Here is a 72,089-nt window from a genome sequence, read left to right as displayed (position 1 = left end):
ACTCTAACCACTAGAGCTACCTACCTGAACGGTGACTAACCACAGAGACCTACCCTACACGGTGAACCACTAGGCTACCCTGACACTCTAACCACAGGAAATACCCTGAACACTCTAACCACAGAGAAACCTGCCACCCCTAACGCTAACCACAGAGCTACCTGCCACCCCTACACTCTAACCACTAGCCTACCTGCCGACTCTACAGAGACCACTAGGCTACCTGCCAACCTACACTCTAACCACAGAGAAATACCCTAACCACTAGGCTACCGACCACAGAGAAATAAACTACGCTACCGACCACAGACCTCTACCACTGAACGCTGACGACCACAGAGAAATACCTGAACTACCTGCCTACACTCTAACCACAGAGAAATAAACTGAACGCTGAACCACAGAGAAATAAACTGAACGCTGACGACTACAGAGAAATAAACTGAACGCTGACTAACCACAGAGGCTACCTGAACTCTGACTAACCACAGAGGCTACCTGAACGGTGACCCTACACAGAGAAAACCACTAGGCGGTGACGCCACAGAGAAAACCCTGGCGGTGCCACAGAGAAATAAACTGAACGCTACGCTCTAACCACAGAGGCTACCCTGAACGGTGACTAACCACAGAGCTACCTGCCCCTGAACGGTAACCACTAGGCTACAGAGAAATACCTGAACCACTAGGCTACCACAGAGAAATAAACTGAACGCTGACTCTAACCACAGAGAAATACCCTGAACACTGACTAACCACAGAGCTACCTGAACGCTGACACTCAGAGAACCACTAGGCTACGCTGACTCTAACCACAGAGAAATACCTGCCTGAACGCTAACCGAGGCTACACCAGAAGGCTACCTGCCACTACCTGAACGCTGACTAACCACAGAGAAATACCCTGAACGGTCTAACCACAGAGAAATACCTGAACCGCTGAGGCTACCACAGAAAATACCCCTGAACGCTGACCGACCACAGAGAAAACCCTGAGGCTACCTGACGACCACAGAGAAATAACCCTAGGCTACCTGACGCCCACAGAGAAAACCACTAGGAACCTGACGACCACAGAGAACCATAGGCTACCTGCCCCGCTACACTAACCACAGAGAAATACCCTGAACTCTAACCACAGGCTACCTGAACGCTGACTCTAACCACAGAGAAATACCTGAACGCTGACACTAACCACAGAGAAATACCTGAACGCTGACTCTAACCACAGAGAAATACCCTGAACACTGACTAACCACAGAGCTACCCTGAACGCTAACCACAGGCTACCTGCCCTGAACGGTAACCACAGGAAATACCTGAACGCTGACGACCACAGAGAAATACCTGAACGCTGACGACCACAGAGAAATACCCTGAACGGTGACGACCACAGAGAAATACCCTGAACCTGCCGACCACAGAGAAATACCCTGAACGCTGACGACCACAGAGCCGCCCTGAACGCTAACCACAGAGAAATGCCCCTGAACGGTAACCACAGAGAAATACCCCTGAACGGTGACGACCACAGAGAAATACCCCTGAACGCTGACACTCTAACCACAGAGAAATAAACTGAACGCTGACGACCTAACCAGAGGCTACCTGAACGCTGACGACCACAGAGAAATACCCCTGAACGCTGACTAACCACAGAGAAATGCCCCCTGAACGCTGAACCACAGAGCTACCCTGAACTCTAACCACAGGAAATACCCTGAACGCTGACGACCACAGAGAAATACCCTGAACGCTAACCACAGAGAAATGCCCCTGAACTCTAACCACAGAGAAATACCCTGAACGGTGAACCACAGAGAAATACCTGAACGCTGACGACCACAGAGAAATACCCTGAACGCTGACGACCACAGAGAAATAGGCTACCTGCCGCCTCTGACACTCTAACCAGAGAAATACCCTGAACGCTCGACCACAGAGAAATACCTGAACGCTGACGACCACAGAGAAATAGGCCCTGAACGCTGACGACCACCAGAGAAATACCTGAACGGTGACGACTCTAACAGAGAAATACCCTGAACTCTAACCACAGAGAAATACCCTGAACTCTAACCACAGAGAAATAAACTGAACGCTGAACCACAGAGAAATACCCTGACCACGGTCGACCACCAGAGAAATACCCTGAACGCTAACCACAGAGAAATACCTGAACGGTGACTAACCACAGAGAAATACCTGAACGCTGACGACCACAGAGAAATACCCTGAACGCTACACTCGACCACAGAGAAATACCTGAACGCTACACTCTAACCACAGAGAAATACCTGAACGCTGACGACCACAGAGCTACCCTGAACGCACCACAGAGAAATACCTGAACGGTGACGACACTCTAACCACAGAGAAATACCCTGAACGCTAACCACAGAGCTACCTGCCTGAACGCTACACTCTAACCACAGAGGCTACCTGCCCTCTACACGCTAACCACAGAGACCTGCCGCCCTGAACGCTAACCACAGAGCTACCTGAACGCTACACTCTAACCACAGGAAATAAACTGAACGCTGACTAACCACAGAGAAATACCTGAACGCTGACGACCACAGAGAAATACCTGACCGCTGACGACCACAGAGAAATAAACTGAACGGTGGCTACCTCTTCCTTTTAGTTAACCACATTACCTACAGTACACTCTGAAAACAGGCTACCTTCACACTCTAACCATCGGCATCTCCGCCTCTTAAACCAGTTCAGTGATGCCAATCAAAACAACATCAACGGGCAGTTTAGTAGACCGGGATGAATATGAAAAATGTTATTAACTTCCTGTCTTGACTATTCATGTTCTACCCGAAGAGCTTTAGAGATCCCTGTGTGGAATGTAGAAACCATGTGTCCCTGAATAAAGCTCTGAGTCAGTCTGAATGTAGTAGAAACTACTAGGCTACCTGCCGCCTCTACACTAACCACTAGGCTACCTCTCCCTGAATAAAGCTCTGAGTCAGAGTACCATGTAGAAACCACGTAGGCTACCTGAATAAAGCTCTAACCAGTCAGAGTTTCATGTAGAAATCACACTCCCTGAATAAAGCTCTGAGTCAGTGTTGAATGTAGAAACTACGTAACCTGAATAAAGGCTGAGACAGTCAGAGATCCCTGTGTGGTAATGTAGAAACCACGGCTCCCTGAATAAAGCTCTGAGACCAGTCAGAGATCCCTGCCCCCTAATGTAGAACCCACGTCTCCCCGAATAAAGCTCTGAGACAGTCAGAGACCCTGTGGCTAGAACCCACGTCCCCCGAATAAAGCTCTGAGACAGTCAGAGATCCCTGTGCTAATCTAGAACCCAGGCTCTCCCCGAATAAAGCTCTGAGACAGTCAGAGATCCCTGCCCGGAACACGGATATCTCCAAAGGTAAACTATTCCTTATTTTTTATTTGATTTGACCTTTTATTTAACTAGGCAAGTCAGTTAAGAACTAATTCTTATTTTCAATGACAGCCTAGGAACTGTGGGTTAACTGCCTTGTTCAGGGGCAGAACGACAGATTTGTACCTTGTCAGCTCAGGGATTTGAACTTGCAACCTTTCGGTTACTAGTCCAACGCTCTAACCACTAGGCTACCTGCCTCCTCTACACTCTAACCACTAGGCTACCTGCCGCCTCTACACTCTAACCACTAGGCTACCTGCCTCCTCTACACTCTAACCACTAGGCTACCTGCCTCCTCTACACTCTAACCACTAGGCTACCTGCCTCCTCTAAACTCTAACCACTAGGCTACCTGCCCCTCTACACTCTAACCACTAGGCTACCTGCCACCCGCTACACTCTAACCACTAGGCTACCTGCCACCCCTACACTCTAACCACTAGGCTACCTGCCACCCCTACACTCTAACCACTAGGCTACCTGCCACCCCTACACTCTAACCACTAGGCTACCTGCCACCCCTACACTCTAACCACTAGGCTACCTGCCACCCCTACACTCTAACCACTAGGCTACCTGCCCCCCTACACTCTAACCACTAGGCTACCTGCCTCCTCTACACTCTAACCACTAGGCTACCTGCCCCCTCTACACTCTAACAACTAGGCTACCTGCCACCCCTACACTCTAACCACTAGGCTACCTGCCGCCTCTACACTCTAACCACTAGGCTACCTGCCTCCTCTACACTACCTAACCACTAGGCTACCTGCCACCCCTACACTCTAACCACTAGGCTACCTGCCACCCCTACACTCTAACCACTAGGCTACCTGCCACCCCTACACTCTAACCACTAGGCTACCTGCTCTAACCACTAGGCTACCTGCCACCCCTACACTCTAACCACTAGGCTACCTGCTCTAACCACTAGGCTACCTGCCACCCCTACACTCTAACCACTAGGCTACCTGCCGCCTCCACACTAACCACTAGGCTACCTGCCCCCTCTACACTCTAACCACTAGGCTACCTGCCTCCTCTACACTCTAACCACTAGGCTACCTGCCGCCTCTACACTCTAACCACTAGGCTACCTGCCGCCTCCACTCTAACCACTAGGCTACCTGCCCCTCTACACTCTAACCACTAGGCTACCTGCCGCCTCTACACTCTAACCACTAGGCTACCTGCCCCCTCTACACTCTAACCACTAGGCTACCTGCCTCCTCTACACTCTAACCACTAGGCTACCTGCCGCCTCTACACTCTAACCACTAGGCTACCTGCCCCCTCTACACTCTAACCACTAGGCTACCTGCACCGTCTACAGTCTAACCACTAGGCTACCTGCCACCCCTACACTCTAACCACTAGGCTACCTGCCGCCTCCACACTCTAACCACTAGGCTACCTGCCGCCTCTACACTCTAACCACTAGGCTACCTGCCCCCTCTACACTCTAACCACTAGGCTACCTGCCGCCGCCTCTACACTCCAACCACTAGGCTACCTGCCCCCTCTACACTCTAACCACTAGGCTACCTGCTCTAACCACTAGGCTACCCTGCCACCCCTACACTCTAACCACTAGGCTACCTGCCGCCTCTACACTAACCACTAGGCTACCTGCCCCCTCTACACTCTAACCACTAGGCTACCTGCACCGTCTACAGTCTAACCACTAGGCTACCTGCCACCCCTACACTCTAACCACTAGGCTACCTGCCGCCTCTACACTCTAACCACTAGGCTACCTGCCGCCTCCACACTCTAACCACTAGGCTACCTGCCCCCTCTACACTCTAACCACTAGGCTACCTGCCCCCTCTACACTCTAACCACTAGGCTACCTGCCCCCTCTACACTCTAACCACTATGCTACCTGCCTCCTCTACACTCTAACCACTAGGCTACCTGCTCTAACCACTATGCTACCTGCCTCCTCTACACTCTAACCATTAGACTACCTGCCACCTCTACACTCTAACCACTAGGCTACCTGCCCCCTCTACACTCTAACCACTAGGCTACCTGCCCCCCTACACTCTAACCACTATGCTACCTGCCTCCTCTACACTCTAACCACTAGGCTACCTGCTCTAACCACTAGGCTACCTGCCTCCTCTACACTCTAACCACTAGGCTACCTGCCCCCTCTACACTCTAACCACTAGGCTACCTGGCCCCCTCTACACTCTAACCACTAGGCTACCTGCCCCCTCTACACTCTAACCACTAGGCTACCTGCCTCCTCTACACTCTAACCACTAGGCTACCTGCCTCCTCTACACTCTAACCACTAGGCTACCTGCCTCCTCTACACTCTAACCACTAGGCTACCTGCCTCCTCTACACTCTAACCACTAGGCTACCTGCCTCCTCTACACTCTAACCACTAGGCTACCTGCCTCCTCTACACTCTAACCACTAGACTACCTGCCTCCTCTACACTCTAACCACTAGGCTACCTGCCTCCTCTACACTCTAACCACTAGGCTACCTGCCTCCTCTACACTCTAACCACTAGGCTACCTGCCACCTCCACACTCTAACCACTAGGCTACCTGCCTCCTCTACACTCTAACCACTAGGCTACCTGCCTCCTCTACACTCTAACCACTAGACTACCTGCCTCCTCTACACTCTAACCACTAGTCTACAGTAATATGGAATTACTGTTGACCCGGGGCCTACACTTAGGGGAATAGGTTACAGTAATATGGAGTATTACTGTTGACCGGGGCCTCTTAGGGGAATAGGTTGCCAAATCAAGATGCACTTTGTAGCTTTAAGCACATGCAGGTCTGTGATGAAGCATCAAGGGGATCTCATGATATTTTAGGTTGTCGATACGCCTATGGGCATTATTTTAACAGGATAACGTACAGTAAGGTTCAACATGCGTGTCACGATCTCAGAGACCTTGAATACTCAAGACGAACCACAAGACTGTGATTTAATGGTTAGACTGTGAGTATAGAAAGTGGTTTTGACATTTTCAAGAAGCATTGGACATAACTTTACATAACACACTGTAGGCTGGTTTAATGGACAAATAGTTATTTAGCTGACATAACTTTATATAACACACTGTAGGCTGTTTTAATGGACAAATAGTTATTTAGCTGACATAACTTTATATAACACACTGTAGGCTGGTTTAATGGACAAATAACACACTGTAGGCTGGTTTAATGGACAAATAACACACTGTAGGCTGGTTTAATGGACAAATAACACAATGTAGGCTGGTTTAATGGACAAATAGTTATTTAGCTGACATAACTTTACATAACACACTGTAGGCTGGTTTAATGGACAAATAGTTATTTAGCTGACATATCTTTACATAACACACTGTAGGCTGGTTTAATGGACAAATATAGTTATTTAGCTGACATAACTTTACATAACAAACTGTAGGCTGGTTTAATGGACAAATATAGTTATTTAAACTGCCAGAACTTTATTTTAGAAAGATAAGGCCACGTAGAAATATGTTTAACCATTTATTCAGCAACGAACAAAGCGCTGTGTTGGCGATAGAGGCTGTGTTCCTTCAGGGTAACTCACTTCCAGAACAAAGCGTTGTGTTGGCGATAGAGGCTGTGTTCCTTCAGGGTAACTCACTGCCAGAACAAAGCGTTGTGTTGGCGATAGAGGCCGTGTTCCTTCAGGGTAACTCACTGCCAGAACACAGCGTTGTGTTGGCGATAGAGGCCGTGTTCCTTCAGGGTAACTCACTGCCAGAACAAAGCGTTGTGTTGGCGATAGAGGCCGTGTTCCTTCAGGGTAACTCACTGCCAGAACACAGCGTTGTGTTGGCGATAGAGGCCGTGTTCCTTCAGGGTAACTCACTGCCAGAACAAAGCGTTGTGTTGGCGATAGAGGCCGTGTTCCTTCAGGGTAACTCACTGCCAGAACAAAGCGTTGTGTTGGCGATAGAGGCCGTGTTCCTTCAGGGTAACTCACTGCCAGAACACAGCGTTGTGTTGGCGATAGAGGCCGTGTTCCTTCAGGGTAACTCACTGCCAGAACACAGCGTTGTGTTGGCGATAGAGGCCGTGTTCCTTCAGGGTAACTCACTGCCAGAACACAGCGTTGTGTTGGCGATAGAGGCCGTGTTCCTTCAGGGTAACTCACTGCCAGAACACAGCGTTGTGTTGACGATAGAGGCCGTGTTCCTTCAGGGTAACTCACTGCCAGAACACAGCGTTGTGTTGGCGATAGAGGCTGTGTTCCTTCAGGGTAACTCACTGCCAGAACAAAGCGCTGTGTTGGCGATAGAGGCTGTGTTCCTTCAGGGTAACTCACTGCCAGAACAAAGCGCTGTGTTCCTTCAGGGTAACTCACTGCCAGAACAAAGCGTTGTGTTGGCGATAGAGGCCGTGTACCTTCAGGGTAACTCACTGCCAGAACACAGCGTTGTGTTGGCGATAGAGGCCGTGTTCCTTCAGGGTAACTCACTGCCAGAACACAGCGTTGTGTTGGCGATAGAAGCTGTGTTCCTTCAGGGTAACTCACTGCCAGAACAAAGCGCTGTGTTGGCGATAGAGGCCGTTTTCCTTCAGGGTAACTCACTGCCAGAACACAGCGTTGTGTTGGCGATAGAGGCTGTGTTCCTTCAGGGTAACTCACTTCCAGAACAAAGCGTTGTGTTGGCGATAGAGGCTGTGTTCCTTCAGGGTAACTCACTTCCAGAACAAAGCGTTGTGTTGGCGATAGAGGCTGTATTCCTTCAGGGTAACTCACTGCCAGAACAAAGCGTTGTGTTGGCGATAGAGGCTGTGTTCCTTCAGGGTAACTCACTGCCAGAACAAAGCGTTGTGTTGGCGATAGAGGCTGTGTTCCTTCAGGGTAACTCACTTCCAGAACAAAGCGCTGTGTTGGCGAGAGAGGCCGTGTTCCTTCAGGGTAACTCACTGCCAGAACAAAGTGCTGTGTTGGCGATAGAGGCTGTGTTCCTTCAAGGTAACTCACTGCCAGAACAAAGCGTTGTGTTGGCGATAGAGGCTGTGTTCCTTCAGGGTAACTCACTGCCAGAACAAAGCGCTGTGTTGGCGATAGAGGCCGTGTTCCTTCAGGGTAACTCACTGCCAGAACAAAGCGCTGTGTTGGCGATAGAGGCTGTGTTCCTTCAGGGTAACTCACTGCCAGAACAAAGCGCTGTGTTGGCGATAGAGGCTGTGTTCCTTCAGGGTAACTCACTGCCAGAACAAAGCGCTGTGTTGGCGATAGAGGCCGTGTTCCTTCAGGGTAACTCACTGCCAGAACACAGCGTTGTGTTGGCGATAGAGGCCGTGTTCCTTCAGGGTAACTCACTGCCAGAACACAGCGTTGTGTTGGCGATAGAGGCCGTGTTCCTTCAGGGTAACTCACTGCCAGAACACAGCGTTGTGTTGGCGATAGAGGCCGTGTTCCTTCAGGGTAACTCACTGCCAGAACACAGCGTTGTGTTGACGATAGAGGCCGTGTTCCTTCAGGGTAACTCACTGCCAGAACACAGCGTTGTGTTGGCGATAGAGGCCGTGTTCCTTCAGGGTAACTCACTGCCAGAACACAGCGTTGTGTTGGCGATAGAGGCTGTGTTCCTTCAGGGTAACTCACTGCCAGAACAAAGCGTTGTGTTGGCGATAGAGGCCGTGTTCCTTCAGGGTAACTCACTGCCAGAACACAGCGTTGTGTTGGCGATAGAGGCCGTGTTCCTTCAGGGTAACTCACTGCCAGAACAAAGCGTTGTGTTGGCGATAGAGGCCGTGTTCCTTCAGGGTAACTCACTGCCAGAACAAAGCGTTGTGTTGGCGATAGAGGCCGTGTTCCTTCAGGGTAACTCACTGCCAGAACACAGCGTTGTGTTGGCGATAGAGACCGTGTTCCTTCAGGGTAACTCACTGCCAGAACACAGCGTTGTGTTGGCGATAGAGGCCGTGTTCCTTCAGGGTAACTCACTGCCAGAACACAGCGTTGTGTTGACGATAGAGGCCGTGTTCCTTCAGGGTAACTCACTGCCAGAACACAGCGTTGTGTTGGCGATAGAGGCTGTGTTCCTTCAGGGTAACTCACTGCCAGAACAAAGCTCTGTGTTGGCGATAGAGGCTGTGTTCCTTCAGGGTAACTCACTGCCAGAACAAAGCGCTGTGTTCCTTCAGGGTAACTCACTGCCAGAACAAAGCGTTGTGTTGGCGATAGAGGCCGTGTACCTTCAGGGTAACTCACTGCCAGAACACAGCGTTGTGTTGGCGATAGAGGCCGTGTTCCTTCAGGGTAACTCACTGCCAGAACACAGCGTTGTGTTGGCGATAGAAGCTGTGTTCCTTCAGGGTAACTCACTGCCAGAACAAAGCGCTGTGTTGGCGATAGAGGCCGTTTTCCTTCAGGGTAACTCACTGCCAGAACACAGCGTTGTGTTGGCGATAGAGGCCGTGTTCCTTCAGGGTAACTCACTGCCAGAACACAGCGTTGTGTTGGCGATAGAGGCCGTGTTCCTTCAGGGTAACTCACTGCCAGAACACAGCGTTGTGTTGGCGATAGAGGCTGTGTTCCTTCAGGGTAACTAACTGCCAGAACAAAGCGCTGTGTTGGCGATAGAGGCTGTGTTCCTTCAGGGTAACTCACTGCCAGAACAAAGCGTTGTGTTGGCGATAGAGGCCGTGTTCCTTCAGGGTAACTCACTGCCAGAACAAAGCGTTGTGTTGCGATAGAGGCCGTGTTCCTTCAGGGTAACTCACTGCCAGAACAAAGCGTTGTGTTGGCGATAGAGGCCGTGTTCCTTCAGGGTAACTCACTGCCAGAACACAGCGTTGTGTTGACGATAGAGGCCGTGTTCCTTCAGGGTAACTCACTGCCAGAACACAGCGTTGTGTTGGCGATAGAGGCTGTGTACATTCAGGGTAACTCACTGCCAGAACACAGCGTTGTGTTGACGATAGAGGCCGTGTTCCTTCAGGGTAACTCACTGCCAGAACACAGCGTTGTGTTGGCGATAGAGGCCGTGTTCCTTCAGGGTAACTCACTGCCAGAACACAGCGTTGTGTTGGCGATAGAGGCCGTGTTCCTTCAGGGTAACTCACTGCCAGAACACAGCGTTGTGTTGGCGATAGAGGCTGTGTTCCTTCAGGGTAACTCACTGCCAGAACAAAGCGCTGTGTTGGCGATAGAGGCTGTGTTCCTTCAGGGTAACTCACTGCCAGAACAAAGCGTTGTGTTGGCGATAGAGGCAGTGTTCCTTCAGGGTAACTCACTGCCAGAACAAAGCGTTGTGTTGGCGATAGAGGCCGTGTTACTTCAGGGTAACTCACTGCCAGAACAAAGCGTTGTGTTGGCGATAGAGGCCGTGTTCCTTCAGGGTAACTCACTGCCAGAACACAGCGTTGTGTTGGCGATAGAGGCTGTGTTCCTTCAGGGTAACTCACTGCCAGAACAAAGCGCTGTGTTGGCGATAGAGGCTGTGTTCCTTCAGGGTAACTCACTGCCAGAACAAAGCGCTGTGTTCCTTCAGGGTAACTCACTGCCAGAACAAAGCGTTGTGTTGGCGATAGAGGCCGTGTACCTTCAGGGTAACTCACTGCCAGAACACAGCGTTGTGTTGGCGATAGAGGCCGTGTTCCTTCAGGGTAACTCACTGCCAGAACACAGCGTTGTGTTGGCGATAGAAGCTGTGTTCCTTCAGGGTAACTCACTGCCAGAACAAAGCGCTGTGTTGGCGATAGAGGCCGTTTTCCTTCAGGGTAACTCACTGCCAGAACACAGCGTTGTGTTGGCGATAGAGGCCGTGTTCCTTCAGGGTAACTCACTGCCAGAACACAGCGTTGTGTTGGCGATAGAGGCCGTGTTCCTTCAGGGTAACTCACTGCCAGAACACAGCGTTGTGTTGGCGATAGAGGCTGTGTTCCTTCAGGGTAACTAACTGCCAGAACAAAGCGCTGTGTTGGCGATAGAGGCCGTGTTCCTTCAGGGTAACTCACTGCCAGAACACTGCCAGAACAAAGCGTTGTGTTGGCGATAGAGGCCGTGTTCCTTCAGGGTAACTCACTGCCAGAACAAAGCGTTGTGTTGACGATAGAGGCCGTGTTCCTTCAGGGTAACTCACTGCCAGAACAAAGCGTTGTGTTGGCGATAGAGGCCGTGTTCCTTCAGGGTAACTCACTGCCAGAACACAGCGTTGTGTTGACGATAGAGGCCGTGTTCCTTCAGGGTAACTCACTGCCAGAACACAGCGTTGTGTTGGCGATAGAGGCTGTGTACATTCAGGGTAACTCACTGCCAGAACACAGCGTTGTGTTGACGATAGAGGCCGTGTTCCTTCAGGGTAACTCACTGCCAGAACACAGCGTTGTGTTGGCGATAGAGGCCGTGTTCCTTCAGGGTAACTCACTGCCAGAACACAGCGTTGTGTTGGCGATAGAGGCCGTGTTCCTTCAGGGTAACTCACTGCCAGAACAAAGCGTTGTGTTGGCGATAGAGGCCGTGTTCCTTCAGGGTAACTCACTGCCAGAACAAAGCGCTGTGTTGGCGATAGAGGCCGTGTTCCTTCAGGGTAACTCACTGCCAGAACAAAGCGTTGTGTTGGCGATAGAGGCCGTGTTCCTTCAGGGTAACTCAATGCAAGAACACAGCGCTGTGTTGGCGATAGAGGCCGTGTTCCTTCAGGGTAACTCACTGCCAGAACAAAGCGCTGTGTTGGCGATAGAGGCCGTGTTCCTTCAGGGTAACTCACTGCCAGAACACAGCGTTGTGTTGGCGATAGAGGCTGTGTTCCTTCAGGGTAACTCACTGCCAGAACACAGCGTTGTGTTGGCGACAGAGGCTGTGTTCCTTCAGGGTAACTCACTGCCAGAACACAGCGTTGTGTTGGCGATAGAGGCCGTGTTCCTTCAGGGTAACTCACTGTCAGAACAAAGCGTCCATAGAAAAATACAGCCTACGGGCAGTGAGTGTGGTAAGGACAGCGATCACTCACCTCGGATTAGACGAAGAGCTTCTGGATATAAGGACAGCGATCACACACCTCGGATTAGACAAAGAGCTTCTGGACATCAGGACAGCGATCACTCACCTCGGATTAGACGAAGAGCTTCCGGATATCAGGACAGCGATCACACACCTCGGATTAGACAAAGACCTTCTGGATATCAGGACAGCTATCACTCACCTCGGATTAGACAAAGATTTCTTCAACAACAACAACAAGCAGGACTCCCACAATATTCTCCAAACAACCCACATCTGACGCAGAGGACGAACAGCGGGAGGCCTCATCCGGACCCGCAGAAGACAACTAGGAAAGCTGCCATTACCGTCAATATTACTCGCCAACGTGCAATCATTGGACAATAAACTAGACGAGGTGCAATCATTGGACAATAAACTAGACGAGGTGCAATCATTGGACAATAAACTAGACGAGGTGCAATCATTGGACAATAAACTAGACGAGGTGCAATCATTGGACAATAAACTAGACGAGGTGCAATCATTGGACAATAAACTAGACGAGGTACGATCACGAATACCCTATCAATGGGATATCAAAAACTGTAATATCCTCTGTTTCACGGAATCATGGCTGAATAACGACATGGATATTCAGCTAGCGGGATGCAACTGCACCGGCAGGATAGAACAGCACACTCCAGTAAGACTAGCGGGGGGTCTGTGCATATTTGTAAACAACAGCTGGTGCACAAAATCTAAGGAAGTCTCTAGATTTTGCTCGCCTGAAGTACAATATATTGTGATAAACTGCAGGCCACACTACTTGCCTAGAGAGTTTTCAGCTATACTCTTCGTGGCTGTTTATTCACCACCAAAGACAGATGCTGGCACTAAGACCGCACTCAGTCAGGATATAAGGAAATAAGCAAACAGGAAACCACTCACCCAGAGGCGGCGCTCCTAGTGGCCGGGGACTTTAATGCAGGGAAACTTAAATCAGTTTTACCAAATCTCTTTGACCATGTTAAATGTGCAACCAGAGGGAAAACAATTCTAGATCACCTGTATTCCACACACAGAGACGCATACAAAGCTCTCCCTCGCCCTCCATTTGGTAAATCCCACCACAACTCCATCCTTCTGATTCCTGCTTACAAACCAAAATTATATATAACCTAATAATTTGTAGTCTACATTATAGTTCTACTATTACAACATACATTAAATATACCGCTAGAACTCAGGTCGATTTCACAGTCTCAGAATAAATAAATTGTAACAGTGGTAGCAGAGGACCAGAGTGAAACCAGGATCAATGGAGACGCAGTAGCTCAGCGATAGGCCTCAGTGCTGACGAAGGAATCCAGAACCACGACGAGTTCCAGTATCTTGGTTGCAGACAGAGGTTCACCAGGTGCTCAGCGTGCAGGCGGAATAACATGAGAGGACAAAAGCAGTGGGAGTTTTGTGTGACAATGTTCCATGTGAAAGAGTCCACTATGCAAACAGAACGTAAGAGATTATCACAATGAAAGGGAAGGAACATTTAGTGTATTTGGCCTAAAGACATCATACGGACAGACAGACAGACAGACAGACAGACAGACATCATACAGACAGACAGACAGACAGACAGACAGACAGACAGACAGACAGACAGACAGACAGACAGACAGACAGACAGACAGACAGACAGACAGACAGACAGACAGACAGACAGACAGACAGACATCATACGGACAGACAGACAGACATCATACGGACAGACAGACAGACATCATACGGACAGACATACAGACAGACAGACATCATACGGACAGACAGACAGACAGAGACAGACAGACATCATACGGACAGACATACAGACAGACAGACATCATACGGACAGACAGACAGACAGAGACAGACAGACATCATACGGACAGACATACAGACAGACAGACATCATACAGACAGACAGACAGACATCATACGGACAGACAGACAGACATCATACGGACAGACAGGCAGACAGACAGACATCATACGGACAGACAGACAGACATCATCATACGGACAGACAGACAGACAGACAGACACAGACAGACAGAGACACAGACATCATACAGACAGACAGACAGACAGACAGACAGACAGAGACAGAGACGACAGACAGACAGACCAGACAGACAGACCAGACAGACCAGACAGACCAGACCAGACAGACAGACCAAACAGAGACAGACAGACAGACCAAACAGAGACAGACAGACAGACCAGACAGACCAGACAGACCAGACAGACCAGACAGACCAAGACAGACAGAGACAGACAGAGACGGAGAGATAGAGAAGAGAGATACTCTGATATGCATGTTCGTTGCTCCTCCGTAGGCCATGAAGAGTAGGCAGACGGATGGATTCTTGAGCAGACTGCACGCTGAAGGGTCCTGATGCCCAACAGAACTGAATCCCTGCTATGGGAGCACGACAAGGCGCATTCGCCTGACTGAAACGGGAATAGAAAAGACACATGAAACAAAAGGCATTGTACATAGCAGGGCAGCACGGCTCAGCCATGACATACCATCACATAGAGTATTACCCACAAACGCCCCCAAACCAGGCCTGACGTTAGCTAAGTACCCACCTTATCTAAATAGCCTAACGTCCTGCTGAAATTGCTCGGTAGTAGCTGATGCATCTGCAGGGTGAACGGTGTACACAGAGACCTGAAAATCAAACCCTGAACCGACAGTCTACTTGAGCAGAAGGCTAATGTCGAACGGTATACGCTGGTAAACCATCAGAACGGTATACGCTGGTAAACCATCAGAACGGTATACGCTGGTAAACCATGAGAACGGTATACGCTGGTAAACCATCAGAACGGTATACGCTGGTAAACCATCAGAACGGTATACGCTGGTAAACCATCAGAACGGTATACGCTGGTAAACCATCAGAACGGTATACGCTGGTAAACCATCAGAACGGTATACGCTGGTAAACCATCAGAACGGTATACGCTGGTAAACCATGAGAGGAGAATAAATGATGACCTAATAGTGAGAAATAGACCCCATAGATTACCAGATAAACCTGATAGAGCCCATTGATTACTAGATAAACCTGATAGAGAAATAGACCCCATAGATTACCAGATAAACCTGGTAGAGCCCATTGATTACTAGATAAACCTGATAGAGCCCATTGATTACTAGATAAACCTGATAGAGAAATAGACCCCATAGATTACTAGATAAACCTGATAGAGCCCATTGATTACTAGATAAACCTGATAGAGAAATAGGCCCCATAGATTACTAGACAAACCTGGTAGAGCCCATAGATTACTAGATAAACTTGGTAGAGCCCATAGATTACTAGATAAACTTGGTAGAGCCCATAGATTACTAGATAAACCTGATAGAAAAATAGAGCCCATAGATTACTAGATAAACCTGGTAGAGCCCATAGATTACTAGATAATCCTGGTAGAGCCCATAGATTACTAGATAAACCTATTAGCCCATAGATTACTAGATAAACCTGGTAGAGCCCATAGATTACTAGATAAACCTATTAGCCCATAGATTACTAGATAAACCTGGTAGAGCCCATAGATTACTAGATAATCCTGGTAGAGCCCATAGATTACTAGATAATCCTGGTAGAGCCCATAGATTACTAGATAATCCTGGTAGAGCCCATAGATTACTAGATAATCCTGGTAGAGCCCATAGATTACTAGATAATCCTGGTAGAGCCCATAGATTACTAGATAATCCTGGTAGAGCCCATAGATTACTAGATAATCCCATATATCAGTTTATGAAGAAGCTCTAACAGACATTCCCATAAGAGGCAATGAACATTTGATCGACAACACTGACTGTCATGTGCCTATTTAACAAACCACCCACATGGTAGGTAATGCTGGTATCAACAGCCCATCCAACACAACGAAACTATAGCAAACCACCCACATGGTAGGTAATGCTGGTATCAACAGCCCATCCAACGCAAACCCACCACATGGTAGGTAACGCTGGTATCAACAGCCCATCCAAACCTTGATTAGTCATCTTGCAGCCATATGTCGTCAGCTACCCCACTAATTTACAATCTGAGGAAGAAAGGTTGGGCAGAAGAATCAATTAAAAATGGGGCTGTTCTCCTGTGAATATATGCCAGTGATGAAAGCCCCAGTAATGTTACCGCTGACAACAGACTAAGGCCATTGGAGGAGACAAGATATCACTACTGTCTGTTGAACAGAGGCATCACACGTTAGGACCGGCACAGACACCACTTCCTGTCTGTTGAACAGAGGCATCACACATTAGGACCAGCACAGATACCACTTCCTGTCTGTTGAACAGAGGCATCACACGTTAGGACCAGCACAGAGACATCACACATTAGGACCAGCACAGATACCACTTCCTGTCTGTTGAACAGAGGCATCACACGTTAGGACCAGCACAGAGACATCACACATTAGGACCAGCACAGATACCACTTCCTGTCTGTTGAACAGAGGCATCACACGTTAGGACCAGCACAGAGGCATCACACGTTAGGACCAGCACAGATACCACTTCCTGTCTGTTGAACAGAGGCATCACACGTTAGGACCAGCACAGAGACATCACACGTTAGGACCAGCACAGATACCACTTCCTGTCTGTTGAACAGAGGCATCACACGTTAGGACCAGCACAGATACCACTTCCTGTCTGTTGAACAGAGGCATCACACGTTAGGACCAGCACAGAGACATCACACATTAGGACCAGCACAGATACCACTTCCTGTCTGTTGAACAGAGGCATCCCACGTTAGGACCAGCACAGAGGCATCACACGTTAGGACCAGCACAGATACCACTTCCTGTCTGTTGAACAGAGGCATCACACGTTAGGACCAGCACAGAGACATCACACATTAGGACCAGCACAGACACCACTTCCTGTCTGTTGAACAGAGGCATCCCACGTTAGGACCAGCACAGAGGCATCACACGTTAGGACCAGCACAGATACCACTTCCTGTCTGTTGAACAGAGGCATCACACGTTAGGACCAGCACAGAGACATCACACATTAGGACCAGCAAAAACACGCTTGAGAACACACATCAACTTGCTTCCTACTGTCCTAAAATGATGTCCAACCTTACTGTAAGGCTCCAGCAGATGCTGTGGGAGGGGATACCAAGTGTTGGCCTCTTAAGTCAACACGACCTCACTGTCTGCCCTTGTAATAATAGCAACCATGTCATAATACTACGTTTAGATGATACAGGACATACAGCCATGTCATAATACTACGTTTAGATGGTACAGTACATACAGCCATGTCATAATACTACAGGACATACAGCCATGTCATAATAGCTTCAATGCCATACAACTCTCCTTCCGTGGCCTCCAACTGCTCTTAAATACAAGTAAAACTAAATGCATGCTCTTCAACCGATCGCTACCTGCACCTACCCGCCTGTCCAACATCACTACTCTGGACGGTTCTGACTTAGAATATGTGGACAACTACAAATACCTGGGTGTCTGGTTAGACTGTAAACTCTCCTTCCGGACTCACATTAAACATCTCCAATCCAAAATTAAATCTAGAGTCCGCTTCCTATTTCTCAACAAAACCTCTTTCACTCATGCTGCCAAACATACCCTCGTAAAACTGACTATCCTACCGATCCTTGACTTCGGCGATGTCATTTACAAAATAGCCTCCAATACCCTACTCAACAAATTAGATGCAGTCTATCACAGTGCCATCCGTTTTGTCACCAAAGCCCCATTTACTACCCACCACTGCGACCTGTATGCTCTCGTTGGCTGGCCCTCGCTTCATGTCCGTCGCCAAACCCACTGGCTCCAGGTCATCTATAAGTCTTTGCTAGGTAAAGCCGCACCTTATCTCAGCTCACTGCTCACCATAGCAGCACCCACCTGTAGCACGCACTCCAGCAGGTATATCTCTCTGGTCACCCCAAAACCAATTCTTTCTTTGGCCGCCTCTCCTTCCAGTTCTCTGCTGCCAATGGCTGGAACGAACTGCAAAAATCTCTGAAACTGGAAACACTTATCTCCCTCACTAGCTTTAAGCACCAACTGTCAGAGCAGCTCACAGATTACTGCACCTGTACATAGCCCACCTATAATTTAGCCCAAACAACTACCTCTTTCCCTACTGTATTTAATTTATTTTCCTCCTTTGCACCCCATTATTTTTATTTCTACTTTCAACATTCTTCCATTGCAAATCTACCATTCCAGTGTTTTACTTGCTATATTGTATTTACTTTGCCACCATGGCCTTTTTGCCTTTACCTCCCTTATCTCACCTCATTTGCTTACATCGTATATAGACTTGTTTATACTGTATTATTGACTGTATGTTTGTTTTACTCCATGTGTAACTCTGTGTTGTTGTGAATGTGTCGAACTGCTTTGCTTTATCTTGGCCAGGTCGCAATTGTAAATGAGAACTTGTTCTCAACTTGCCTACCTGGTTAAATAAAGGTGAAATAAAAAAAATACAAATAAAATTAGGATGTAAGAGGTACAGTCCATCACCACAGCATTAAGAGGTACAGTCCATCACCACAGCATTAAGAGGTACAGTCCATCACCACAGCATTAAGAGGTACAGTCCATCACCACAGCATTAAGAGGTACAGTCCATCACCACAGCATGAAGAGGTACAGTCCATCACCACAGCATTAAGAGGTACAGTCCATCACCACAGCATTAAGAGGTACAGTCCATCACCACAGCATTAAGAGGTACAGTCCATCACCACAGCATTAAGAGGTACAGTCCATCACCACAGCATTAAGAGGTACAGTCCATCACCACAGCATTAAGAGGTACAGTCCATCACCACAGCATTAAGAGGTACAGTCCATCACCACAGCATTAAGAGGTACAGTCCATCACCACAGCATTAAGAGGTACAGTCCATCACCACAGCATTAAGAGTACAGTCCATCACCACAGCATTAAGAGGTACAGTCCATCACCACAGCATTAAGAGGTACAGTCCATCACCACAGCATTAAGAGGTACAGTCCATCACCACAGCATTAAGAGGTACAGTCCATCACCACAGCATTAAGAGGTACAGTCCATCACCACAGCATTAAGAGGTACAGTCCATCACCACAGCATTAAGAGGTACAGTCCATCACCACAGCATTAAGAGGTACAGTCTAACATCACCACAGCATGAAGAGGTACAGTCCATCACCACAGCATTAAGAGGTACAGTCCATCACCACAGCATTAAGAGGTACAGTCCATCACCACAGCATTAAGAGGTACAGTCCATCACCACAGCATTAAGAGGTACAGTCCATCACCACAGCATTAAGAGGTACAGCCCATCACCACAGCATTAAGAGGTACAGTCCATCACCACAGCATTAAGAGGTACAGTCCATCACCACAGCATTAAGAGGTACAGTCCATCACCACAGCATTAAGAGGTACAGTCCATCACCATCACCACAGCATTAAGAGGTACAGTCCATCACCACAGCATTAAGAGGTACAGTCCATCACCACAGCATTAAGAGGTACAGTCCATCACCACAGCATTCACCACAGAGGTACAGTCCATCACCACAGCATTAAGAGGTACAGTCCATCACCACAGCATTAAGAGGTACAGTCCATCACCACAGCATTAAGAGGTACAGTCCATCACCACAGCATTAAGAGGTACAGTCCATCACCACAGCATTAAGAGGTACAGTCCATCACCACAGCATTAAGAGGTACAGTCCATCACCACAGCATTAAGAGGTACAGTCCATCACCACAGCATTAAGAGGTACAGTCCATCACCACAGCATTAAGAGGTACAGTCCATCACCACAGCATTAAGAGGTACAGTCCATCACCACAGCATTAAGAGGTACAGTCCATCACCACAGCATTAAGAGGTACAGTCCATCACCACAGCATTAAGAGGTACAGTCCATCACCACAGCATTAAGAGGTACAGTCCATCACCACAGCATTAAGAGGTACAGTCCATCACCACAGCATTAAGAGGTACAGCCCATCACCACAGCATTAAGAGGTACAGTCTAACATCACCACAGCATTAAGAGGTACAGTCCATCACCACAGCATTAAGAGGTACAGCCCATCACCACAGCATTAAGAGGTACAGTCCATCACCACAGCATTAAGAGGTACAGTCTAACATCACCACAGCATTAAGAGGTACAGTCCATCACCACAGCATTAAGAGGTACAACCCATCACCACAGCATTAAGAGGTACAGTCATTAAGAGGTACAGTCCATCACCACAGCATTAAGAGGTACAGTCCATCACCACAGCATTAAGAGGTACAGTCCATCACCACAGCATTAAGAGGTACAGTCCATCACCACAGCATTAAGAGGTACAGTCCATCACCACAGCATTAAGAGGTACAGTCCATCACCACAGCATTAAGAGGTACAGTCCATCACCACAGCATTAAGAGGTACAGTCCATCACCACAGCATTAAGAGGTACAGCCCATCACCACAGCATTAAGTCCATCACCACAGCATTAAGAGGTACAGTCCATCACCACAGCATTAAGAGGTACAGTCCATCACCACAGCATTAAGAGGTACAGTCCATCACCACAGCATTAAGAGGTACAGTCTAACATCACCACAGCATTAAGAGGTACAGTCCATCACCACAGCATTAAGAGGTACAGTCCATCACCACAGCATTAAGAGGTACAGTCCATCACCACAGCATTAAGAGGTACAGTCCATCACCACAGCATTAAGAGGTACAGTCATTAAGAGGTACAGTCCATCACCACAGCATTAAGAGGTACAGTCCATCACCACAGCAGTCCATCACCACAGCATTAAGAGGTACAGTCCATCACCACAGCATTAAGAGGTACAGTCCATCACCACAGCATTAAGAGGTACAGTCCATCACCACAGCATTAAGAGGTACAGTCCATCACCACAGCATTAAGAGGTACAGTCCATCACCACAGCATTAAGAGGTACAGTCATTAAGAGGTACAGTCCATCACCACAGCATTAAGAGGTACAGTCCATCACCACAGCATTAAGAGGTACAGTCCATCACCACAGCATTAAGAGGTACATCATCACCACAGCATTAAGAGGTACAGTCCATCACCACAGCATTAAGAGGTACAGTCTAACATCACCACAGCATTAAGAGGTACAGTCCATCACCACAGCATTAAGAGGTACAGTCTAACATCACCACAGCATTAAGAGGTACAGTCCATCACCACAGCATTAAGAGGTACAGTCTAACATCACCACAGCATTAAGAGGTACAGTCCATCACCACAGCATTAAGAGGTACAGTCCATCACCACAGCATTAAGAGGTACAGTCCATCACCACAGCATTAAGAGGTACAGTCCATCACCACAGCATTAAGAGGTACAGTCCATCACCACAGCATTAAGAGGTACAGTCCATCACCACAGCATTAAGAGGTACAGTCCATCACCACAGCATTAAGAGGTACAGTCCATCACCACAGCATTAAGAGGTACACATCACCACAGCATTAACAGGTACAGTCCATCACCACAGCATTAAGAGGTACAGTCTAACATCACCACAGCATTAAGAGGTACAGTCTAACATCACCACAGCATTAAGAGGTACAGTCCATCACCACAGCATTAAGAGGTACAACCCATCACCACAGCATTAAGAGGTACAGTCCATCACCACAGCATTAAGAGGTACAGTCTAACATCACCACAGCATGAAGAGGTACAGTCCATCACCACAGCATTAAGAGGTACAACCCATCACCACAGCATTAAGAGGTACAGTCCATCACCACAGCATTAAGAGGTACAACCCATCACCACAGCATTAAGAGGTACAGTCTAACATCACCACAGCATGAAGAGGTACAGTCTAACATCACCACAGCATGAAGAGGTACAGTCTAACATCACCACAGCATTAAGAGGTACAGTCCATCACCACAGCATTAAGAGGTACAGTCCATCACCACAGCATTAAGAGGTACAGTCCATCACCACAGCATTAAGAGGTACAGTCCATCACCACAGCATAAAGAGGTACAGTCCATCACCACAGCATTAAGAGGTACAGTCCATCACCACAGCATTAAGAGGTACAGTCCATCACCACAGCATGGACAGGTAAGAGGTACAGTCCATCACCACAGCATTAAGAGGTACAGTCCATCACCACAGCATTAAGAGGTACAGTCCATCACCACAGCATTAAGAGGTACAGTCCATCACCACAGCATTAAGAGGTACAGTCCATCACCACAGCATTAAGAGGTACAGTCCATCACCACAGCATTAAGAGGTACAGTCCATCACCACAGCATAAAGAGGTACAGTCCATCACCACAGCATTAAGAGGTACTGTCCAACACATCATAGAACTAGTATGTAAGATATGAAATGAACTAAATGCACAGAAAATGAATGAATACCATCACTGATAGCATATGACATTAGACCAGTCACTAGAGCGATACTACAAGAACATACGATGGGCTGACAGGGAAGACCGTCTAGGTATACTGAGAACACAGTGGACTGACAGGGAAGACTGTCTCAGTATACTGAGAACACAGTGGACTGACAGGGAAGACCGTCTAGGTATACTGAGAACACAGTGGACTGACAGGGAAGACTGTCTCGGTATACTGAGAACACAGTGGACTGACAGGGAAGACCGTCTAGGTATACTGAACAACAATATAAACTCAACACGTACATTGTTGGACCCATGTTTCATGAGCTGAAATTTAAAAAATTAAAAAATCCAGAAATGGATGTCTTGAATCCAGAAATGGATGTCTTGAGGATGTCTTGAGTTTTGAGGGAACGTGCAATTGGCAAAAATGCTGACTGCAGGAACGTCCACCAGAGTTGTCGCCAGAGAATTTAATGTTAATATCTCTACCATAAACTGCCTCGAACATTGTTTTAGAGAATTTAGCAGTACATCCAACCCTCCTCCCATGGGATGAGTTTCAATCCATCGATGTCACACTTCCTCATCTGTGCTGAAAGGTAACAGCGCTATAGCGGTGTCTGTCAGACCGTGAGACACCCCGAACACCGGTCTTCTCACAAAATGGTGTGTATCGTCCGAACGATTTGGCCTACAATCTATTATGACCCTTCTGTGGAAAGATGACGAACACGGTGGGTTTCTTTGCTCCACGACCTCCACAAGCGTCAGGAGACTCGTCTGAAGTCTGTACAGCCAATCTGCCAGCTTCTGTCTGTAGCATCCGAACGGTTTGGGCTACCTACTAATATGACACCTGTCTGGAAAGGTGAGACTCTTTTTTTTATGGGCTAAAAAACAAATTCATCAAATATTTTTTGGATACTTCCAAGGGATCGCTAAATTATCCTTCCTAAAACAATTCCATATAGCTTAGTAGAACTCCCCCCCGCCCCGGGCTTAGACTGATGTCTAAGGGGTGGGGCAGGGGGTGGCGGGGCAGGGCGACAGACACACAGAGAACACAGTGGACTGACTGACACAGAGAACACAGTGGACTGACTGACACAGAGAACACAGTGGACTGACAGACACACAGAGAACACAGTGGACTGACAGAACACACAGAGAACACAGTGGACTGACTGACACAGAGAACACAGTGGACTGACACACAGAGAACACAGTGGACTGACAGACAGAGAACACAGTGGACTGACTGACACACAGAGAACACAGTGGACTGACAGACACACAGAGAACACAGTGGACTGACAGACACACAGAGAACACAGTGGACTGACTGACACACAGAGAACACAGTGGACTGACAGACACACAGAGAACACAGTGGACTGACACACAGAGAACACAGTGACTGACTGACACACAGAGAACACAGACTGACACAGTGGACTGACTGACACACAGAGAACACAGTGGACTGACTGACACACAGAGAACACAGTGGGGACTGACTGACACACAGAGAACACAGTGGACTGACACACAGAGAACACAGTGGACTGACACACAGAGAACACAGTGGACTGGACTGACACACAGAGAACACAGTGGTGGACTGACTGACACACAGAGAACACAGTGGACTGACAGACACACAGAGAACACAGTGGACTGACTGACACACAGAGAACACAGTGGACTGACACACAGAGAACACAGTGGACTGACACAGAGAACACAGTGGACTGACTGACACACAGAGAACACAGTGGACTGACTGACACACAGAGAACACAGTGGACTGACTGACACACAGAGAACACAGTGGACTGACACACAGAGAACACAGTGGACTGACACACAGAGAACACAGTGGACTGACTGACACACAGAGAACACAGTGGACTGACTGACACACAGAGAACACAGTGGACTGACAGACACACAGAGAACACAGTGGACTGACACACAGAGAACACAGTGGACTGACACACAGAGAACACAGTGGACTGACACACAGAGAACACAGTGGACTGACTGACACACAGAGAACACAGTGGACTGACAGACAGAGAACACAGTGGACTGACTGACACACAGAGAACACAGTGGACTGACACACAGAGAACACAGTGGACTGACTGACACACAGAGAACATGAAAGACAGCAATAGCAGTAGGGGTGCTGAGGTAAAGCACGGTACAGTTCTGTTATCTACTGTACACCATCAATATCTGAGTCCCAAATATCACCTTATTCCCTATGTAGTGCACAACTTTGACCAGAACCCATAGAGAAGTGTGCCATCTGGGAGGCAGGCTATGTCAACATGGACCTGGATGCTCTCTTCGTTGAATCCTCCAGTAAGGTACATGCAGTACATTACCGATCAAGAATGAGATCTTTCACCTTTTCTACCGTCTATTAAAGAGAGACAGCGAGCGAGAGAGAGAGACAGCGAGCGAGAGAGAGAGACAGCGAGCGAGAGAGAGTGGCTTTTTACCAAATTACCGTACAACAGACCATGTATTCACCCTGCACACCCTAATTGACAACCAAACAAACCAAAACAAAGGCAAAGTCTTCTCATGCTTTGTTGATTTCAAAAAGCCTTCGACTCAATTTGGCATAAACAACAAGTGTGCGGTTAAAATTGGCAAAAACACACACATTTCTTCACACAGGGTCGTGGGGGTTAGACAGGGATGCAGCTTAAGCCCCACCCTCTTCAACATATATATCAACGAATTGGCGCGGGCACTAGAAAAGTCTGCAGCACCCGGCCTCCCCCTGCTAGAATCCGAAGTCAAATGTCTGCTGTTTGCTGATGATCTGGTGCTTCTGTCACCAACCAAGGAGGGCCTACAGCAGCACCTAGATATTCTGCACAGATTCTGTCAGACCTGGGCCCTGACAGTAAACCTCAGTAAGACCAAAATAATGGTGGTCCAAAAAAGGTCCAGAGAGATAGCGAGCGAGAGACAGCGAGTGAGAGAGACAGCGAGCGAGAGATAGTGAGCGAGAGATAGCGAGCGAGAGATAGTGAGCGAGAGATAGCAAGCGAGAGAGAGAGATAGCGAGAGAGAGAGAGAGAGATAGCGAGCGAGAGATAGCGAGCGAGAGATAGCAAGCGAGCGAGAGAGACAGCGAGAGAGGCAGCGAGAGAGACAGCGAGAGAGACAGCGAGAGAGACAGAGACAGCGTGCGAGAGAGACAGAGACAGCGTGCGAGAGAGACAGAGACAGCGTGCGAGAGAGACAGAGACAGCGTGCGAGAGACAGCGTGCGAGAGAGACAGCGAGCGAGAGAGACAGAGACAGCGAGCGAGAGAGACAGAGACAGCGGCGAGAGAGACAGAGACAGCGTGAGAGAGAGAGACAGCGTGCGAGAGAGACAGCGAGAGAGACAGAGACAGCGTGCGAGAGAGACAGCAGTGAGACAGAGACAGCGTGCGAGAGAGACAGCGTGCGAGAGAGACAGCGCGCGAGAGAGACAGCGCGCGAGAGAGACAGCGCGCGAGAGAGACAGCGTGCGAGAGAGACAGCGAGCGAGAGACAGCGTGCGAGAGAGAGACAGCGAGCGAGACAACGAGCGAGCGAGAGAGAGAGAGCGAGCGAGCGAGAGAGAGAGAGCGAGCGAGCGAGAGAGAGCGAGAGAGCGAGCAAGAGAGAGACAGTGAGCGAGCGAGCGAGCGAGAGAGAGCGAGAGAGCGAGCGAGAGAGAGACAGTGAGCGAGAGAGAGACAGCGAGCGAGAGAGAGAGACAGCGAGCGAGAGAGAGAGACAGCGAGAGAGAGAGAGACAGCGAGAGAGAGAGAGACAGCGAGAGAGAGAGACAGCGAGCGAGAGAGAGAGACAGCGAGCGAGAGAGACAGCGAGTGAGAGAGAGAGAGACAGCGAGCGAGAGAGAGACAGCGAGCGAGAGAGAGACAGCGAGCGAGAGAGAGACAGCGAGCGAGAGTGAGAGACAGCGAGCGAGAAAGACAGCGAGAGAGAGAGACAGCGAGAGAGAGAGACAGCGAGCGAGAGAGACAGCGAGAGAGAGAGACAGCGAGCGAGAGAGACAGCGAGCGAGAGAGACAGCGAGCGAGAGAGACAGCGAGCGAGAGAGACAGCGAGTGAGAGAGACAGCGAGTGCGAGAGAGAGACCGAGTGCGAGAGAGAATTTGACCCGTTTTGCTGCCTCGCGTCAGCTGTCAGAGTCAAACAGTAGATTTTATAGATGTCTTGTCTACTGTGCTCTTTGCCCTCAGAGATGATACAGTCACTCTGTTCCGTCTCTCCACCTACTCTCCTCAGACAGGCTTCCTTTTTATGACGGGATGATGTGTCAGAAAGAGAGAGAGATTGGAGGGATAGAGGGGGACGGAGGGAGAGATTGGAGGGATAGAGGGGGACAGAGGGAGAGAGATTGGAGGGAGGGGGACAGAGGGAGAGGGACGGAGGGAGGGGGACAGAGGGAGAGGGACGGAGGGAGGGGGGACGGAGGGAGGGGGACAGAGGGAGAGGGACGGAGGGAGGGGGACAGAGGGAGAGGGACGGAGGGAGGGGGACAGAGGGAGAGGGGGAGGGAGGGGGACAGAGGGAGAGGGACGGAGGGAGAGAGATTGGAGGGATAGAGGGGGGACAGAGGGAGAGAGATTGGAGGGATAGAGGGGTATGGAGGGATAGAGGGGTACGGAGGGATAGAGGAAGGGTAAGGGTTAGTGATGAGATAAAGTAGATACTGAGAGAGAGAATGAAGAGAAACAGTTGAGAAACAACAACGATGGAGCCGACAGATGTGAGGAGCGCAGCTCCGTTTCATTGTATATAAGGAGCCATCTGAGCGCAAGGCCATCGCTGTGGGGACTGGTCCATTTAATAGCCTGTTAGTGGTGTATGTTCACTGCCCCATAAAGAACACTGTAACCCTTTAATTCATGTGTTTGCCCAGTGGGGGAAACAAACAACTCCCCATATGGCAGACTATTCCATATAGCTCTACTTTAGACCAGGGCCCATGGTGCTAGGGCGAGTTACCCATGGTGCTAGGGCGAGTTACCCTTGGTGCTGGGGTGAGTTACCCATGGTGCTAGGGTGAGTTACCCATACTGCTAGGGGTGAGTTACCCATGGTGCTAGGGCTAGTTACCCATACTGCTGGGGTGAGTTACCCATGGTGCTAGGGTGAGTTACCCATACTGCTGGGGTGAGTTACCCATGGTGCTAGCGTGAGTTACCCATGGTGCTAGCGTGAGTTACCCATGGTGCTAGGGCCAGTTACCCATGGTGCTAGGGCCAGTTACCCTTGGTGCTAGGGCTAGTTACCCATACTGCTAGGGTGAGTTACACATGGTACTAGGGTGAGTTACACACGGTACTAGGGTGAGTTACACACATACTAGGGTGAGTTACACACGGTGCTAGGGAGTTACCCAGGTGCTGGGGTAGTTACCCACGGTGCTAGGGAGTTACCCATACTGCTAGGGTGAGTTACCCATGGTGCTAGGGTGAGTTACCCATGGTGCTAGGGTGAGTTACCCACGGTGCTAGGGCTAGTTACCCACGGTGCTAGGGCTAGTTACCCACGGTGCTGGGGCTAGTTATCCACGGTGCTAGGGCGAGTTCCCCATACTGCTAGGGCTAGTTACCCACGGTGCTAGGGCTAGTTATCCATGGTGCTAGGGCGAGTTACCCATACTGCTAGGGCTAGTTACCCATGGTGCTAGGGCTAGTTACCCATGGTGCTAGGGCTGAGTTAACCATGGTGCTAGGGTGAGTTACCCATGGTGCTAGGGTGAGTTACCCATGGTGCTAGGGTGAGTTACCCATGGTGCTAGGGTGAGTTACCCATGGTGCTATGGGTAGTTACCCATGGTGCTAGGGTAGTTACCCATGGTGCTAGGGCGAGTTACCCACGGTGCTAGGGCTAGTTACCCATGGTGCTAGGGCAAGTTACCTAGGGCTAGTTACCCATGGTGCTAGGGCTAGTTACCCATGGTGCTAGGGTTAGTTACCCATACTGCTAGGGGTAGTTACCCATACTGCTAGGGTGAGTTACCCATGGTGCTAGGGTGAGTTACCCATGGTGCTAGGGCTAGTTACCCATACTGCTAGGGTGAGTTACCCATGGTGCTAGGGTGAGTTACCCATGGTGCTAGGTGAGTTACCCATACTAGGGCTAGTTACCCATGGTGCTATGGTGAGTTACCCATGGTGCTAGGGCTAGTTACCCATGGTGAGTTACCCATGGTGCTAGGGTGAGTTACCCATGGTGCTAGGGTGAGTTACCCATACTGCTAGGGCTAGTTACCCATGGTGCTAGGGCTAGTTATCCATGGTGCTAGGGCGAGTTACCCATGGTGCTAGGGTGAGTTACCCATACTGCTAGGGCTAGTTACCCATGGTGCTAGGGTGAGTTACCCATGGTGCTAGGGGCGTTACCCATACTGCTAGGGCGAGTTACCCATGGTGCTAGGGCGTGTTACCCATACTGCTAGGGTGAGTTACCCATGGTGCTAGGGTGAGTTACCCATGGTGCTAGGGCTAGTTACCCATACTGCTAGGGTGAGTTACCCATGGTGCTAGGGTGAGTTACCCATGGTGCTAGGGTTAGTTACCCATACTGCTAGGGTGAGTTACCCATGGTGCTAGGGTGAGTTACCCATGGTGCTAGGGCTAGTTACCCATACTGCTAGGGTGAGTTACCCATGGTGCTAGGGTGAGTTACCCATGGTGCTAGGGTGAGTTACCCATACTGCTAGGGCTAGTTACCCATGGTGCTAGGGCTAGTTATCCATGGTGCTAGGGTGAGTTACCCATACTGCTAGGGTGAGTTACCCATACTGCTAGGGCTAGTTACCCATGGTGCTAGGGTGAGTTACCCATGGTGCTAGGGCGCGTTACCCATACTGCTAGGGCGAGTTACCCATGGTGCTAGGGCGTGTTACCCATACTGCTAGGGTGAGTTACCCATGGTGCTAGGGTGAGTTACCCATGGTGCTAGGGCTAGTTACCCATACTGCTAGGGTGAGTTACCCATGGTGCTAGGGTGAGTTACCCATGGTGCTAGGGTTAGTTACCCTTACTGCTAGGGTGAGTTACCCATGGTGCTCGGGTTAGTTACCCATGGTGCTAGCGCGAGTTACCCATACTGCTAGGGTGAGTTACCCATACTGCTAGGGCTAGTTACCCATGGTGCTAGGGCGAGTTACCCATGGTGCTAGGACAAGTTACCCTTGGTGCTAGGGTGAGTTACCCATACTGCTAGGGTGAGTTACCCATATAGGGCTGTTACCCTGGTGCTAGGCTAGTTACCCTTGGTGCTAGGGCTAGTTACCCTTGGTGCTAGGCTAGTTACCCTTGGTGCTAGGGTGAGTTACCCATGGTCCTAGGGATAGTTACCCATGGTGCTAGGGCTAGTTATCCATGGTGCTAGGGCGAGTTACCCATACTGCTAGGGTGAGTTACCCATACTGCTAGGGCTAGTTACCCATGGTGCTAGGGTGAGTTACCCATGGTGCTAGGGCGCGTTACCCATACTGCTAGGGCGAGTTACCCATGGTGCTAGGGTTAGTTACCCATGGTGCTAGGGCTAGTTACCCATACTGCTAGGGCGAGTTACCCATGGTGCTAGGGCGAGTTACCCATGGTGCTAGGGCTAGTTACCCATGGTGCTAGGGCTAGTTACCCATGGTGCTAGGGCTAGTTACCCATGGTGCTAGGGATAGTTACCCATGGTGCTAGGGTGAGTTACCCATGGTGCTAGGGTGAGTTACCCATGGTGCTAGGGCTAGTTACCCATGGGGCTCGGGTTAGTTACCCATGGTGCTAGGGTGAGTTACCCATGGGGCTAGGGGTGAGTTACCCATGGTGCTAGGGGTGAGTTACCCATACTGCTAGGGTGAGTTACCCATGGTGGGGTGAGTTACCCATGGTGCTAGGGTAGTTACCCATGGTGCTAGGGCGAGTTACCCATGGTGCTAGGGGTAGTTACCCATGGTGCTAGGGTGAGTTACCCATACTGCTAGGGTGAGTTACCCATGGTGCTAGGGGCGAGTTATCCATGGTGCTAGGGCTAGTTACCCATGGTGCTAGGGCGAGTTACCCATATTGCTAGGGGTAGTTACCCATACTGCTAGGGTGAGTTACCCACAGGGCTAGGGTGAGTTACCCATACTGCTAGGGTTAGTTACCCATGGTGCTAGGGGTGAGTTACCCATACTGCTAGGGTGAGTTACCCATGGTGCTAGGGTGAGTTACCCATGGTGCTAGGGCTAGTTACCCATGGTGCTAGGGCAAGTTACCCATGGTGCTAGGGCAAGTTACCCTTGGTGCTAGGGTGAGTTACCCATACTGCTAGGGTGAGTTACCCATGGTGCTAGGGTGAGTTACCCATGGTGCTAGGGGTGAGTTACCCATGGTGCTAGGGCTAGTTACCCATGGTGCTAGGGCTAGTTACCCATGGTGCTAGGGCTAGTTACCCATGGTGCTAGGGCTAGTTACCCATGGTGCTAGGGCTAGTTACCCATGGTGCTAGGGTGAGTTACCCATGGTGCTAGGGCGAGTTACCCATACTGCTAGGGTGAGTTACCCATGGTGCTAGGGCGAGTTACCCATACTGCTAGGGTGAGTTACCCATGGTGCTAGGGTGAGTTACCCATGGTGCTAGGGCTAGTTACCCATACTGCTAGGGTGAGTTACCCATGGTGCTAGGGTGAGTTACCCATGGTGCTAGGGGTGAGTTACCCATGGTGCTAGGGTTAGTTACCCTTACTGCTAGGGTGAGTTACCCATGGTGCTAGGGTTAGTTACACATGGTGCTAGCGCGAGTTACCCATACTGCTAGGGCTAGTTACCCATGGTGCTAGGGCGAGTTACCCATGGTGCTAGGGTAGTTACCCTTGGTGCTAGGGTGAGTTACCCATACTGCTAGGGTGAGTTACCCATACTGCTAGGGCTAGTTACCCTTGGTGCTAGGGTGAGTTACCCATGGTGCTAGGGCTAGTTACCCATACTGCTAGGGTGAGTTACCCATGGTGCTAGGGTGAGTTACCCATGGTGCTAGGGTGAGTTACCCATACTGCTAGGGCTAGTTACCCATGGTGCTAGGGCTAGTTATCCATGGTGCTAGGGCGAGTTACCCATACTGCTAGGGTGAGTTACCCATACTGCTAGGGCTAGTTACCCATGGTGCTAGGGTGAGTTACCCATGGTGCTAGGGCGCGTTACCCATACTGCTAGGGCTAGTTACCCATGGTGCTAGGGCGAGTTACCCATACTGCTAGGGTGAGTTACCCATGGTGCTAGGGTGAGTTACCCATGGTGCTAGGGTGAGTTACCCATGGTGCTAGGGCTGAGTTACCCATACTGCTAGGGTGAGTTACCCATGGTGCTAGGGTGAGTTACCCATGGTGCTAGGGTTAGTTACCCTTACTGCTAGGGTGAGTTACCCATGGTGCTCGGGTTAGTTACCCATGGTGCTAGCGCGAGTTACCCATACTGCTAGGGTGAGTTACCCATACTGCTAGGGCTAGTTACCCATGGTGCTAGGGCGAGTTACCCATGGTGCTAGGGCAAGTTACCCTTGGTGCTAGGGTGAGTTACCCATACTGCTAGGGTGAGTTACCCATACTGCTAGGGCTAGTTACCCTTGGTGCTAGGCTAGTTACCCTTGGTGCTAGGGTGAGTTACCCATGGTCCTAGGGATAGTTACCCATGGTGCTAGGGCTAGTTATCCATGGTCTAGGGCGAGTTACCCCTAGGGCTAGTTACCCATGGTGCTAGGGTGAGTTACCCATGGTGCCCGTTACCCATACTGCTAGGGCGAGTTACCCATGGTGCTAAGGTTAGTTACCCATGGTGCTAGGGCTAGTTACCCATACTGCTAGGGCGAGTTACCCATGGTGCTAGGGCTAGTTACCCATGGTGCTAGGGCTAGTTACCCACGGGGCTCGGGTTAGTTACCCATGGTGCTAGGGTGAGTTACCCATACTGCTAGGGGTGAGTTACCCATGGTGCTAGGGCGAGTTACCCATACTGCTAGGGTGAGTTACCCATACTGCTAGGGCTAGTTACCCATGGTGCTAGCGTGAGTTACCCATGGTGCTAGGGTGAGTTACCCATACTGCTAGGGTGAGTTACCCATGGTGCTAGGGTGAGTTACCCATACTGCTAGGGCTAGTTACCCATGGTGCTAGGGTGAGTTACCCATGGTGCTAGGGCTAGTTACCCATGGTGCTAGGGTGAGTTACCCATGGTGCTAGGGTGAGTTACCCATGGTGCTAGGGCTAGTTACCCATGGTGCTAGGGCTGAGTTACCCATGGTGCTAGGGCTAGTTACCCATGGTGCTAGGGTGAGTTACCCATGGTGCTAGGGTGAGTTACCCATACTGCTAGGGTGAGTTACCCATGGTGCTAGGGTGAGTTACCCATGGTGCTAGGGTGAGTTACCCTTACTGCTAGGGTGAGTTACCCATGGTGCTAGGGGTTAGTTACCCATGGTGCTAGGCTAGTTACCCTTGGTGCTAGGGTGAGTTACCCATGGTGCTAGGGATAGTTACCCATGGTGCTAGGGCTAGTTATCCATGGTGCTAGGGTGAGTTACCCATACTGCTAGGGCTAGTTACCCATGGTGCTAGGGTGAGTTACCCATGGTGCTAGGGTGAGTTACCCATGGTGCTAGGGTGAGTTACCCATGGTGCTAGGGTTAGTTACCCATGGTGCTAGGGCTAGTTACCCATACTGCTAGGGCTAGTTACCCATACTGCTAGGTGAGTTACCCATGGTGCTAGGGCTAGTTACCCATGGTGCTAGGGATAGTTACCCATGGTGCTAGGGTGAGTTACCCATGGTGCTAGGGTAGTTACCCACGGGGCTGGTTGTTACCCATGGTGCTAGGGTGAGTTACCCATACTGCTAGGGTGAGTTACCCATGGTGCTAGGGTGAGTTACCCATACTGCTAGGGCTAGTTACCCATGGTGCTAGGGTGAGTTACCCATGGTGCTAGGGCGAGTTACCCATGGTGCTAGGGCTAGTTACCCATGGTGCTAGGATAGTTACCCATGGTGCTAGGGTGAGTTACCCATGGTGCTAGGGCTAGTTACCCATGGTGCTCGGGTTAGTTACCCATGGTGCTAGGGTGAGTTACCCATACTGCTAGGGCGAGTTACCCATGGTGCTAGGGCTAGTTACCCATGGTGCTAGGGATAGTTACCCATGGTGCTAGGGTGAGTTACCCATGGTGCTAGGGCTAGTTACCCATGGGGCTCGGGTTAGTTACCCATGGTGCTAGGGTGAGTTACCCATGGTGCTAGGGGTGAGTTACCCATACTGCTAGGGGTGAGTTACCCATACTGCTAGGGCTAGTTACCCATGGTGCTAGCGTGAGTTACCCATGGTGCTAGGGGTAGTTACCCATGGTGCTAGGGTGAGTTACCCATACTGCTAGGGTGAGTTACCCATGGTGCTAGGGGCGAGTTATCCATGGTGCTAGGGCTAGTTACCCATGGTGCTAGGGCGAGTTACCCATATTGCTAGGGGTAGTTACCCATACTGCTAGGGTGAGTTACCCACAGGGCTAGGGTGAGTTACCCATACTGCTAGGGTGAGTTACCCATGGTGCTAGGGTGAGTTACCCATGGTGCTAGGGTAGTTACCCATGGTGCTAGGGGGAGTTACCCATGGTGCTAGGGTGAGTTACCCATGGTGCTAGGGTGAGTTACCCATGGTGCTAGGGTGAGTTACCCATGGTGCTAGGGTGAGTTACCCATGGTGCTAGGGCTAGTTACCCATGGTGCTAGGGCTAGTTACCCATGGTGCTAGGGCTAGTTACCCATGGTGCTAGGGTGAGTTACCCATGGTGCTAGGGCGAGTTACCCATGGTGCTAGGGCTAGTTACCCATGGTGCTAGGGTGAGTTACCCATGGTGCTAGGGTTAGTTACCCATGGTGCTAGGGTGAGTTACCCATGGTGCTAGGGTGAGTTACCCATGGTGCTAGGGGTAGTTACCCATACTGCTAGGGGTGAGTTACCCACCGGGCTAGGGTGAGTTACCCATGGTGCTAGGGTTAGTTACCCATGGTGCTAGGGTGAGTTACCCATGGTGCTAGGGTTAGTTACCCATGGTGCTAGGGCGAGTTACCCATGGTGCTAGGGCTAGTTACCCATGGTGCTAGGGCGGGTTACCCATGGTGCTAGGGCAAGTTACCCTTGGTGCTAGGGTGAGTTACCCATGGTGCTAGGGTGAGTTACCCATTGTGCTAGGGTGAGTTACCCATGGTGCTAGGGTGAGTTACCCTATGGTGCTAGGGTGAGTTACCCATGGTCCTAGGGCTAGTTACCCATGGTGCTAGGGTTAGTTACCCATGGTGCTAGGGTGAGTTACCCATGGTGCTAGGGTGAGTTACCCATACTGCTAGGGTAGTTACCCATGGTGCTCGGGTGAGTTACCCATGGTGCTAGGGCGAGTTACCCATGGTGCTAGGGTGAGTTACCCATGGTGCTAGGGTGAGTTACCCATGGTGCTAGGGCTAGTTACCCATGGTGCTAGGTCTAGTTACCCATGGTGCTAGGGCGAGTTACCCATGGTGCTAGGGTTAGGTACCCATGGTGCTAGGGGTAGTTACCCATGGTGCTAGGGCTAGTTACCCATGGTGCTAGGGTGAGTTACTCATGGTGCTAGGGCTAGTTACCCTTGGTGCTAGGGTGAGTTACCCATGGTGCTAGGGCTAGTTACCCATGGTGCTAGGGCTAGTTACCCTTGGTGCTAGGGCTAGTTACCCATGGTGCTAGGGGTAGTTACCCATGGTGCTAGGGCTAGTTACCCATGGTGCTAGGGTTAATTATCCATACTGCTAGGGTTAGTTACCCACAGGGCTAGTTACCCATAGTGCTAGTTACCCATAGGGCCAGTGGCTAGTTACCCATAGGGTTAGTTACACATAGCGCTAGGGCTAGTTACCCATAGGGTTAAGGTTAGTTACCCACAGGGCTAGTTACCCATATGACCATAGTGCTAGGCTTAGTTACCCATTTTATTAAGGTTAGTTACCCATAGCGGTAAGGTGATATATCCATAGCGTTAGTTACCCATAGGACTAGTGCTAGTTACCCATAGTCACTGTGCTAGTCACATGTGCTCAGTGTGAACCTGCTTTCATCTGTGAAGAGCACAGGGTGCCAGTGGCGAATTTGCCAATCTTGATGTTCTCTGGCAAATGAAAAACGTCCTGCACGGTGTTGGGCTGTAAGCACAACCCCCACCTGTGGTTGTCGGGCTCTCATACCACCCTCATGGAATCTGTTTCTGACCGTTTGAGCAGACACATGCACATTTGTGGCCTGCTGGAGGTCATTTTGCAGGGTTCTGGCAGTGCTCCTCCTTGCACAAAGGCGGAGGTAGCGGTCCTGCTGCTGAGTTGTTGCCCTCCTACGGCCTCCTCCACGTCTCCTGATGTACTGGCCTGTCTCCTGGTAGCGCCTCCATGCTCTGGACACTACGCTGACAGACACAGCAAACAGTCTTGCCACAGCTCGCATTGATGTGCCATCCTGGATGAGCTGCACTACCTGAGCCACTTGTATGGGTTGTAGACTCCGTCTCATGCTACCACTAGAGTGAAAGCACCGCCAGCATTCAAAAGTGACCAAAACATCAGCCAGGAAGCATAGGAACTGAGAAGTGGTCTGTGGTCACCACCTGCAGAACCACCCCTTTATTGGGGGTGTCTTGCTAATTGCCTATAATTTCCACCTGTTGTCTATTCCATTTGCACAACAGCATGTGACATTTATTGTCAATCAGTGTTGCTTCCTAAGTGGACAGTTTGATTTCACAGAAGTGTGATTGACTTGGAGTTACATTTTGTTGTTTAAGTGTTCCCTTTATTTTTTTGAGCAGTGTATTTCATGGTGTAGCCCAACGTGTCAAATCTGTGATACAGTGAAAAATAAATGTGAGGAGGGCACAAGAATAAGCCTCCTCGATATTTGCAGCCATAGGTGATAATAGGACCTGATCAGTATTGTGTAATAATTATAAAATAATGTGAGATTTGAATGGAGAAATGTGATCCGAGAGCAGCGCTCCCTTTCCTTCGTTACCATCGGTGTCGACAAACGCTCTAAACGGCACACTTCAAGACAATTCTCGCTGAGGGTTCTGGGAAACGCATGTTACATGTGTAACCTTTATTTTTAACCAGGCAAGTCGGTTTAAGAAAAAAAAATCTTATTTACAATGACGGCCTAGGAACAAGTGAGTTAAACTGCCTTGTCAGTGGGCAGAACAACCAATTTTTTACCTTGTCAGCTCAGGGATTCGATCCAGCAACCTTTTGGTTAACTCTAACCACTAGGCTACCTGCCGCCAACATCTTCAGCCGTTGTTGGAAAGCTGCATCGTTAAAAACCCATCACTGTTGGTGAAGTGGGCCCTGGGCCCTAGTGCACTAAATAGGGAATAAGCATTTCTCATGATACACAGCCTCCAGTACAACAGACCTATAGACATTGAAAATAAACACAACTTCCCATTAGAATAGCAAAGAAAAGTTAATGTCTTAGCAGCCTGTAGTGACAGGAGTGTTGTAGATGTACTGAGAGAATCCTATTACAACAACCTGTAGTGACAGGAGTGTTGTAGATGTACTGAGAATCCTGACTATATTTTAAGTCCGTAGTGACAGGAGTGTTGTAGATGTACTGAGAGAATTATTAGTGACAGGAGTGTTGTAGATGTACTGAGAGAATCCTATTACAACAACCTGTAGTGACAGGAGTGTTGTAGATGTACTGAGAGAATCCTGACTATATTTTAAGTCATTAGACGTAGTGACAGGAGTGTTGTAGATGTACTGAGAGAATCCTGACTATATTTTAAGTCATTAGACTATATTTTAAGTCATTAGTGACAGGAGTGTTGTAGATGTACTGAGAGAATCCTGACTATATTTTAAGTCATTAGACGTAGTGACAGGAGTGTTGTAGATGTACTGAGAGAATCCTGACTATATTTTAAGTCATTAGACGTAGTGACAGGAGTGTTGTAGATGTACTGGAGAGAATCCTGACTATATTTTAAGTCATTAGACGTAGTGACAGAGACTAGACATAAAATCAGGAGCTATACATGAACACAATCAAAGGGAAGTGTGCCTCCTAAAATGTCACCCTATTTCCCCCAACTAGTGCACTACTGTTGTCATTTGGGAAGCAGGCAAGAGGTGAGTTCAACTCGGACGACTTGAAAAGTAGACGGCAGTAGCAGAATGAGACAGACAGGCGGGCGACAGGGAATCATTTATTCATGATGAAGTGAAAGCTGGGAACATGAATATGTAAAACAGGGTGCAGTACAGGGTCTCCTAGTTCTCAAATAAAAACCAAAAGTTAAAAACAACGTCCGCGGCAAATATAACCTGACTTCAGTCCCAAATGCCTTCCGATTCCCTACGGCTGCCTGGTGCAAAGGAGGTGTACTACCTAGGGAATAGGAAGGCATTTGGGAGTCCTATTTATTCTCTCACCACAAAAAGGGGGATTTGTATCATAACGAGAATCATCCATCTAATAGTCTCTACTACCCACTGCAAAAAATAACACCACAGCAGCCCAAAGTAACACTCAAACAAGCTAAAAACACAAACCAATATTCTGTCCATCTGCTTTCGTGCCCCTACGTGACCTGCCTCTATGTTTAGAAACAAGCTGAAGCATCGCAGCATGAAGACCCAAAGGGGCCCTGTTTTAAAGAAATAAACCCACGACACTGCCCAACCTACATACTGTACTGAGCTGTTATATGATCTAGGATGAGTCCCAAATGGGACCCTATTCCCTATATAGAGCACTATTCACGTCCAGTCGTGCAATATAAAGGAATTAGTGTTCCACTTGGAATGGGATGTTAGCTTGTTGTTCCATCAGCATAGACAACATCACAGCTAACACTTCCACATTACCTTCCACTGCTTTAACTGATTCATGGAAAAAGCTTCTCACTAGTTCTCTCTTCCCCTCCTCCACCACCCCTCTCCTCCTCTACCACCCACCTCCTCTACTCCCTCCTCCACCTCTCTCCCCTCTACCACCCACCTCCTCTACTCCCTCCTGCACCTCTCTCCCCCTCTACCACCCACCTCCTCTACCACCCCTCCTCCACCTCCCTCTCCCCCTCTACCACCCACCACCTCTACTCCCTCCTCCACCTCTCTCCCCCTCTACCACCCACCTCCTCTACTCCCTCCTCCACCTCTCTCCCCCTCTACCACCCACCTCCTCCCCTCTACCACCCACCCCCTCCCCCTCTACCACCCACCCCCTCTCCTCCCTCCTCCCTCCCACCCCCTCAGCAGCAGAGCTAGGAGGAGGATTATTGATCAGACTATCTAGCTGCTTAGCCCCTGGGCAGTGGCCCAAACGGCAACCCTATAAAGTTCTGCTCAGACGTAGTGCACTATATAGGGAAGAGGTCTATAGTAGTGCACTGTATAGGGAAGAGGGTCTATAGTAGTACCACTGTATAGGAAGAGGGTCTATAGTAGGGAAGAGGGTCCACTATATAGGGAAGAGGGAAGAAGGGTCTATAGTAGTGCACTGTATAGGGAAGAGGGTCTATAGTAGTGCACTGTATAGGGAAGAGGGTCTATAGTAGTGCACTGTAAAGGGAAGAGGGTCTATAGTAGTGCACTGTATAGGGAAGAGGGTCTATAGTAGTGCACTGTATAGGGAAGAGGGTCTATAGTAGTAGTATAGGGCACTGTATGCACTGGGAATAGGGTCTATAGTAGTGCACTATATAGGGAAGAGGGTCTATAGTAGTGCACTGTATAGGGAAGAGGGTCTATAGTAGTGCACTGTATAGGGAAGAGGGTCTATAGTAGTGCACTGTATAGGGAAGAGGGTCTATAGTAGTGCACTGTATAGGGAAGAGGGTCTATAGTAGTGCACTATATAGGGAATAGGGTCTATAGTAGTGCACTGTAAAGGGAAGAGGGGGTCTATAGTAGTGCACTGTATAGGGAAGAGTAGTGCCACTATGTAGGGGTCTATAGTAGTGCACTGTATAGGGAATAGGGTCTATAGTAGTACCACTATATAGGGAATAGGGTCTATAGTAGTGCACTGTAAAGGGAAGAGGGTCTATAGTAGTGCACTGTATAGGGAAGAGGGTCTATAGTAGTACCACTATATAGGGAAGAGGGTCTATAGTAGTACCACTGTATAGGGAAGAGGGTCTATAGTAGTGCCACTATGTAGGGAAGAGGGTCTATAGTAGTACCACTGTATAGGGAAGAGGGTCTATAGTAGTACCACTATATAGGGAAGAGGGTCTATAGTAGTACCACTATATAGGGAAGAGGGTCTATAGTAGTACCACTGTATAGGGAAGAGGGTCTATAGTAGTGCACTGTATAGGGAAGAGGGTCTATAGTAGTGCACTGTATAGGGAATAGGGCTATCTAGTCATTCTATAGTAGTGCACTGTATAGGGAAGAGGGTCTATAGTAGTGCACTATATAGGGAAGAGGGTCTATAGTAGTGCACTATATAGGGAATAGGGGGTCTATAATAGTGCACTATATAGGGAATAGGGTCTATAGTAGTGCACTATATAGGGAAGAGGGTCTATAGTAGTGCACTATATAGGGAATAGGGCTCTGGTCTATAAGTAGTGCACTATATAGGAATAGGGGGTCTATTGTAGTGCACTATATAGGGAATAGGGTCTATAGTAGTGCACTATATAGGGAAGAGGGTCTATAGTAGTGCACTATATAGGGAAGAGGGTCTATAGTAGTGCACTATATAGGGAATAGGGAAGAGGGTCTATAGTAGTGCACTATAGGGAAGACTAGTATAGGGAAGAGGGTCTATAGTAGTGCACTATATAGGGAAGAGGGTCTATAGTAGTGCACTATATAGGGAAGAATAGTAGGTCAATAGGAAGAGGGTAGTAGTGCACTATATAGGGAATAGGGTCAATAGTAGTGGTATAGGGAAGGGTCAAGGGTGGCATTTAGGATGTATCTCATTGACAGTCAATGGAGCCCGGATGCCCTGGTGAACAAAGTTATTCTATTCACCAGACCCCCTCTACAGCCTGGTCTATTCACCAGACCCCTCTACAGCCTGGTCTATTCACCAGACCCCTCTACAGCCTAGTCTATTCACCAGACCCCCCCCCTAGTCTACAGCCTAGTCTATTCACCAGACCCCCTCTACAGCCTAGTCTATTCACCAGACCCCCTACAGCCTGGTCTATTCACCAGACCCCTCTACAGCCTAGTCTATTCACCAGCCTACAGCCTGGTCTATTCACCAGACCCCCTCTACAGCCTGGTCTATTCACCAGACCCCCTCTACAGCCTGGTCTATTCACCAGACCCTCTACAGCCTGGTCTATTCACCAGACCCCTCTACAGCCTGGTCTATTCACCAGACCCCCTCTACAGCCTGGTCTATTCACCAGACCCCCCTCTACAGCCTGGTCTATTCACCAGACCCCCTCTACAGCCTGGTCTATTCACCAGACCCCCCCTGGTCTACAGCCTACAGGTCTATTCACCAGACCCCCTCTACAGCCTGGTCTATTCACCAGACCCCTCTACAGCCTGGTCTATTCACACAGATTCACCAGACCCTCTACAGCCTGGTCTATTCACCAGACCCCTGTATAACCTCACTGACTGAGCAGGGTGTGTCAGCTCATTGGTTTTTATTGACCTGTGTGTGAAGTCCCCTTGTGTTATGTATTGAACCAGAAGGCTGGGAGAGAATGATTGTTCTGTTAGCTTTGGCTTGCTGCATACAGTGAGCACTGAACACCTCATCCAGACTACTCTTTAAAACCTGGGGGTAACGACAGAAAACACCTCATCCAGACTACCCTTTAAAACCTGGGGGTAACGACAGGGAAAACACCTCATCCAGACTACTCTTTAAAACCTGGGGGGTAACGACAGGGAAAACACCTTATCCAGACTACTCTTTAAAACCTGGGGGTAACGACAGGGAAAACACCTCATCCAGACTACTCTTTAAAACCTGGGGGTAACGACAGGGAAAACACCTCATCCAGACTACTCTTTAAAACCTGGGGGTAACGACAGGGAAAACACCTCATCCAGACTACTCTTTAAAACCTGGGGGGTAACGACAGGAAAACACCTCATCCAGACTACTCTTTAAAACCTGGGGGGTAACGACAGGGAAAACACCTCATCCAGACTACTCTTTAAAACCTGGGGGTAACGACAGGGAAAACACCTCATCCAGACTACTATTTAAAACCTGGGGGGGTAACGACAGGGAAAACACCTCATCCAGACTACTCTTTAAAACCTGGGGGTAGCGACAGGGAAAACACCTCATCCAGACTACTCTTTAAAACCTGGGGGTAACGACAGGAAAACACCTCATCCAGACTACTCTTTAAAACCTGGGGGGTAACGACAGGGAAAACACCTCATCCAGACTACTCTTTAAAACCTGGGGGTAACGACAGGGAAAACACCTTATCCAGACTACTCTTTAAAACCTGGGGGTAACGACAGGGAAAACACCTCATCCAGACTACTCTTTAAAACCTGGGGGTAACGACAGGAAAACACCTCATCCAGACTACTCTTTAAAACCTGGGGGTAACGACAGGGAAAACACCTCATCCAGACTACTCTTTAAAACCTGGGGGTAACGACAGGAAAACACCTCATCCAGACTACTCTTTAAAACCTGGGGGTAACGACAGGAAAACACCTCATCCAGACTACTCTTTAAAACCTGGGGGGTAACGACAGGGAAAACACCTCATCCAGACTACTCTTTAAAACCTGGGGGTAACGACAGGGAAAACACCTCATCCAGACTACTCTTTAAAACCTGGGGGTAACGACAGGGAAAACACCTCATCCAGACTACTCTTTAAAACCTGGGGGGTAACGACAGGAAAACACCTCATCCAGACTACTCTTTAAAACCTGGGGGTAACGACAGGAAAACACCTCATCCAGACTACTCTTTAAAACCTGGGGGTAACGACAGGGAAAACACCTCATCCAGACTACTCTTTAAAACCTGGGGGGTAACGACAGGGAAAACACCTCATCCAGACTACTCTTTAAAACCTGGGGGGTAGCGACAGGGAAAACACCTCATCCAGACTACTCTTTAAAACCTGGGGGTAACGACAGGGAAAACACCTCATCCAGACTACTCTTTAAAACCTGGGGGGTAACGACAGGGAAAACACCTCATCCAGACTACTCTTTAAACCTGGGGGGTAACGACAGGGAAAAACAACACCTCATCCACACTATTTAAAACTACTCTTTATCCTGCTAACTGTTCCAAATGTCCGAACTGAATTTGGTAAAAGGGCTTTTATTTACTCTGCTCTATCGTCTTGGAACGCCTTACAAAATACTTTAAAACTGGAAGAACTTGTCCCGATTTGTGTTTTTAAATCACAGAATAATTTTTTATTAACTAAAACATTTACAGTTCTAAATGTCAAAGAGGACAACAGAAACAGATTTACTGAACTTAAAACACTCAATAATGACTATTCAGGGTTACAATAGCAATCAGACCGGGGTGTGGTCTATGGTCAATATACTGTTCTTAAGTACGACACAACGCAGAGTGCCTGGATACAGCCCTTAGCCGTGGTACATTGGCCGTATACCACAAACCCCCGAGGTGTCTTATTGATATTATAAACTGGTTACCAATTAGAGCAGTAAAAATACATGTATTTTTCATAACTGTGGTATACGGTCTGATATACAAACAGCTTTCAGCCAATCAGCATTCAGGGTTGAAACCACCCAGTGTATAATAAGTATGAAGTGATACGACACTAAAATATCAAACTTTTATTAGACAGAACACATCGAGATGGAAAATCAACTTGTTTTAAAAAAAAACGTAAACCAAAGCTTCACCAGAGTAATGAGACAATAGAGACGGTTCAGAGTGGAAAGACCCATCTGATCAACACTATTATATATGGCACACAGTGGAATACCCTCCAATACCCGCCCACTGGTCACACAATTTCTATAAAATACACAGGGCATCTCACATCACAGGTTAGGGGTAGAGGGTCAGGGGTCAAAAAATGATTCGTTGTCAGAATGAAATCTTACAGTATCAATGGAAACCATCCTTCTCATACCAACATTGGAATAAATCAAAACAAGGTATATGGGGAAAAAGGTCCTTTTGCTTTGTTCTCCCACCAGAGACGTCATACGGTAGGATAGAAACAGAGCAATCAGGATGCAGTCGTTTGATTGAAAAAATAAGGTTGTTAGAGGAGAGAGAGCTCAGTGGTCCACCTTAGTGAGTCTGTATAGAGAGACATCAGGTCAAACCAGACGGGTAGACCAGGGAAAGGAAAGGAGGAATGGTTTCTAAACAATTCTTAATCTTATTTTCTCACTCTTTCTATTTTTGTGACAAGACAAAAAAAAACATCCAACTGGCTCGCTATCCCCAACCCTGTAGCTCCACCTCCTCTCACCACCCTCTGACCAACGGACTGCTCCATCTCTAGATGCTATCCATGGCTTTGAACTCGCTGAGGGCCTGGACAGGGTTGATGTGCTTCTTTTGGGATGACCTCTTGACCTAAAAAAAAAAAAAAGGAGAAGAGAAGATTGTATTTTAAAAATGTCTGTTTTCATAGAAATGTGTCTTGCGTCATTAAATCTCCTTACAGGCCATCAATAAAAAAAAAACGACTGGTAGTTTATATGAGAAACATAAAGGCTGGTTTCCCAGAAACAGATGAAGCCTGAGTCCTGGAATGACACTCCACATTGAGCTTTTTAAGTCCAGGACTATGTAAATCTGTCGATGGACACCGACAAGAGGATTATACAAGTGATTAAAGCTGGAATCGTTAGTGGGGAAACTACCACGTCCGTTTGAGATTATACAAAGACGATACTTCAAACAACGACTCATTAATGAAAACATTCTTGGCAAATGCTTTCGTTTCGTCCATCTGGCACCGGTCCAAGAATTTCACCTCTCACCTCTAGTGGAGCCGTTCCCTTTGAGATGACAACAGCTTTAAACAACATGATTGACATTACCTTGTTGTTGGATCCATCTTCCTGTTTCTCTCTTGACCAGGGTTTCTTCTCTGGGGCCTTCATCTTCCAGGAGATAGCAGGCATGTTGAGGGACTGCATGGCCATGGACTTCTGGTACTTAGTGGAGGCCACGTAGCTCGCCTTGACCGTGGACACCACCGTATTCATCAGGTTCTTAGCTGCCTGGATCAGAGACATGGCACTGTCCACCTGGAGGGGAGAGGAGGTAGGGGGACGAGGGGAGAGGTAGGGGGGACGAGGGGAGAGGTAGGGGGAGACGAGGGGAGAGGTAGGGGGGAGACGAGGGGAGAGGTAGGGGAGGGGACGAGGGAGAGGTAGGGGGAGGGGAGGTAGGGGGAGGGGAGGAGGGGAGGGAGGGGGGAGGGGGTAGGGGGGGACGAGGAGAGGTAGGGGGACGAGGGAGAGGTAGGGGGGACGACGAGGGAGACGTAGGGGGACGACGAGGAGACGTAGGGGGACCACGAGGAGACGTAGGGGGAGACGAGGGGAGAGGTAGGGGGGGGACGAGGGAGAGGTAGGGGGAGGGGACGAGGGGAGAGGTAGGGGGAGGGGAGAGGTAGGGGGAGGGGAGAGGTAGGGGGAGGGGAGAGGTAGGGGGAGGGACGAGGGGAGAGGTAGGGGGAGGGGACGAGGGAGAGGTAGGGGGGAGGGACGAGGGGAGAGGTAGGGGGAGGGACGAGGAGAGGTAGGGGAGGGGACGAGGGAGGTAGGGGAGGGGACGAGGGGAGGTAGGGGAGGGGACGAGGGAGAGGTAGGGGAGGGGACGAGGGGAGAGGTAGGGGGAGGAGGAGATAGAGAGGAGACAAGGTTAGCCAGTGCTTGAGGTAGAAGTTGTCCTCTTAACCACAGCTCTAGGATCAGATAACTTACTTAACCTTTGGGAATATTATACAGTATAACCATATAGATACATCCCAAAATGACCCCAAGGGCCCTTGGTCAAAGTAATGCATTATTATCGGCATTAGGGTGCCATTTGGGAGCACATTCTATCTGACCCCAGATCAGCAGTTAGAGACAACCTGTATTTCCACCTGTATGTTTCCCACCACCACCCTCACTGATCAGAGGGACACGGAGTTCATATGATCCTATGTGTCTGGCTTTAGCCAATGTCTCAGGCTACGTCCCAAATTCTCTATATCGTGCACTACTGTTGACTCGGGCACAAAGGTAAAAAAAAAAAAGGGTCTCTAAAGCTCTGGGTCAAAAGTAGCACAACTATAATAGGGCATAGGTTGGTGTTTGGGCTGCAGCCTGAGTGTTACTGTACTGTATCTGAAGGTGGGGAATACCTGGCTCTCTAGGAATGCTTGGGAAACCTCCTGTAAAAGGGAAAAGGGAGAGAGGGAACTTGAACGTTAATAGTTGGAACTGTAGAAGTCAAGTGCAACATGATGGAGCCTCGGGGGGTAAAGGCTTCAGAGCAGGACAAGGCCACAGCCGGGTGACTGTTGTACATCCAGCAGATTGACCATGTGGTGAACAGGGTATACCATGCAGCAGATTGACCATGTGGTGAACAGGGTATACCATGCAGCAGATTGACCATGTGGTGAACAGGGTATACCATGCAGCAGATTGACCATGTGGGTGAACAGGGTATACCATGCAGCAGATTGACCATGTGGTGAACAGGGTATAACTGAATAACATGCAGCAGATTGACCACAGGGTATACCTGAATAACATGCAGCAGATTGACCACAGGTATACCTGAATAACATGCAGCAGATTGACCATGTGGTGAACAGGGTATACCATGCAGCAGATTGACCATGTGGTGAACAGGGTATACCTGAATAACATGCAGCAGATTGACCATGTGGTGAACAGGGTATAACTGAATAACATGCAGCAGATTGACCACAGGGTATACCTGAATAACATGCAGCAGATTGACCACAGGGTATAACTGAATAACATGCAGCAGATTGACCACAGGGTATAACTGAATAACATGCAGCAGATTGACCACAGGGTATAACTGAATAACATGCAGCAGATTGACCACAGGGTATAACTGAATAACATGCAGCAGATTGACCACAGGGTATAACTGAATAACATGCAGCAGATTGACCACAGGGTATAACTGAATAACATGCAGCAGATTGACCACAGGGTATACCTGAATAACAGCAGATTGACCACAGGGTATAACTGAATAACATGCAGCAGATTGACCACAGGGTATAACTGAATAACATGCAGCAGATTGACTACAGGGTATAACTGAATAACATGCAGCAGATTGACCACAGGGTATAACTGAATAACATGCAGCAGATTGACCACAGGGTGAACTGAATATAACTGAATAACATGCAGCAGATTGACCATGTGGTGAACAGGGTATAACTGAATAACATGCAGCAGATTGACCACAGGGTATACCTGAATAACATGCAGCAGATTGACCACAGGGTATACCTGAATAACATGCAGCAGATTGACCACAGGGTATAACTGAATAACATGCAGCAGATTGACCACAGGGTATACTGAATAACATGCAGCAGATTGACCATGTGGTGAACAGAATAACATGCAGCAGATTGACCACAGGGTATAACTGAATAACATGCAGCAGATTGACCACAGGGTATACCTGAATAACTGCTCTCAACAACATTGCTGCCTTGTTATTATAAATCAGGCGCCAAAGACAAAGATCAGTGGGAAAAGGTTGTGACGGACTACTACGGTCAGTGTGAACCGGAGTGACTTGACACAAAGTGGGCCAAACCAACTGTATCTACAAAACAGAACGGAGTTAAATGGTTCCAGTGAAGCGTTCATCCATGTTCACCGGGAAAGAGGCTAGCTACTTTTTCAGACATTATACATTTCTAATTTCATCACAAAGTCATTTTCACTGCAAGTTAAGGCTTACTGTTAGGTTGCTAGGGAACGTCAGCCTGCTAGCTCGCTAGCTAACGTTACGCGTATGATCTGCGTAGTAATATTCGTTGTATATCAGACAGCAATTTTGCATTGCTAGTTACAACCTAATGTTAGCTAGCTAGCTAGCTAACATTGAACCTACCTGCAGATTCATGTATGGTGGCTAGCTATGACAATCATTGTTTAGCTAGCTAGCTACATGTCTAAACAAAAGACTCCACTTTGCCAGATGATTACATGACCCATCCACTTAGCTAGATGTGGCTGGGAGGTGATTACAGCCAACTATTGTATTTAATGAACATGTCTAGACAGTAGTGACTCATCCACCTAGCTTGATGTGGCTGGGAGGTGATTATAGCATTTCTTTCACATGACCCATCAATTTAAACAACTGTGTCTGGGTAAGAATCATCTAATAGTTATATAATATGAATACAATATTTTCATCTGGACACAATTTTTTTATATTGCTACTATGAGAGTAACCATTTCATTTCACTGTTTACACCATCTGTATCCTGTTCACCTGACAAATACACTTTGCATTGTGAAGAACAACATGACCTGCACCAAAGTCAGATTATGATATAGGCCAAGGACTAGATAAACTACTTTTTGCTACTATTTTCACCACCTTTAGTCTCGAAATCTTTGGTTGTTTACTACACTACCTCACTCTGTTTAGCACATGGCCTCACATGTGAATCCTTAATGAGGTGGGTGGGGCTAAGGATTAGGAGGCTGTGAACGATGCTGAATGGGCGTCGACAAGGAAGAGCTCTCCAGTAGCTGTACCAAAACATTCAAGGGCCATTTTCTCAAAATGTGGGGTTACAAGTTTATCGACTTTTAAAGTATAATTACCTTCTCATTGTTCCTCAACTGCAATGTATGATAAACCATTTCTCTCTCTCTCTCTCTACTTTTATACAATGTACAAAAAAAAAAACAACATTCCAATTTTGCTACATAAGACCTAGGGCTGACCCCATTTAGTCGACTGGTTGATTGTTTGGTCGCCCAAGATTTTTTCAGTTGAGCAATCACTAGAAAAAAAAAAAATGTCAGGGCACCTGTCTGATTCACGCCTGTCTCAGTGGACTAAACCATTGCGGAGGCCACAGGGATGACACAGTCCATCACTTTAAAGAATGTGACACTGAAATTGTATATTGGTTATATCATGGAGAAAGTCTTGTATGTATATAACCAAGCACTTCTCCCACGTTGGAAACAGTCGCTGTCCCTGGTTCTGAAACAATCTTCAGTGCACCGTTGAATTGCTGCTTTCTTTCCTATAATTACTAAATAAACCAGCATATTGAGATAGAGAACAACGTGGAGGAGGCAGCAGAAGAGACGAGGAAACAGCCCTGGCCTAATTGTGGATAGAGGAAACCAAGTTAATTGGGTCTATAATCAATAACCTAACTGTTAAATGTGCCTGGCTTTATAAATCATCCATATATATCTCTACTGAAAAAAGACCGATCTTGCTTCGGTTGCCTTTGTTTAATAGCCTACTGATTCTGTGAGCACCAAGCTTCATGCAACGTGACGGACTAAATAATTTCACAGATTGGTCTGTTTTTAATCTCTGCTATGCTGTAATAAGGGGTGGCAGGTGGTCTAGCGATGAGAGCTTCGGGCCAGTATCCTGAAAAAGGTTGCAAGATCGAATCCTTGAGCTGAGAAGGTAAAAGAAAAATCTGCCGTTCTGCCCCTTGAACAAGGTGGTTAAACCCACTGTTCCCCCGTAAGGCCGTAAATAAAAGGTGTTCTTAAAGGACTTGCCTAGTTAAATCAAATAAAAGGCTTCACAATTTATTTTTGTTAGAACAGACAGATTACTTATTTAGTGTTCCAAACAGGCAGAAGAATGATATTGTAATCTAGCAGCACCTGTTTGTCACACAGCCCTCAGCTCCCCAGCCCTCAGCTCCCCAGCCCTCAGCTCCCCAGCCCTCAGCTCCCCAGCCCTCAGCTCCCCAGCCCTCAGCTCCCCAGCCCTCAGCTCCCCAGCCCTCAGCTCCCCAGCCCTCAGCTCCCCAGCCCTCAGCTCCCCAGCCCTCAGCCCCCAGCCCTCAGCTCCCAGCCCTCAGCTCCCCAGACCTCAGCTCCCCAGCCCTCCAGCCCGCAGCCCCTCAGCTCCCAGCCCTCCAGCCCGCAGCTCCCCAGCCCGCAGCTCTCCAGCCCTCAGCCCGCAGCTCTCCAGCCCGCAGCTCTCCAGCCCTCCAGCTCCCCAGCCCTCAGCTCCCCAGCCCGCAGCTCCCCAGCCCTCAGCTCCCCAGCCCTCCAGCCCGCAGCTCCCCAGCTCCCCCCCTCAGCTCCCAGCCCTCCAGCCCAGCTCTCCAGCCCTCAGCTCCCCAGCCCTCAGCTCCCAGCCCTCAGCCCGCAGCTCCCTCAGCTCCTCCTCCCCAGCCCTCAGCTCCCCAGCCCCTCAGCTCCCCAGCCCTCAGCTCCCCAGCTCCCAGCTCCCCAGCCCTCAGCTCCTCAGCCCCCAGCCCCAGCTCCCCAGCTCCCCAGCCCTCAGCTCCCCAGCCCTCAGCTCCCCAGCCCTCCCCCAGCCCTCAGCTCCTCAGCCCCCAGCCCTCAGCTCCCCAGCCCTCAGCTCCCCAGCCCTCAGCTCCCAGCCCTCAGCTCCTCAGCCCCTCAGCTCCCCAGCCTCAGCTCCCCAGCCCTCAGCTCCCCAGCCCTCAGCTCCCCAGCCCCCAGCCCTCAGCTCCCCAGCCCCCAGCTCCCCAGCCCTCAGCTCCCAGCCCCAGCCCTCAGCTCCCCAGCCCTCAGCTCCCCAGCCCCCAGCCCTCAGCTCCCAGCCCTCAGCTCCCCAGCCCCTCAGCTCCCCAGCCCTCAGCTCCCCAGCCCTCAGCTCCCCAGCCCTCAGCTCACGCAGCATTTATAAGATATTCATGTTTTTTGAAATGCAATCAAGCATTTCTAAAATTTAAATTAAATAACAAAAGAAAGCTTTGAATAATTTGCCTAAATAATAAAATAAACCGCACCACGAATACATGCAAACAGTTTTCATCCCCCTGATAGAACAGACTCCTCTGATACACGCTGTAGCTGTATTTATTAGAGGGGTAAAGAATTATTTTGTTTGGGCACCAGGCAGGTATTAACCATGCCGAAAGGAAAAGAGTAGAATAGAGAGAGTACCACTACCAGACCCACACACATCAGCAGAAAAGACTGCCTAGAGTGTAGCCTGTTTACCAGATAGCCAGTGTAGAGAAAAGGGAATACACACCATATAAAACCCACATCACAGCACAGGGGTAACCCCACCAAGAATACCTCATACAATAATAATAATAATACTAATAATGGCAGAGCAATTGAACAGCAACTTCATACAAGAAAGAACCCAGTCATCAACAGGGGATTTGCAGTACTTGTATTATCGTCCAGTGGAGGAGTGCAGAGGGTATGAATGTGGGGTGTTCATAGACAACAACAAAAATGTCCACAATCTTCTCGCCACATGTCATTAGCCTCAATACAGTTCACATAACAATGCACATTTGCAAGCAACCTCCCTTTTAACTAAAATGTCCATCCAAATACTTCGGCAGGGCAATAATAGTCCAGCTCTAATGAACTTCAATGGGAAGTGCATGGGAAAATAGAGAGTCTGTTGCAGGGTAAAGCACTGGAACGATAGAGGAAGAGACAAAGAGAAAAGAGAACAAGAGAGATCTTAGCTGTGGTCTTCAGGCGTGCAGGTACTGTCTGACCGTCCGATGGTTTGTTGGTTTGTATGTTAAAGCTTCGCAACAATGTTGCTACTAATTCATGCGATCCATAACGGCCCAAACGAAAACAAACTACGCCGATGATTGAGTTAAATACTCAGGAAACTACACATGCTGAAAACAAACTTCTGCAGCACAGCACACACAATCAAACTGTCGCGCCACCAAGAGCTTCCTCCCAAAGAGCCGAATGAGCTCTTTATTTCCTCCTTCCTGACTGCTCATGCGTCTTAAAGTGCAGTGCACGGTGAAGGCTCCGTGCAGATTTCGCCACAACGTGTTTAGTATTGCTTACACTGTTTCAAATGGTCATAAAATTATAATATCACAGCACCTGTTTGGCACACATAAACTAACGCGAACACTTGCAGTATACACTCCTTTCTATTGATCTACAGGTTTCCACAACTAAGTCAAACGTCTTCTGCAGATCTTGACTTCCCTTCCCTCCTGAAACCAGTAAACATGTCACCGATTCGAGTTTCTCTCTTTTCAAAGTCCTCCCCATTCGCTTTGCTGTCACGTGTTCTGAGTTTGTTATAAACAGCATGTTGATGATGGGTCAGGTCCCTATTGGTCACATGCATGCGATTGCCTACATGTTTCACGTAAATAGAGCATGGATGACTTTGGGCACCGGTTATATTTTGTCAATATCAGAATCAAAATAAAGTTAAAGAAATAAAGCCAAAGAAAAGTTAAGGAAATTAATGCACTGAAAAGAAAATCGAACATTTATGGTTTTAGTTTTGTTTGGTTTTATGTTCCCCTGAAACCTTGGGGCAACAGGGGCGGAAAGAGTAGAGGCACAGTGACAGTCAGTGACAGTCAGTGACAGTCAGGTACAGTCAGTGACAGTCAGGTACAGTCAGTGACAGTCAGTGACAGTCAGGTACAAATGCAAAATGAAGAACTTCCTTCCTGTCATTCAGGGGTGAACCTTAATTTAATGTTAATTGTATAGCTTTCAACACCTTCTCCAAATACATTGGAGGAGAAGATCTTAAAGGGATACTTTAACTACTTCCCCAGAGTCAGATGAACTCGCGAATAGCACATTTATGTCTCTGTGTCCAGTATGAAGGACGTTGGAGGTAGTTTTGTGAGCCAATGCTAACTAGTGTTAGCGCAATGACAAGAAGCATGCTATCAGATACCCCATAGACTTCCAGTCATCGCGCTAGCGCTAGTTAGCAACTTCCTTTAAAACTGCACACAGAGACATAAAAGCGCTATCCACAAGTTCATCTGACCCTGGGAAGATAAGGGGCCTTATTGTCAAATCCCTAAATGTTTATGTTCCTCCCCTCTGGCTCTCTCCAATACATTTAGAGAAGTAGGGAATGAAGTAAAGACAATTAAGCTGTTTAAAATGTGAGCGCTCCTGCATGAGGTCCCAGGTGTTCCACTGAAGGACAGAGGCGTTGCTCTAATTTCAGATGGTGAATTAACAACCTCACCCAAATGAGTCTGGAGCCGGACCAGGGCTAACCCTCAGAACAGCCTCAATTCATCGGGGAATGGACTCTACAAGGTATTGAAAAGCGTTCCACAGGGATGCTGGCCCATGTAGACTCCAATGCTTCCCACAGTTGTGTCAAGTTGGCTGAATGTCATTTTGGTGGTGGACCATTCTTGATACACACAGGAGACTGTGGAGCGTGAAAAACTCAGCAGCGTTGTGGTTCTTGACACAAACCGGTGTGTCTGGCACCTACTACTATACCTCACTGTTCAAAAGGTACTTCACTCTTTTGTCAATCAAATCATTATCTCAGGTGTCTCAAGGCTTAAAATCCTTCTTCAACCTGTCTCCTCCACTTAATCTACACTGATTGGAAATGGATTTAACAAGTGACATCAAATCAGGGATCATAGCTTTGACCTGGTAAAAAGTAATGCATTTTAAAGTGTATAGTGCCATTTGGAACATTGGCAGGCCTTGGTAGAAACTGCTATTGTTGGAATAAACTGGGAGTGTCTGAAATGGTAGCCTATTCCCTACACTCACTATGTGGTTCACTGGTCAAAAGTAGTGTACTATGAAGGAACAGGGTGCCAACTGGGACTCACCCTACCACTATATTTCAGATCCACGGACAAGAGGAATGGGAAACAAAGATGCTGGAATGGCGGATTGGAGAGCGGTTTTAAGGCTCTTCCTAAAAGTAAATATCTTTCAGCAGGATGTTATCTTAAAGGGATAGTTCAGGGATTTTGGTAATGAAGCCCTTTATCCATTTCCCACAGAGTCAAATGAACTCATGGATACCATGTTTATGCCCTGCGTGCAGCCTGAAGGAAATTTCAAACTAGCATTAGCGCAATGACCAGATGTCTTTGGTAACTGCTAGCATGCTAGTAGATACCATTGTCAAAATCCCCAAGTATCCATTTAAGCCATTTAAGCAACTGGGGAGAAAGGAAAGGCATTTTTGGGACACAAGTCTCTTTCAAGAGAGAACAGGAAAGGAAACAGCGAAGGGAAACAGCGAAGGGAAACAGCGAAGGGAAACAGCGAAGGGAAGACTATTTATATTAAGGCTGGGTCCATATAATTGCACACTACTTTAACCAGAGCCTTGGTCAAACGTAGTGCACTCAGAAAATTAGGGTGTCAACTTGTGATGCAACAAATACTTTTATAAAGCTGTTATTTATCTCATTTTCCCTTCTTTATTCTGTTATTATCTGTATCAAACACCGTCTGTAAATTATACAAGGCAAGGGCATGAATCATTAGTTAAAAGGGAAGCAATTTATTGGGTTATTAAGTTTAAATCCAGTTATTTAATGAGGCTAAGAAATATTAAATTACGGATTTGCTTTGGGGGAGAGAAAAGGAACCAGTGGATGACTTCAATGGAGTAATTTTAAAGTGAAATGAGCAGAAAGGAGGATGAAATGTTTAGTTTATAATACGACTCACTAAAGGGGTAAAACGGTTTTCTCACGGAAGGAAATCTAAGTGAAAATATTAGCTTAGTTAAAAGTTTAGTTTCAAAAGTCAAGTCTTTCTGTCTACTTTAGAGCGCTGACTGCAAACGGCACCTATTCCCTATGGGGCACACTACTTGATGACCTGAGTAGTATGGACTCTGGTCAAAAGAAGTGCACTATATATGAAATAGGTGCCATTTGGAACTTGATACACTAAGGTTCTTTTAAGGTAACAGAAGGTGGATGAAACCCAAGGTTACTTTGAGGCACTGGTGTAAAGTACTTAAGAACAAATACGTTAAAGTACTAATTAAGTAGTTTTTGGGGGTATCTGTACTTTGTATTTATATTTTTGCAGACTTGCTCCATACATTCTCTCTTGACACCCAAAAGTACTCATTACGTTTTGACAGGAAAATGGTCCAATTCACCCACTTATCAAGAGAAATCCCTGGTCATCCCTAGTGCCTCTGTCACTCACTCCCTACTGCCTCTGATCTGGAGGACTCATTAAACAGAGAACAGAACATCTGGTGGACTCCCAGAGAACATCCCTGGTCATCCCTACTGCCTCTGATCTGGAGGACTCACTAAACAGAGAACATCCCTGGTCATCCCTACTGCCTCTGAACTAAACAGAGAACATCCCTGGTCATCCCTACTGCCTCTGATCTGGAGGACTCATTAAACAGAGAACATCCCCTGGTCATCCCTACTGCCTCTGATCTGGAGGACTCACTAAACAGAGAACATCCCTGGTCATCCCTACTGCCTCTGATCTGGAGGACTCACTAAACAGAGAACATCCCTGGTCATCCCTACTGCCTCTGATCTGAGGACTCACTAAACAGAGAACATCCCCTGGACTGCCTCTGATCTGGAGGACTCATTAAACAGAGAACCCCTGGTCATCCCTACTGCCTCTGATCTGGCGGACTCACTTGGAGTGTGCCCCTGACCTAACCCCCCAAAAAACCCCAGCTGATTTTCAAAAATTTAATTGTGCCGTCTGGTTTGCTTAATATAAGGAATTTATATTTTACTTTTGATACTTAAGCATATTTAAACAAAAAAATACTTTTAGACTTTTACTGAAGTGGTATTTTACTGAGTGACTTTCACTTTTACTTGAGTCATTTTCTATTAAGGTATCTTAACATTTACTCCAGTATGAGAATGGAGACCGTTTTCCACCAGTGGTGCGAGGTAGCAGAACGTGGATGGAAATTAAATGTTTTGACTATTTACACGGTAGTTCATCTGATATGTTGATAATTATACTGTTCCGTGCTTGTTCTATTTCTGTAATTAACATATCAGCTTACACTTAATTTACAGGTAGTTAGCAATTTGGCAGAATTAATGACAGCAATGTAAGAAGTGGGCTGTAGATCAATGTGTTGCCCGTTTCCCCAGGCTAACGAGGCAGATCAATGTGCTGCCCGTTCCCCAGGCAGATCAATGTGTTGCCCGCTTCCGAGGCAGATCAATGTGTTGCCCGTTTCCGAGGCAGATCAATGTGTTGCCCGTTTCCGAGGCTAACGAGGCAGATCAATGTTGCCCGTTTCGAGGCTAACGAGGCAGATCAATGTGTTGCCCGTTTCCCAGGCTAACGAGGCAGATCAATGTGTTGCCCGTTTCCGAGGCTAACGAGGCAGATCAATGTGTTGCCCGTTTCCCAGGCTAACGAGGCAGATCAATGTGTTGCCCGTTTCCCCAGGCTAACGAGGCAGATCAATGTGTTGCCCGTTTCCCAGGCTAACGAGGCAGATCAATGTGTTGCCCGTTTCCCAGGCTAACGAGGCAGATCAATGTGTTGCCCGTTTCCCAGGCTAACGAGGCAGATCAATGTGTTGCCCGTTTCCCAGGCTAACGAGGCAGATCAATGTGTTGCCCGTTTCCCAGGCTAACGAGGCAGATCAATGTGTTGCCCGTTTCCCAGGCTAACGAGGCAGATCAATGTGTTGCCCGTTTCCCAGGCTAACGAGGCAGATCAATGTGTTGCCCGTTTCCCAGGCTAACGAGGCAGATCAATGTGTTGCCCGTTTCCCAGGCTAACGAGGCAGATCAATGTGTTGCCCGTTTCCCAGGCTAACGAGGCAGATCAATGTGTTGCCCGTTTCCCAGGCTAACGAGGCAGATCAATGTGTTGCCCGTTTCCCAGGCTAACGAGGCAGATCAATGTGTTGCCCGTTTCCCAGGCTAACGAGGCAGATCAATGTGTTGCCCGTTTCCCAGGCTAACGAGGCAGATCAATGTGTTGCCCGTTTCCCAGGCTAACGAGGCAGATCATGTGTTGCCCGTTTCCCAGGCTAACGAGGCAGATCAATGTGTTGCCCGTTTCCCAGGCTAACGAGGCAGATCAATGTGTTGCCCGTTTCCCAGGCTAACGAGGCAGATCAATGTGTTGCCCGTTTCCCAGGCTAACGAGGCAGATCAATGTGTTGCCCGTTTCCCAGGGCTAACGAGGCAGATCAATGTGTTGCCCGTTTCCCAGCTAACGAGGCAGATCAATGTGTTGCCCGTTTCCCAGGCTAACGAGGCAGATCAATGTGTTGCCCGTTTCCCAGGCTAACGAGGCAGAACAAGTGGTAGCCAGTTCTTTTGTCATTCAGCAGGATTCTCAAACATAGTTCTCTAAAACAGATGGAACAGAAAGAGAAGGCCAGGTGTGAGTCAGAAGAGCCCTGGGTGGGATTTGAACCCATGCTGACTGGTATGTGTGTACCGGGGTCAGCGGCTCTAGAAGCAGGGCACAGCATGTATAGTGTTCGTAACACAGTGTACAGCTAGACCACACAGCAGGGCACAGCATATATAGTGTTCATAACGCAGTGTACAGCTAGACCACACAGCAGGGCACAGCATATATAGTGTTCATAACGCAGTGTACAGCTAGACCACACAGCAGGGCACAGCATATATAGTGTTCATAACGCAGTGTACAGCTAGACACACAGCAGGGCACAGCATATATAGTGTTCATAACGCAGTGTACAGCTAGACCACACAGCAGGGCACAGCATATATAGTGTTCATAACGCAGTGTACAGCTAGACCACACAGCAGGACACAGCATGTATAGTGTAACTAACAATGTACAGCTAGACCACACAGCATGTACAGTGTCAATGTAGCTAGACTACACAGCATGTACAGTGTCAATAACAACGTAAAGCTAGATTACACAGCATGTAGTGTCAATAACAACGTAAAGCTAGACTACACAGCATGTAGTGTTAATAACAATGTAAAGCTAGACTACACAGCATGTACAGTGTTAATGTAAAGCTAGACCACACAGCATGTACAGTGTCAATAACAACGTAAAGCTAGATTACACAGCATGTAGTGTCAATAACAACGTAAAGCTGGACTACACAGCATGTAGTGTTAATAACAATGTAAAGCTAGACTACACAGCATGTACAGTGTTAATAACAACGTAAAGCTAGACCACACAGCATGTACAGTGTCAATGTAAAGCTAGACTACACAGCATGTACAGTGTTAATAACAACGTAAGCTAGACCACACAGCATGTACAGTGTCAATGTAAAGCTAGACCACACAGCATGTACAGTGTCAATAACAACGTAAAGCTAGACTACACATCATGTACAGTGTTAATAACAACGTAAAGCTAGACCACACAGCATGTACAGTGTTAATAACAGCGTAAAGCTAGACTACACAGCATGTACAGTGTCAATAACGTAAAGCTAGACTACACAGCATGTACAGTGTTAATGTAAAGCTAGACTACACAGCATGTACAGTGTCAATGTAAAGCTAGACTACACAGCATGTACAGTGTCAATAACGTAAAGCTAGACCACACAGCATGTACAGTGTCAATAACAACGTAAAGCTAGACTACACAGCATGTACAGTGTTAATAACAACGTAAAGCTAGACCACACAGCATGTACAGTGTTAATAACAACGTAAAGCTAGACTACACAGCATGTACAGTGCCTTCAGAAAGACTTACTCTACATTTTGTTGTGTTACAGCCTGAATTTAAAATGGATTAAATTGAGATGTTGTGTCACTGGTCTACACACAATACCCCATATAATGACCAAGAATCATGTTTCAACAACTGTTTACAAAATAATTTAACGTTAAAAGCCGAAATGTCTTGAGTCAATAAGTATTGTAACCCCTTTGTTGTGGCCTAAATAAGTTCAGGAGTAAACAACTCACAATAAGCTTCATGGACTCACTCTGTACCCCACAAATACAATTATCTTTAAGGTGCCTGCTGAGTAGTGCATTTCAAACAGATTCAGATTCAACCACCAGGGAGGTTTTCCAATGCCTGTAAAGAAGGGCACCTATTGGTAGATGGGTTAACAAACAAAACAGACATTGAACATCCCTTTGAGCATGGTGAAGTCATTAATTACACTTTGGATGGTGTATCAATACACCCAGTCACTACATAGATACAGGAATCCTTCCTAACTCAGTTGCCGGAGAGGAAGGAAACCGCTCAGGATTTACCATGAGGTCAATGGTGACTTTAAAACAGTTACAGAGTTTAATGGCTGTGATGGGGAGACAACTGAGGATGGATCAATAACATTGTAGTTACTCCACAATACCAACCTAAATGACAGAGTGAAAAGAAGGAAGCCTGTACAGAATAAAAATATTCCAAAACATGCATCCTGTTTGCAACAAGGCACGAAAAGTAAAACTGTAAATAGAAAGTGTTAAGTTTGGGGCAAACACAACACATCCCTGAGTACCACTTCATATGCTCAAGCATGGTGGTGGCTGCATCATGTTATGGGTATGCTTGTCATCGGCAAGGACTAGGGAGTTTTATTTTAACATTACAAATCAAATGTATAGAGCTAACCAGCTTCAAAATCCTGGAGGAAAACCTGGTTGTCTGCTTCCCACCAGACACAGGAGATTAATTCCCCTTCAGCAGGACAATAACCTAAAACACAATGCCACATCTACACTGGAGTTGCTTACCAAGATGACATTGGATGTTCCTCAGTGGCCAAGTTACAGTTTTGACATGTCATGTATTTTCAAGCCAAGTTAAGACTTGAAAACGGCTGTCAACAATGATCAACCACCAACTAAACAAACCTTGTTTAAAAAAAAAAAACTAATTATGTGCAAATATTTGACAATCCAGGTGTGCAAAGCAGAGACTCACCCAGAGACTCACCCAGAGACTCACCCAGAGACTCACCCAGAGACTCACCCAGCTCTTACCACTAGACATGTAAAGCACATCAGTTCTTACCCCAGAGACCACGAGCCTCCTCCCCAGGTTCTGGACCTCTGCTTTCACCTTACTACAGATGTTGAGCTGGTGGCAGTACAGAGCAATACGCTGCAGGTAGGCCAACAGGTCCTGCTTACAGGCGGAGTCTGGACACTGGAGAGAGAGAGAGAGAGGATGGGGTTAAAGAGGACATACAGGCAGAGTCTGGACACTGGAGGAGAGAGAGAGATGGGGAGACTAGGATATAGGGCAGAGTCTGGACACTGGAGAGAGAGTGTGTGTGTGTGTGTGTGTGTGTGTGCGCCCAGACCACAGCCAGTCTTCCATGACCTTTCAGGACACAGGAAATGCCAATTCACCATATTACAGTTACTGACACAGCAGCATTTTAATGTGCTGCAGGGTGGTGTGTGTGAGATGCACTGTAGCAGCAAGCCTGGTGGGGGGGTGGGGGGGGAAGAGTCAGGCCTGGTGGTCAGGCCTGGTGGGGAGGTCAGGCCTGGTGGAATAGAAAAGGCTATATTTTCCTGGTTTGGTGTGTACCAGCCATTGCCTGTCAACAGAGTTAATGGATACCCGCCCAGTCTTCAGATCTCCCAGAGAACCCAGAGAGGGCCTGAGAGTGTGTGAGTACTTGTGTGTGTGTGTGTGTGTGTGTGTGTGTGTGTGTGTGTGTGTGTGCGCATGACACTGATTAAGGCTGATGTGCTCTTGGGGAGCCCTGTCTTTTGATGGCCTGGCCGTGAAGTCTGGACAGGCCAGCCCAAGCATACTGCTCTGTTACCCAGAGTAACACAGTGTGTGTGTGTGTGTGTGTGGGGGGGGTGAAAACAGTATGATGAAGACTTACTACATTACAGGGTGAAACACAGTATGATGAAGACTCACTACATCTACAGGGGTGAAACACAGTATGATGAAGACTTACTACATCTACAGGGGTGAAACACAGTATGATGAGACTCACTACATCTGTGGGTGAAACACAGTATGATGAAGACTCACTACATCTACAGGGGTGAAACACAGTATGATGAAGACTCACTACATCTACAGGGGTGAAACACAGTATGATGAAGACTCACCATCTACAGGGGTGTGAAACACAGTACGATGAAGACTCACTACATCTACAGGGTGAAGCACAGTATGATGGACTCACTACATCTACAGGGTGAAACACAGTGTGATGAAGACTGTGGGGGGTGAACACAGTATGATGAAGACTCACTACATCTACAGGGTGAAACACAGTATGATGAAGACTCACTACATCTACAGGGTGAAACACAGTATGATGAAGACTTACTACATCTACAGGTGAAACACAGTATGATGAAGACTCACTACATCTACAGGGGTGAAACACAGTATGATGAAGACTCACTACATCTACAGGGTGAAACACAGTATGATGAAGACTCACTACATCTACAGGGGTGAAACACAGTATGATGAAGACTCACTACATCTACAATGAACACTGGCCATGGCTGCACTACGGGTCCGGTCAACAGTAGTGTAGTATATAGGTAACAGGGTACTATATGGGACATAACCTATGACATAACCTGTGTGTGTGTGTGTGTGTGTGTGTGTGTGTGTGTGTGTGAGCGCGATGAGGCTGTAATCGTGTCGGTACCACCGGCAGGGAGAGCAGTGTGACTTGAGATTCACGGCATAGTCCCAGCAGATGGGGAGAACAACGTGCTGTGTGTGTGTGTGTGTGTGTGTGTGTGTGTGTGTGTGTGTGTGTGTGTGTGTGTGTTGCGTGCGTGCGTGCGTGACAGGCTCCCTGGCGGATTTACAAATCCACGTCGTCTGGTAAGACGATCTCTAACCGACTGGAATTGGGGATTTGTTTTTTGTTTTATTTCCGTGTAAAAGACCCCACTATGTCAAGCTGAAAAGCTCCACTTCAGACAGAACTGAGAAGGCCTGGTTCAGGTGTCTCAGGTAAAAGTTACAAAGGCCCTAGCTAGAATCAAACAGTATTAAGTGTGTTCCTTCTGTAGATCTACAGACTTAATGAGAGACTTCTATTGACTACAGTGGGGGTCTCTAGTTATGTCTACTAGGTTTCATCTCTCCCAGTCAGTCCTCCCAGTCAGTCCTCATGTTTCTGAAACACAGCTAAATATAAAAGACATCATGATCAATCAAGACAATCTGAAACAGACTGGCTCCTCTACTTAGTCTCCTTCCTCTCCCTCTCTCCATCTCCTTCCCTCCCTCCCCTCTCCTCCATCCTTTCCCTCCCTCTCCTCCATCCATCCTCCCTCCTCTCTCCATCCCTATCCATCCCATCCATCCCTCCTCTCCTATCATCCCTCCCTCCCTCCCATCCCTCCTCCCTCCTCCTTCCCATCCATCCCTCCCATCCTCCCTCCCATCCATCCTCCCATCCATCCCTCCCTCCCATCCATCCATCCTCCCTCCCTCCCTCCATCCCTCCCTCCCTCCCTCCTTCCATCCCTCCCATCCATCCATCCATCCCTCCCTCCTATCCATCCATCCTCCTTCCCTCCCTCCCTCTCCTATCCATCCTCCCTTCCTCCCATCCCTCTCTCCCTCCATCCATCCCTCCCCCTCCCATCCATCCCTCCATCCCTCCCTCCCCTATCCTCCTCCCATCCATCCCTCCCTCCCTCCCATCCATCCCTCCCTCCCTCCTCCTATCCATCCCTCCCTCTCCTCCTATTCCTCCCTCCCTCCTACCCTCCATCCTCCCTCCCTCCATCCATCCCTCCCTCTCCTTCATCCCTCCTATCCCATCCCTCCCTCCCTCCATGCCATCCCTCCCTCCCCTCCCTCCATCTCCCTCCCTCTCCTCCATCCCTCCCTCTCCTCTATTCTTCCTTCCCTCTCCTCCATTCCTTTTCTCCTCCTTCCCTCCTCCCTCTCCTCCATCCCTCCTTTCCTATTCTATCTATCCCTCCCTCCTATCCCATCCATCCTCCCTCCCGCTCCTCCTATCCATCCCTCCCTCCCTCCCTCTACTTTTCCTTCCTATCCCTCCATCCTATCCATCCCTCCCTCCCATCCACCCCCTCCCTCCCATCCATCCTCCTCCTCCCTCCCTCCCCCTCTCCTCCTCCCTCCCCTCCCTCCCATCCATCCATCCCTCCTTTCCCTCCTATCCATCCCTCCCTCCCCATCCCTCCCCCTCCTATCCATCCCTCTCTCCTCCATCTCCTCCCTCCCTCCTATCCATCCCTTCCTCCTTCCCATCCATCCCTCTCCTTCATCCCTCCCTCCTATCCCTCTCCCTCCTATCCATCCCTTTCCCTCCCTCTCCTCCTATCCATCCCTCTCTCCTATCCATCCCTCCCTCCCTCTCCTCCATCCCTCCCTCCTCCATCCCTCCCTCCCTCTCCTCCATCCCTCCCTCCCTCTCCTCCATTCCCTCCTATCTCCTCCATCCCTATCCATCCCTCCCTCCCTCCATCCCTCCCTCTTTCTTCTCCATCCCTTCCCTCTCCTCCATCCCATCTCCTCCATCCCTCCTCCTATCCCTCCATCCCTCCTTCTATCCCATCCATCCCTCCCTCTATCCCATCCATCCTCCCTCCCGCCCTCCTATCCATCCCTCCCTCCCTCCTTCTACCCCTCCCTCCTATCCATCCTTTCCTTCCTCTCCATCCATCCCTCCCTCCCTCCTATCCCTCCCATCCATCCATCCATCCCTCCAATCCATCCCTCCCTCCCTCCCTCCATCCATCATCCCTCCATCCCTCCCTCCATCCATCTATCCTCCCTCCCTCCTATCCCTCCATCCCTCTCCTTCATCCTCCCTCCCTCCCTCTCCTCCATCCCTCCTATCCTTCATCCCTCCCTCTCCTCCTTCCATCCCCCTCCCTCCCCTCCATCCCTCCCTCCCTCCCTCTCCCTCCATCCTTCCTCCCTCCATCCATCCATCCTTCCCCTCTCCATCCATCCATCCTCCCTCCTATTCTCCATCCTTCCTTCATCCCTCCCTCCCCCTCCATCCATCCCTCCCTCTCCATCCGTCCCTCTCCTCCCTTCCCTCCCTCCCTCCTCTCCATCCCTCCCTCGTTTATCCCTCCCTCCCTCCCTCCATCCATCCCTCTATCTCCTCCATCCATCTATCCTCCTATCCATCCCTCCTATCCCTCCATCCCATCTCCTTCATCCCTCCCTCCTCATCCCATCCATCCTCCTCATCCATCCCTCCATCATCTCCTCCATCCCTCCCTCCATCCTATCCTTCCTCCCTCTCCTCCATCTCCTCTCCTCATCCATCCATCCTCTCCTCCCTCCTATCCATCCATCCTCCCTCCCTCCATCCATCTCCCTCCTATCCATCCCTCCCTCCTATCCATCCATCCCCCATCCATCTCCCTCCATCCATCCATCCATCTATCATCCTCCATCCATTTATTTATCCCTCCTCCTTTCCTTTCCTTTCCCTCCCTCCCTCCTATCCATCCATCCCTCCTATCCATCCCTCCCTCCCTCCCATCCATCCTATCCTCCCTTTCATTCCCTCTATCCCATTCTTCTCCTCCATCCTCCATCCTCCTATCCCTCTCATCCATCCCTCCCTCCATCTATCCCCTTCCATCCATCTATCTCTTTCTCCTCCATCCATCCTTTCCCTCCATCTATCCCCTCTTTTCTCCTCCATCCCTCCCTTCCTCCATCCATCCATCCATCTATCCCTCTATCCCTCCCTCTCCATCCTTCCCTTTCCTCCATCCATCCATCTATCCCTCACTTCTCCATCTATCTTCCTTTCCATCCATCTATTTATTCTATCCCTCCCTCCTCATACCCATCCCTCCCTTCTATCATATTTATCCCTCCTTTCCATCCATCCTCCTATCCATCCATCCTATCTCCTCCATCTATCTATCCCTTTCCTCCATCCATCCCTCCTCCCTCTCCTCCATCCATCCCTCCCTCTCCATCCTTTCCCTCCTCCTCTTTCCTCCTCCCTCCATCCCTCCTTCCCATCCTTCCTTCCTTCATCTCCATCTCCTTTCCCTCTTTTCCTATTCATTCCCTCCCTATCTATCCATCCTTTCCCTCCCCTCTATCATCCATCATCGTCCTCCCTCCTATCCATCCATCTATCCCTCCTCCTTTCCATCCTCCTCCATCTTCACTTTCCTCCTCCTTTCTCATCCATCTTCCATCCTCCCCATCCATCCATCCCTCTCCTCCATCTCTTTCCATCCATCTCTCCCTTTATTCCCTCTCCATCCATCCCTCCCTCTCCTTTCCTCCATCCTCCCCCATCCTTCCTCCATCCCTCCCTCCCTCTCCTCCAGATCCATCTCCATCCCTCCAGCTATCCTGCCTCCCTCCTATCCAAATCACCCTCCATCCATCCATCTCCATCTGAGTCCCCATCCCTCCCTCCCTCCTCCTGCCCATCATCCCTTCCTCCTCTATCCTTCCTATCTGCCAGTCTCCTCTCTCCCTTTCCTCCTCCTATCCCCCTCCTCTCCTCCCCTTTCCTCCTCTCCATCCCTCCTATTTTTCTCTCCCTCCTATCCATCCCTCCCTCCTCCATCCCTCCCTCCCATCTTTCCCATCCATTTATCCCTCCCTCTCCTCCATCCATCTATCTATCTCCCTTCCTCCATCCCTCTCCTCCATCCATCTATCCCTGCACTCTCCTCCATAAGAGGCATTTATCCTCCTCCTATCCATCTATCTTTCCTTCTATCCTCCTCCTTTCTCTCCATCCTATCCATCTAGAGTTCCCTCCCCTCTCCATCCATCCATCCCTCCCTCCCTCTCCTCCATCCCTCCCTTCCTCCATCCCTCCTTTTCCCTCCCTCCCTCCATCCATCCCTCCCCTTGCCCTTTCCGCTCCCCCTCTCTCACCCTTTCAGATTGATAAATGATGCTCCAGATTTGCGTAGGGACTAATTAAATCACAGTGACAGGTTGAGATGTTAACATGACAGATAGCTGAGACTCAGAGGGTACTTGTCCCAAATGAAAGCTGCTGCTCTATTGACCCCGTCAAAAGTAGTGCACTATATAGGGAATAGGGTGCCAGTCATGGCTCAAAGTAGTGCACTATATAGGAATAGTGCCAGTCCTGGCTAAAGGGAGGGGGCCATCGTCGCTGTCACTCAAACTGTGTCTAAAACGGGCTTAACAGCTCATCTGATGCTTAATGGAGCTCAAGCGCTAATGCCCATGGTCAAAAGGGGTGCACTATATAGGGAAAAAGGGGTGCACTATATAGGAATGGGGCGCCTTTGGGACACTGCCCAGGAGATGGAGGTGGGAGGTTCAGGAGAGCAATGTTTCTGTGTCGACACAGTATTTACTAACTCAGGCCTACAACACATTGTTACAATGTTATTTACTGTTACAATCCCACGCTGCAAAAAGTCAAGCATCCAACGTTTGTCAAAAAAAAAAGATTCAGTCTTGTACAACATTCCATTATCACTGTTGCCTGAACAGGAACCAGACACCACAATGCACCATGGGATGGCTGGGTTCAGATTGGCCAGAACATTACTATACTGAACAAAATCTAAAATAAATTTTAACGATTTTACCAGTTACAGTTTATTTAAGGCAGTCCATTGAAATAAATTCACAGCCCCTAATCTATGGATTTCACATGACTGGGCAGGGGCACAGCCTGGGCTCCCAAGTCGGTGGGCCGATGCCCTCCCAGGCCCACCCTTACATCCCTTTTAGTGAGCATTTCTCCTTTGCCAAGATAATCCAACCACTTGACAGGTGTGGCATATCAAGAAGCTGATTAAACGGCATTATCATTACACAGGTGCACCTTGTGCTGGGGACAATAAGAGGCAGTTTCGTCACACAACACCACAGATGTATACAATTTTGAGGGACATGCAATTGGCATACTGACTGCAGGAATATCCACCAGAGTTGTTGCCAGAGAATTGAATGTTCATTTCTCTACCATAAGCCGCCTCCAATCACAGAACACGTGTAACCACGCCCAGCCCAGGACCCCACATCACCTGTGGGATCGTCTGAAGGAGTGCCTTGTCACATTTAGGTCTGAAATAAAGCCATTTTTGTGTGTGTGTGTGGTGTGGGGGACTCCTCAATCTGATTGACCGGTAAATAAATTGGGAGGTGTGTATTTTTCATTAGACGCCATTGCTTCTTATTTAACACTTGTCAGAGGAGCTGCTGCACATTGCTGCTGGAGTAAAACATGCTTTCATAGGCCAGTCACTGAGCAATACTGCTAAACATGCTGTTATAGGCCAGTCACTGAACAATACCACTAAACATGCTGTTATAGGCCAGTCACTGAGCAATACTACTAAACATGCTGTTATAGACCAGTCACTGAGCAATACTACTAAACATGCTGTTATAGGCCAGTCACTGAGCAATACTACTAAACATGCTGTTATAGGCCAGTCACTGAGCAATACTACTAAACATGCTGTTATAGACCAGTCACTGAGCAATACACTAAACATGCTGTTATAGACCAGTCACTGAGCAATACCACTAAACATGCTGTTATAGACCAGTCACTGAGCAATACTACTAAACATGCTGTTATAGACCAGTCACTGAGCAATACCACTAAACATGCTGTTATAGACCAGTCACTGAGCAATAATACTAAACATGCTGTTATAGACCAGTCACTGAGCAATAATACTAAACATGCTGTTATAGACCAGTCACTGGCAATACCACTAAACATGCTGTTATAGACCAGTCACTGAGCAATACCACTAAACATGCTGTTATAGCAGTCACTGAGCAATAATACTAAACATGCTGTTATAGACCAGTCACTGAGCAATACCACTACTGTTATAGACCAGTCACTGAGCAATACCACTAAACATGCTGTTATAGACCAGTCACTGAGCAATACCACTAAACATGCTGTTATAGCCAGTCACTGAGCAATACCACTAAACATGCTGTTATAGACCAGTCACTGAGCAATACTACTAAACATGCTTTCATAGGCCAGTCACTGAGCAATACTGCTAAACATGCTATTTATAGGCCAGTCACTGAGCAATACTGCTAAACATGCTGTTATAGACCAGTCACTGAGCAATACTACTAAACATGCTGTTATAGGCCAGTCACTGAGCAATACTACTAAACATGCTGTTATAGACCAGTCACTGAGCAATACCATAAACATGCTGTTATAGACCAGTCACTGAGCAATAATACTAAACATGCTGTTATAGACCAGTCACTGAGCAATACTGCTAAACATGCTGTTATAGGCCAGTCACTGAGCAATACTACTAAACATGCTGTTATAGGCCAGTCACTGAGCAATACTACTAAACATGCTGTTATAGGCCAGTCACTGAGCAATACTGCTAAACATGTTATAGGCCAGTCACTGAGCAATACTACTAAACATGCTGTTATAGACCAGTCACTGAGCAATAATACTAAACATGCTGTTATAGACCAGTCACTGAGCAATACTACTAAACATGCTGTTATAGACCAGTCACTGAGCAATACCACTAAACATGCTGTCATAGGCCAGTCACTGAGCAATACCACTAAACATGCTGTTATAGACCAGTCACTGAGCAATAATACTAAACATGCTGTCATAGGCCAGTCACTGAGCAATAATACTAAACATGCTGTTATAGGCCAGTCACTGAGCAATAATACTAAACATGCTGTTATAGGCCAGTCACTGAGCAATACTACTAAACATGCTGTTATAGACCAGTCACTGAGCAATATACTAAACATGCTGTCATAGGCCAGTCACTGAGCAATACTACTAAACATGCTGTTATAGACCAGTCACTGAGCAATACCACTAAACATGCTGTTATAGGCCAGTCACTGAGCAATAATACTAAACATGCTGTCATAGGCCAGTCACTGAGCAATAATACTAAACATGCTGTCATAGGCCAGTCACTGAGCAATAATACTAAACACAATCCATTAAAATTAAAAAGCTACAATGTTTATTTCTAAACTGATAATTGAAGCTCTCCCGTTCGCCCTTCAGGGGCATAAAACATTTAGCTAATTCTAAGTCAAGATCATTCACTATAAATGCTGAGTGAGTAGAATAAGAGGTGGCAGGTTAATACTTAGTATATTAATGTATTTATTCATGCATATGTATATATGAGTTGTTTACCTAAAAGTAACTAAGAGGCATGAAGTGTGGTAAAAAAAAAAAAATTAACCACCCTATAAGGCACCCGTGTAAGACATAGGCCTATGAGCCATGAGAAAAATAATAATATATATATTAAAATAATAATTGTGTCGTTACACAATTCATAGCCCAGCATATTACACATAGGGGAGATACCAAATAAATAATAAAACAACAACTTGTCTTTGGTCCATATTGGTCTAACCTATAAGGGGATTACTAGAATTTGTTTGAGTGTGGGCTGTATTATTATGCATAGTGGATGGACTGGTTACCTTCTGCTACACTACAAATGATCTATCCATGAGTCTGGAAGAGAACATATAGGCCTGGGCTATGCTGTTGGTTCATTGACTGTAGGGGGGGCTATGCTGTTGGTTCATTGACTGTGTAGGGGGGGCTATGCTGTTGGTTCATTGACTGTGTAGGGGGCTGACTGTGTAGGGGGCTATGCTGTTGGTTCATTGAACATGCTGGTTCATTGACTGTGTAGGGGGGGCGCATGCTGTTGGTTCATTGACTGTGTAGGGGGCTATGCTGTTGGTTCATTGACTGTGTGGTGGGGGCTATGCTGTTGGTTCATTGACAGGGGGGGGCTATGCTGTTGGTTCATTGAGAGGGGGCCTATGCTGTTGGTTCATTGACTGTAGGGGGCTATGCTGTTGGTTCATTGACTGTGTGGTGGGGGCTATGCTGTTGGTTCATTGACTGTGTGGTGGGGGGCTATGCTGTTGGTATACAGAGTACTGGGTAGCTACAGGAACAGCCCAAGGCATACAGAGTACTGGGTGGGTAGCCTAAGGCATACAGAGTACTGGGTAGCTACAGGAACATAGCCCAAGGCATACAGAGTACTGGGTAGCTACAGGAACAGGGTCATGACCTCCATTCGCTATTCGAGTGCATATGGAAGACACGTATTTCCCTGCCCGACTTCCTGCCTCCATTTCATAACGGGTCATTCTCACTTGAAACTAATTGTACATACTTGTAAAGTCAATATTGAATTGAGAAGTACAAACATGATCACTTGAGAGAACAGCGTGTGCAGTAAACAGGGCTTTTCAAATCATCAATAGCCTACAGTCACATCAAGCTGCCTATAAACAGGGTATCGGAAAGTATTCAGACCCCTTGACTTGTTCCATATTTTGTTAACTTTCCTCATCAATCTACACACAATACCCCATAATGACATCACAATACCCCATAATGACATCACAATACCCCATAATGACATCACAATACCCCATAATGACATCACAATACCCCATAATGACAAAGCAAAAACAGGTTTTTAGAAATGTTTGCAAATGTAAAACTTAAATATCACATTTACATAAGTAAGTATTCAGACACTTTAATCATTACTTTGTTGAAGCAACTTTGGCAGCGATTACAGCTTTGAGTCTTCTTGGGTATAACGTTACAAGCTTGGCACAGCCGAATTTGGGGACTTTCTCCCATTCTTCTCTGCAGATCCTCTCAAGCTCTGTCAGGTTGGATGGGGAGCGTTGTTGCACAGCTATTTTCAGGTCTCTCCAGAGATGTTTGATCGGGTTCAAGTCCGGACTCTGGCAGGGCCACTCAAGGACATTCAGAGACGTATCCCCGAAGCCACTGCTGCGTTCTCTTGGCTGTGTGCTTAGGGTCGTTGTCCTGTTGGAAGGTGAACCTTCACCCCAGTCTGAGGTCCTGAGGGCTCTGGAGCAGGTTTTCATCAAGGATCTCTCTGTACTTTGCTCTGTTTATCTTTCCTTTGATCCGGACTAGTTTCCCAGTCCTTGCCGCTGAAAAACAGCCCCACAGCATGATGCTGCCACCACTATTCTTCACAGTAGGGATGGTGTCAGGTTTCTTCCAGATGTGACACTTGGCATTCAGGCCAAAGACTTCAATCTTGATTTCATTAGTCCAGATAATCTTGTTACTCATTGTCTGAGAGTCTTTAGGTGCCTTTTGGCAAACTCCAAGCAGGCTGTCATGTGACTTTTACTGAGGAGTGGATTCCATCTGGCTACTCTTACATGAAGGCCTGATTGGTGAAGTGCTGCAGAGATGGTTGTCCTTCTGGAAGGTTCCCCCATCTTCACAGAGGAACTCTGGAGCTCAGTGTGGCCTGGCGGCCGGCTCTAGGAAGAGTCTTGGCGGTTCCAAACTTCTTCCATTTAAGAATAATGGAGGCCATTATGTTCTTGGGGACCTTCAATGCTGCTGACATTTTTTGATACACTTCCCCAGATCTGTGCAATCCTGTTTTTTTTGCTCTGCCGTGTCAACTGTGGGACCTTTATAGACAGGTCTGTGCCTTTCCAAATCATGTCCAATCAATTGAATTTACCAGGTGGACTCCAATCAAGTTGTAGAAACAACTCAAGGATGATCAATGGGAACAGGATCTGTTTTTTATTTTTTTAATAAATGTGCTAAAATGTCTAAAAACCTGTTTTCACTTTGTTATTATGGAGTACTGTGTAGATTGGTGGGGAAAAGGTTGTACATGTTTCCTAATGAACTGTATGTTCTGATTTCTAAGACATTCTAAGGCTCCTGTCATTCACAAGTCAAGTTGCCAAATAACTATAGATCATCTAGGACCCGTTTGAAATGATCACTTTATACGCGCACTGGCTCTAGAACGGGAAAAATATCCTATCTATTTTATTCAGATCAATTCAGTTATATTCTTCTAACTACAAAATAATGGCAGGGGACTTATAAACGTATCTAGTCTGCTAAATGAAGAAGCCTACAGCCTAATGGAATGGCCCATAACCAGATTAACATACAGCAGGACAACTCATTCTGTTCTTCTGAAATACATTACTTCACAATGTTTCTTTAGACCTGCCTAAAATAAATAATGGATTTATTATGATGGTTTATATTTGATTTATTCAACTGTTTTTTATATATATATTTTAAAATATGCAGATCTTCTAAAGAGCTTGTAGGCCTGGAGATACTAAACGGTGCCCCATTCACAGCCCTATAACGGTGCCCCATTCACAGCCCTATAACGGTGCCCCATTCACAGCCCTATAACGGTGCCCCATTCACAGCCCTATAACGGTGCCCCATTCACAGCCCTATAACGGTGCCCCATTCACAGCCCTATAACG

General features: G+C 48.1%; 1 protein-coding gene across 1 annotated transcript; it reads right to left on the bottom strand.

Annotated features, from left to right (window-relative positions):
- Positions 1 to 43,682: 43,682 nt before the first annotated feature.
- LOC112238914 (catenin alpha-1) lies at positions 43,683 to 59,972 on the bottom strand. The gene is made up of 4 exons (XM_042303558.1): positions 59,826 to 59,972; positions 46,241 to 46,270; positions 44,925 to 45,134; positions 43,683 to 44,454 (listed from the first exon to the last, which is right to left on the bottom strand). The coding sequence occupies exons 3-4, from the start codon at positions 45,120 to 45,122 to the stop codon at positions 44,377 to 44,379; spliced, it is 276 nt and encodes a 91-aa protein (XP_042159492.1). The 5' UTR covers positions 45,123 to 45,134; positions 46,241 to 46,270; positions 59,826 to 59,972; the 3' UTR covers positions 43,683 to 44,376.
- Positions 59,973 to 72,089: the final 12,117 nt, after the last annotated feature.

Source organism: Oncorhynchus tshawytscha, linkage group LG21, assembly GCF_018296145.1.
Source record: "Oncorhynchus tshawytscha isolate Ot180627B linkage group LG21, Otsh_v2.0, whole genome shotgun sequence".
Taxonomy (NCBI): domain Eukaryota; kingdom Metazoa; phylum Chordata; class Actinopteri; order Salmoniformes; family Salmonidae; genus Oncorhynchus; species Oncorhynchus tshawytscha.
Note: the sequence above shows the minus strand (reverse complement) of the source record. Positions and strands in the feature narration are given on the sequence as shown.

Coding starts and splice junctions, on each gene's coding strand:
- LOC112238914 (XM_042303558.1), bottom strand. CDS start 45,122: ATGTCTCTGATCCAGGCAGCTAAGAACCTGATGAATACGGTGGTGTCC. Junction 44,455..44,924: donor AAGATGGATCCAACAACAAG/GTAATGTCAATC, acceptor TTTTTTTTTTAG/GTCAAGAGGTCATCCCAAAA.